Source organism: Heterodontus francisci, chromosome 42 (assembly GCF_036365525.1).
Source record: "Heterodontus francisci isolate sHetFra1 chromosome 42, sHetFra1.hap1, whole genome shotgun sequence".
NCBI lineage: Eukaryota > Metazoa > Chordata > Chondrichthyes > Heterodontiformes > Heterodontidae > Heterodontus > Heterodontus francisci.
In genome coordinates, this window is record NC_090412.1 from 9,849,476 (window position 1) to 9,921,564 (window position 72,089).

The 72,089-nt window shown below is 43.2% G+C and overlaps 1 protein-coding gene across 2 annotated transcripts; it reads right to left on the bottom strand.

Annotated features, from left to right (window-relative positions):
• Nucleotides 1-1,239: 1,239 nt before the first annotated feature.
• anxa11a (annexin A11a) lies at nucleotides 1,240-57,918 on the bottom strand. 2 transcript variants are annotated; one of them, XM_068020536.1, is made up of 15 exons: nucleotides 57,790-57,918; nucleotides 37,276-37,378; nucleotides 34,590-34,687; nucleotides 31,234-31,668; nucleotides 27,539-27,626; nucleotides 23,123-23,217; nucleotides 21,933-22,046; nucleotides 20,456-20,546; nucleotides 16,071-16,150; nucleotides 13,940-13,996; nucleotides 10,881-10,974; nucleotides 10,235-10,330; nucleotides 5,668-5,726; nucleotides 4,116-4,238; nucleotides 1,240-2,337 (listed from the first exon to the last, which is right to left on the bottom strand). In XM_068020536.1, the coding sequence occupies exons 2-15, from the start codon at nucleotides 37,367-37,369 to the stop codon at nucleotides 2,278-2,280; spliced, it is 1,584 nt and encodes a 527-aa protein (XP_067876637.1). In that variant the 5' UTR covers nucleotides 37,370-37,378; nucleotides 57,790-57,918; the 3' UTR covers nucleotides 1,240-2,277. The 2 variants fall into 2 exon arrangements, with proteins under 2 accessions (XP_067876637.1, XP_067876638.1); XM_068020537.1 differs by lacking the exon at nucleotides 31,234-31,668 and having other exon boundaries at nucleotides 57,790-57,917.
• Between the last annotated feature and the right edge of the window lie 14,171 nt (nucleotides 57,919-72,089).

Here is a 72,089-nt window from a genome sequence, read left to right on the forward strand (position 1 = left end):
CGTCTGCTGCCTTTGTCTTTCTAGGCGGAGGTAGTCATGGGTTTGGAAGGTGCTGTCAAAGGAGGCTTGGCAAGTTGCTGCAGTGCATCTTGTAGATAGTACACATTGCTGCCACTGTGTGTCAGTGGTGGAGGGAGTGAATGTTTAAGGTATTCTATCAAAGTCCTGACTTGTGCCTTGTTTATGGCAGACAGGCTTCTGGAAGTCAGGAAGTGAGTTAATTGCAGCAGAATTCCTAGCCTCTGACCGGCTCTTTTCACCACAGTATTTATATGGCTGGTCCAATTCAGTTTCTGGTCAGTGATAACCCCCAGGATGTTTATGGTGGGGATTCAACAATGGTAGTGTTGTTGAATGTCAAAGGGGGATGGTTAGATTCTCTCTTGTTGGAGATGGTCATTGCCTGGCACTTGTGTGGCACAAATGTTACTTGCCACTTATTAGCCAGACCTGAATGTTGTCCAGGTCTTGCTGCATGTGGGCACAGACTGCTTTAGTATCTGAGGGATTTATGTATAGCACTGAGCACTGTAAAATCATCAGCAAACATCCCCACTTCTGATCTTATGTTGGAGGGAGATCATTGATAAAGCAGCTGAAGATTAATTTATTAAGATAGGTACAAAGGTGAGCATGCTAGCACATGATCAAATGTGAAATGTTCATGTTTGTACACGTAGCAAAAATACATTTGTACAAGTGAAACTTACTGTATTATTCAATGAGGGAAACAGTCTGGCTAAGCACAGCAAGTGGCAGCCATGCATAACCACCTGCTTTCTGTCCCTGCAAGATGTTACAGCCTTGGAATAGCACAGTACTGACCTGGAAGTTGTGTCTTGATTGTTGCTCCTCTGTTTGAAGTCTCAGTCACCAGAGGGACACTGCTTCCCGCTGATTTGTATTGATAAACCCAGGGCATGATGAAGTGATAGATGATAAAGAGTTACAGAAAATATAGAGAGAGACTCTCCAAGTGGTTAGAAAGGAAGTAAACCATTATGGCAGCATTGTTGACGATGTTCTGTAATGGGACCCACATGGTACAATCCCCAAGTATAATGACACAATCAGCGAGAGGTATTCTGAAATATGGAGTGGATCTTCATTGTGTTCACATTGAATTCAGGATCACCATGGCAAGGCAAAGTACTAACCCCTCCGACTTAGAAGAAAGACACATACTAAGATTAACTGATAGAGATGAATCAGGAATGATTTGGTCAAACACGGTTTGAATTGATTGCATAGTATTGATTTTTATTTCATTTACATGTTTTGTTAGCACATTACACGTTACCCCTTCTTTCTTGGGCTCTCGCTTTCAGACAACCTCTTTCTCCATCAGTAATAAAAGCTACTGAGCCAGCCAGGTCTGTGTAACTCTGAACTCTCTGCTAATTCTGAGACACCCAACACACTACCTCCTTTCTCTGGTGTTCCTGCTGCATTCCGAAAAAACCCCAGCAGGATGACGGGTCATTGGTAGATTCTTTGGCTCATTACTGTTGGCACCTGAACCCTTACAGGCAAGCATGGGCTGCATGCCACTGCTGCAAACTCTTGATTCCAGGTAGATAAATGATGCTTCATACAGCATGCCGCTCCCTGGATTGAAAGAACGGGTTGATATTGGCTCAATCACGAAAGGTGACAATGAAACTCAGGATGTGACGTTCTTGGTGTGTGTTCCAATTCTGCAGACATCCATTCAATAGTTTTTCAAATTAATAAAAAAACATCCTTGCGCACTTGACATAGGTTAATCTCTTTTGATTGAAGACAGTTACGAAACTGCTTGCATCAGGAACTTCCTGCCGTCTGTTACATTTAGAACCCTTGAAGGCCGCAGCCCAAGGAGGACACAGTTTAATCTGCATCAGCAGTGCCAGGCACCTTTACAAAAAGCATATATAAAAATACAGACCATTTAGCTGCCTTAAAGCAGTTAGTTGAGTTCAGTTTCTCCTAGCCAACTACACACTTGCGATTTTTGACAGCTAGAGCATTTTAATTATTTAGAAACTCAAAGGTGTAAATGGAGGTGGTAATAACTGTCCCGATAGTCATAAAATGCTCTGGAAAGTGAAAATGCACTTACTCAAACATCAGTTGAACAAACATACTTGAATTCGCTGATAAAAATGGATTACATTTACAAGCCGATACAATAAATCAATACAAGAAAGACAAGGAAGCTTTCACGATATGACGGGTCGTGCTGTTTTTGGAGAACCTGCATCAAACTCTCCGCCACCTCAACTGTTTATTTCCTTCTTAGTCATTTGAGCCACACAGCTGCAGAAGGAGCTTCTTGTAATCTCCAGAGGTGTCATCCTAGCAACAGAAGAAAAAGAGACCGCTGATAAGGAAAGATTGGATGATTGAGCTGAACAGCAAAGCACAATATACCAACCCTGCACCTCTATCTACATTTAAGGTGCCACAAGAGATTGCCCTATTTTATCGCTGCTGTTTTATATTGAATGGAAGACTCGGAGTTAATCCTATGGCTAGTTGGGCTATCCAGAGCCACGCAGCACCAGTTTCAATCCCTGACTCTGCCGAGTTAGCAGATTTCAGAAGGAACAGCGCTGGACATAGGAACTAGAGGCGGCCATTTTGCCCCTTGAGCCTTCTCATTCAATGAGATCATGACTGATCTGTAACCCAACTCCATAAAGCACAATTGGCCTCAGTGCCCGAGTCAATAGTAGGCCAGGGTTCCCACACGATTGTCCAATGGGTGGTCCACATGTGGACTTTGCACAAGGACATGATTGGACTTGGTTGTAATGCTGACCCTCCACCCTCCACAATGACTAGACTGCCAAAACTCACCAAAGCTCTTGTATTTGTTTCATAAAATATACAGCACAGAAACAGGCCATTCAGCCCAACTGGTCTATGGTTTGTGCTCCATCGAGCCTGCTCCCACCCCATCAGTGTCTCCTTCTATTCCTTTCTCCCTCATGTGGAGTACATAGGTTAATCTCTTAGTACCTCCCTTTAGTAAGGAGGAGATTTATAAGGATATTGCCAGGACTGCAGAATAGCAGGGATCTGAAACTCACCGTCTAAAAGGGTAGTTGAGGCAGAAACCCTCAACTCATTCAAAAAAGAGTCTGGATATGCACCTCAAGTGCCGTAATCTGCAGGGCTACGGACCAAATGTTGGAAGGTGGGATTAGAATAGGTGGATCGTTTTTCAGCCGGCACAGACACGATGACCAGGATTTTACGTTGGGCAGACGGGAGCTGGCCACCGACTTAAAAGTCGGTGGCGAACCCGCTTCAGCCTTGCCTGGGGATCCGTTCCGTATTTAACAGGTCCCCAGACTTTATTTGTTCCAAGGTGGGACTTCCACCCACTTGAGGGACGAAGTCCCGCCTCATTGAACTGTTGGCCAATCAGCGGGCCTGCAGCTCTTAGTCTCAGCAGCGCCATCGAGAGTGGTGGCCACTGCTGGGACCACAGCCCAGCCAACCGCAGAGGAAGACATGGAGCCGGGAGTTAAGGTAAGTTTTGGTTGCTTCGCCGGGCGTAATCGGTTATTTATTAGTGACTATCTTATATTTCTGGCAACTGGTCTCCCCCGCCGACCCAAAAGTTCCCTGCAGGCGCATGGGAACAAGTTCTACTCCAAGTCACACACCATCCAGACTTGGAAATACATCTCCCCAACAGCACTGTGGGTGTAACTACACCACAAGGACCACAGCGGTTCAAGGAGGCAGCTCACCTCCATCACATTCAAGAGCAATTAGATATAGACAATAAATGCTGGCCTTGCCAGTGACGCCCACATCACATGAATGAAGAAAAAAAAAAAGTGGAAACATCTTCTCTACATCTACCCTATAAACCTTTGCATAATCCTGAAGACCTTTATCAGGTCACCCCTCAGCATTCTCTTTTTTTCCTCTCATGAAAGTGCTGGACTATGGTTCCATAGTCACATCTGTCCTCCAGTACCTCCCCCGGTCTTCCCCATCCCAGGTTAATTGTTGAGAGTAGCTTTGTGAAATGAACACAGAACTGGAGAAATCAGCTCAATTCCTTCACTTGCTGTCTGAGCATGCATTAATGGTAAGCGGTGACGTGGGATAGTTACCGATATGAATGAGTACAGCGACTTCCCGTACATCCTCTTGAACTCGGCCCGGATATCTAACATGTCGACCTCACAGCGAGACACCATGATGCGAATCAGGGTTTTGTCATCTGTTCCCAAACCCTATATGGAAAAAAAGGAGGAAGAGAGACACTTGAACAGGTGATTATACAAGAACCCTTCCTTCCTTACTAATCACACCATCCTGAATGCCTGCATCAACTGCATTCCTAACCCTTTGCTGTTTGATTCTCAATCCCCATCACAGTTATTGAGTTCCTCCATTTTCCAATAATGGGAAAGTCGGGACCAGGGCAGGTTGTGGTACGCTATTCAATTGATTTAATATAGGCAATAGCAGCTTTTCCTCCTCTACAATTTCCTTATCTAAATCACAAGGTGAATGACATCAGACAAGGTTAAACCTCAAAATAATAATCAGAAAATCCGCCTGACATTGGGTAGCTCATTAATATTGCTCAAACTAGTCAGACATTATACTGAGGAGGCAGAGAGAAACGGAGAATAAAAGCCCAAACGCTAACCTTTTTCTCTTTAAACATGCTGTCAAGGCCTGCCTTGTGTTTCCAGTATTTTCTCTTTTAATTCCACAAAGTAACAATTGTGAATTGGTTCACTAAGCATTATACAAAATATTAACGTGTCTTTACCCTTTACAAATGCTCAAGTAAATTGGGACAAATTTCTTTCCACTGGTCAGTAACTAACTTGGGAGGGAATTCCAGAGCTTGGAGCCAGCTACAAGCAGCCAGAGTTGGAGGCACCCAGGGTTCTTGGAGGGTTATAGGGCTGAAGGAGGTTGGAGATGTAAGGCAGGGATTTAAACACATGGGGGAGAATTTTAAATTTGAGTAAAGAAAATGCATGATTTTTCAAAGTTTTTTGGTACAACTTTTGGTTCTACTTCTTTTCCCTCTCAAACTTCAAGAATGCTTGATCCAAGCACCCTTCTCTGGTTGAGAGGATCGGTAGTCGCTGTGTTTCTTAGGCCTCAGCTGAATCTGCGCTGAAACCTGTTGAGAGGTGCACAAGAGAAGAGAAACTCGGCAGCTAATTTTTCCTCCGTCCTTCCCTGTACAGAGAAGCAGAGCTTCCACTCTGCACTGCCTGTCAAAGACCTAACCCAGTTTCAGCACTGATTACATTGGGATTCACGTACAGAGGGCTACATCTTCATTAGCCTACTGTTTAAACTGAACAGTGTAGGCCATCATTAAAACAGGCTAGAACAATTGGCTCGATTTGCCATGTCCAACCCCTGTCATATTAAATAAAAACAAAGTGCTGGAAACTCTCAGCAGGTCTGGCAGCATCTGTAGAGAGGGAAACAGAGTTAACGTTTCAGGTCAGTGACCCTTCTTCAGAACTTCCAGTTATATTAACTTACAGCTGGCAGAATAACAGGGAAAACTGAACAAAACTGTGGGGTGAGGGAGGGGGGTGGGGGCGGGGTGGTAAAGAGTCCAATGAGTATGGATGTTATAAAAAGTACCCCATCCAACCAAGCAAAATGAATAACATTAAGATTTACCTTCATGGACTTGTACAATCTTTCAGCAAAAAAGGCCGGAGTATTTCGCAGACATTTCACTGTGAAATGAATATTACATATTAATCATTGCCAGTATATAGATCATACTACAGCAGGCTATATATAAATATGCACACATATTTATATATACATATACACACACACATTATATATATATATATATATATATATATATATATATATATATATATATATATAAAAAAAATATATAGACACACATACACGCGCGTGTACGCACATACAAAACACAATTCAAGATAGAAACCAAGATTCTCAACAGCAACCAGGAGTTAATGTATAACTTTTGTAATGCTGGTCATTGACACTATAATACATTAGCCCCTCCCTAAAGTGGTACAGACTAAAACACTAGGGGGACATGCAGAAGAGATTGAGGGATTATTCTAGGGTGGATGCAGAGAATTCCCGAAATCTCCAACATCTGTTGTCAAGCTCCAGTAATACTTGGAGAGAAGTGAATCATCAGTCAGGGCTGAGGGGGTTCAGCTGGCACGTGAATACAGGAAGCCTATAATCACGTTAGATTATTGCAACCTGGGGATTAAATATTCACCCCCATGCACACAGTCTGTTCCCAGTCTTAACACAAGATCAGAAAAAATAGGAGCAGGAGTAGGCCATTCAGCCCCTCGAGCCTGCTCCACCATTCAATAATTTCATGGCTGATTTGACTGTGGCCTGAACTCTACTTTCCTGCCCGTCCCCGTAAACCTCGACTCCCTTGTAGATCAAAGAATCTGTCTAACTCAGCCTTGAACATATTCAATGACCCAGCCTCCACTGCTCTCTGGAGAAGAGAATTCCAAAGATTAATGACCCTCTAAGAAGAAATTCCTCTTCATCTCAGTCTTAAAAAGGGAGACCCCTTATTTTGAAACTGTACCCCCTCGTTCTAGACACCCCCTTGAAGGGAAACATCTTCTCAGCATCTACCCTGTTAAGCCCCCTCAGAATCTTGTGTTTCAATATCATCTCTCATTCAACCATGCAAAAGAACTCTCAGTGCTAATCATGGTAAACCCGAGTGCCTTTTCTGTTGTTATTAACATAGAGGTCTAGGCTATTCCTTCAAACAGACTATTACGAGGCTCCTAACACAGAAATCATTGTTCTCATTTACAAACCCAGTCACAGCCTCACTGCACCCCATCTCTACACCCTGGCGTCTGAGACTCTGGTCTACAGTATGCGTCCCCACCCTTCCCTGCACTGTCAGGGACAAAGCCTTCAGCCATCTTGTCTCTGTACACTGACATTCTATCACAAGATCCCACCGACTTACTACATCTCTCCCCATCTCCAAAGACCGGTTTTCCAGCTGTGCTTTCAGCCACCTCCTCACTCCTGTTTAGTGAAGTCCGCTAGGGTACTTTGCCATGTTATAAGTGATACATGAGATGACAGCTCACTAGGTAGAAACTATCTTGAGTAGGAACACAACATTCTGTCTTTCTCAGTCTGGGCTTACACAGTTTAGCTCCAGCAGCTGAGATGGTCTAAAGCTATCACATTACAGGATTACACTAAAACAGTTTCACGGTTCTTTTTTTTAAAAAATTCATTCATGGGATGTGGGTATCACTGGCCAGGCCAGCATTTATTGCCCATCCCTAATTGCCCTTGAGAAGGTGGTGGTGAGCTGCCTTCATGAACCGCTGCAGTCCATTTTCATAATCGTTGCGTTTGTGTAATCTTGCTGTTCGATAATTGCAACGTTTCCTACACTACAACAGTAACCACACTTTAAAAAGTGCTTCATTGGCTGTAAAGCACATCGGGATGTCCTGAGGTTGTGAAAAGCACTATAGAAATGCAAATCTTTCTGTAATGAAGACCTCAGTGAGCAGAGCAGGGGAGTGAGCAGTTGAAGAAAGAGAGAGGCCAAGAGTAATTTAGTTGAAGACACCTGAAGTTCCAGAGAACCCAATATCAGACAGTAAAGCAGCTTTATTTTGATGTGATATGTAATGGGATTGTGCACAAGGGTGCGCAACACTCAATTGTCACCTCCACTGGTTTTTTGAAAAGAAATGGTGATTTTAGGGCATACCACTAGATGGAGCAGCTTACCTGGGCAGGACATCATAATAAAAGGGAGAATAACAGAGCAGAGGGAAAACTTATTTCTGGCGCAGAGAGAATAGAATTGCTGAAATTTCTGGAGAAGCCAGCAGCAGACAATTCCCTTAACCCTGTTTTTCTCTGTGCTCTTCCATTAGCAGCTTGCTACAGTGACTAAGTGACTGTATGGAATTACATGGAATCTACAGTATATATACAGGCTGGTTGACCCAACTCATCTCGATACTACAAACAAGCCTGCTCCTACTCGAATTACTGCTTCCCAACCTTCTTTCCAAATCCCTCTAGTCCCTTTCCGTTCATCCAGCCGCCCCTTAAAATGCATCAATGCTGTCTGCTTTAACCAGACCACGTGATAGCAGGCTCCACTGATGCACGGTCTGCCCACTTCCTGCAGAGATAAGGACAGCACATCATCACAAGCTAGCTCAGCAAGCCAGGTGCGAGACTCACGAGCATTGCTGCATGAGCACAGGCCCTGCAGAACCGTGGTATAAAACCTTCATCATCACAGGCTTCCTTTCATCTGCAAAGATATGGTGATACTCGTCTGCATCAAATGAATCTACGTTCCAAACCTTACGCTAAACTACAGCTACAAAGTACTATTGGCAGGGTTATCTCATGAACACACTCATATCAAAGTCCTTTCCCTGCTGGCATTTCAGAGGGGCTAACCCACTCAGAGATAAGAGTGTGTTGAATGTTAAAATATCACTGACAACAAGCTTTAGCCTTGCTGCTAGGTCAGGCAACTGAAAGAATCCTTTGATGGAAATGATACAATTCAGTGTGGAACAAGAACTTGGGCAGACCACGGAACAGCAACTCGGAATATAAAACACATGCAGCTCGGAGACTGGAAACTAGCTGCAGAAGTAGCATGCAGACCACTTCAAGACAAGGAAAGAAACCCTGTATTGAGTGGGATTGATAAACCACCACGTGTTTTAATAGGGGAAGCCAAACGGTGGGATATTTGTGAAAAAACATCTGTTTTTGGCAGAGGAAGAGGGACAGTCTTTAGTGTGACGACATGTCTGTAACTTGGTGAAATTTAGGCCATTGCACCTTGTTTGGGGGGCGGGGTGGGGGTGTGGAGGGTGGAATTAAATGATTCTGTGCTGGCGACAGGGAGTCTTGCCCAGGCAGTAACAAACCAGATATGCAAATGCACACTATGTTTCAACCATAAATTACTCATGTGCTGTATTTAGCAAACACTGTTTCGCAAGGGGAATGGCCCTCTCAATCTGCCTACTGCACATACACTCAAAGCACACATGCACAGACAACTGAACCAAACTTCACTGTACTAACCCACAAACTGAGAATCCGGAAGCAGAGAAGGAAACACATGAGGAAAAGCATTACGTGCACATCGATATATAACATTTTGACATACTCTGCTCCCTTGATAACTTTCCCTTTCTTTATCCAGAGAATGGTGCTGTCCACAGTCTCTATTCCAAAATGGGATTATGGAGTCTTTATCAGTCTCAAAAACAGAATCCGCTAGCCCACGTACTTTCAGCAGGGTCTCGCTATGAAAAAATGAAAAATTCTGGCTGTGTTTCAGCAAGTGTCAGCTTGGCTCAGCAATAGCACTCTCACCTCTGAACCATGGGTTCCAATCCATGACTTCAGCATGTCTGGCCAGACCCTTCAATGCAGTACTGAGAGAGTGCTGTCTTCTCAGAGATCTTTCAGAGGAGATGTTAAAACTGTCTGCCTCGTCAGAGAGTGATGTAAAAGGTACCCATGCGGCTATTTGAAGAGGAGCAGGGGATGTGTCTTAGGAAGATAAGACTAGGAGTAGGCCATTTAATCCCTCCACCATTCAGTGAAATGGCTGATCTGTGACCTAATTCCATATACCTTGGCCAGCATATATTCCTCAGCCAACTCTGCTCAAAACAAATTGCCCTGTCATTTAGCAATCTTGTTTGCGTGACCTTGCTGTTTGCAAGTTGGCTGCCTAATCTGCCAACATAACAATGCTGAACACTTTGTAAGTAACTCCTTGGCCGTGAAGAGCATTGAGATGTCTTCTTTCAAATTCTTACACATCTGTGGCACATTAATGGCTGCACCAGGAAGGCCCGTATGATCAATTGAGAGTTCCATCCCACTTCATCAACGTGACTAATAGTTTCCGTACATTCAAGCAATATTTCCTTTTGCTTTTCCTCTTTCTCCTTTTAGGAGAAACCACCTCAACAAAACAGAACACCCTGTACTTAAGCCTTTCTCCCCTCCTCCCAACCTAAAATGACAGCAGTTCTGAACCCTGGACAAACACAGTAAAAGTTATTGTCACAGTCCTGTTATCGAAGATCTTCCTTCTTCACCTGATTAACCTGTAAGTGTATATCAAGGGAATGCCATGTTAACCAAGGAAGGTGACGTGTGATACATCAACATTAGACTGGGGATGTCTCACCTACTGCTAGCATGCCCCTCTCCAGGTTTCCAGACATCTCCCGGCTGATGGACTTCTCAATATCGTGTTTACAAACCTGCCGATACTCCTCAAACACTGAAATAGGAAACAGAGCTTTAGCCATAAAACGTCTTAATATTCTATTTCTCAAGGACAACCATTGGCTTTCGTAATGACTGATGACACATATGATGAAACATACAAGATTCTGAAGGGACTTGACAGGGTAGACACTGAGAGGTTGTTTCCTCTGGTTGTGGAATCTAGAACACAAGAGCACAGCCTCAGGGAAAGAAGTCAATCAATCATTTAGGACTGGGATGAGGAGAAATTTCTGCAAAGGGTTGTAAATCTTTGGAATTCTCGAACCCAGGGCGTTATGGATGCTCAAGCATTGAGTATGTGCAAAGCTGAGATAGAAAGGTTTTTAATCTTTGAGGAAATCAAGGGATATGGGAAGCGGGCAGGAAAGTGGAGTTGAGGCAGAAGGTCAACCATGATGGTATTGATTGGCGGAGCAGGCTCGAGGGACTGAATTACCTACTGCTGCATGGGACTGCAAATGAATTTCAGGATACTCTTTAATTTTAATTACGGTTTTCACAGGATGTTATTTTTCATGGCAATGTCAGAACTACACAATTACCTGCTTTCAGGTGGGGTCTGTTCCTTGCACAGAGGATGGCATTAAACTTCGACTCATCTGTTCCCATACGCCCTTCTCCTGCATTATATAAAGCCTGAGGACAAGCAGAGAAAATCCTAGTCAACCTTCAAAGTGATAAACCACTTCACCATTCAAATTTTTTTATTTATTTATTTTATTTAGAGATACAGCACTGAAACAGGCCCTTCGGCCCACCGAGTCTGTGCCGACCATCAACCACCCATTTATACTAATCCTACACACTAATTCCATATTCCTACCACATCCCCACCTGTCCCTATATTTCCCTACCACCTACCTATACTAGGGGCAAATTATAATGGCCAATTTACCTATCAACCTGCAAGTCTTTGGCATGTGGGAGGAAACCGGAGCACCCGGAGGAAACCCATGCAGACACAGGGAGAACTTGCAAACTCCACATTGAACCCAGAATTGAACCCGGGCCACTGGAGCTGTGAGGCTGCGGTGCTAACCACTGCGCCACTGTGCAGGTCTTTGCTTTCTGAATTCCCTTTCATCTCAAAGTTTAAACTTTGGCAACACTTATGTTGCATTGCCAAACCACGTCAATCACTGGGAAAAATGTTACAGCAGACAATGAATTTAACCAGTTAGGATTGTCCTTTAGGGAAGGAAACCTGCCGTCCTTATCCAGTCTGGCAGACGTGGGGCTCAAGTGCCACATCAATGCGGATGCCTCGTAACTGTCCAGTTGTATCAAACTCAGGGCAACTGGCAATGGGCAACATATGGAAGGGATTTCAACAGGATGGCACGGAATTGCTTTAACACTTGTTATCATGTGCCTGAATTGCCTCCCTCAAAATGCCAGCAATTACTTCTTAGGCTCTGGATTAGCAGAGACAAAAGTTGCAGGGCACCACTGCACATCTTACAGTGTGAAACATTTATGCCAAAACACACAGACATAAGCCTTCTAGTTAGTTATTAAAACATAGAAGTGCAGCTTGTAGTATTCTTTGAATAATGCATTCATTAATGAAAGCATTCAATTCTACTGCCAAGGGAAAAAAACATACATCAACTGCATCTTCTTCAATTATTGGGGTGTGGTTTTACTTCACATATATAGTGTGACAACTTAGAATTGACACTCTACATTTAACCAGGGGATTCTGCTGAATAAAATACCAGCCTTGTTAAAACAAAGCTCTGCTGGTTTAAAAAGAAAGTTTTTTTTTTAGTCAGGTCTATCAAGTATGGCTGTAGTTTCTGGAAATGCCTTTTTTTTTCAAAAAAACACACTCCACCCCCCCAGAACAAAAGCTGGGGATGGAATAAACTGATGCAGATCCGTGCATTCGAACTAGGATCAGAAGCCCTAGCTACATTCTTAGGGTGGGAGTGGCTGACTTGATTCACTGCCACATTTCCTGTTCCAATGCTTGCTTTCGCCCTTGAGGTTAGTCAGTCTTTCCAGAAAGCAGGCTGCACATTTGTGTTCTCATTCTGACTGCAGCGGCCTAGAACATTTTTGATGATTATAAAGCACTCAAAAGTGTTTAAATATATAGGCATTACTAAAGCCAAAGACACTTTCTCCATAGCAATCAAATGAGCCAGTCTTAGAATGGTCTTGAAGACACATACTGTAAACATACTATGGTGGCAGCCAAAGATATACTTGGCAGCATTTCAAATAAGCTTCTATATTCCTTATCGTTGCTTTGAAAAGGTTTCTATTTGAAAAATGCAAAGTAGTTTCTGATGAATGCCAGTTTGCTAGCTGGGACTTTTCACTTACAAAAATAATTAAACATGGTATTTAAAATGTTTGAGCCTTCAATCTGCTTAAAATATTGCAAGCCGATTTCCCATGGCGATGCTCAGGGTTACATCAGAGGGTCTGCCATTTTACAATGGGAGTGGTGTTATATAATGACACACAATAAATTCTTCTGTTGCTATGGTGGATTTGTGTTAGCTTGGCTTATCTCCAAGGCCACAAAGTCTCATTTGAGTTCGGCTGCAGTCAGTGAGGGAAGTTGGCGGATATTACACACACAAACAGATCATCCTGGAGCTGCTCCTGATAACTCTGAGGAGATGGTGCTTTACAATGACAAGAACATCAAACCATTTAGAATAGAATAGAATAGAATTGAATGCATTCTGCTAAACTGGAAGTGTGCTTAAGGTCCCTTTATGGTCAAATAGTTGCAAATTAACTCAAAGATCATTAACAGATTAACCGTTGCTTGGTGAAGGAGAGTAAAGAATCAACACATGTAGACGGAGATCTTCCCATTAACAATCTTGTAATTTTATCACTTCAAATTGTACAAAGCTGCTTCTCCGTACTAGAGAGGACAATAAAAAGTTGACCATCTTTTTCTTTTCATGGTTCATTTTATTTGTTTCCATCAAGTTGAGGAAGTTTTGGGAATAAACCATCCTTTGCCCATATTCAATGCTTCCTCACCAAGAACGGTATTGCAGAATGTAGGACAGATTTATTTTTGAGCACTAAGGGAATCGAGGGATTGTGGGGCCAGAGCGAGAAGGTGAAGTTGATACAGAAGTTCAGCCAAGATCTTACTGAGTAGTGGAGCAGGTGTGATAGCGCTCTAGCCCACTCCTGCGCCTATGTCTTATGCACTTGGCCCCCTGTGCAACTGTTCTCCACACTGGCCTTCATGGCCTCGGAGCTAAACTGACAACTGTTGCGGAATTATTGATCAGTTTTGTACTGAGTCCGCTACAAACTAAATGGAGGTTGCCCAACTTTGCTTCCCTTGCACAGTTCACTGCCTCTTCAGTCTCGATATAAAAATCAAACGTCTTAAACTCCAAAATAGGCAGCACAAGCAGTTTCTCAGGACTCGAGTATGGCTATCATGCATGGAGCTGAGTGAGGCGATGGAATTCGAAAATGTGGGGGCTGGGCTCGTTGCTGTGTGCTATCATCATGGCAACAGTCCCAGTGGATCCAAGCTGCTGTGAGCATCCCACTATTGCCCACTCCAATTAGCAATTTGGCAAGGTGATGGATACCAGTATATCTTGCGACTTACCTGAGCATCCTGTTTAACCACTGTTATATCCACATTTTGGCTTTCATCTCGGTTACCCTGGAGACCAGGAGGAAAGAGAAAATCAATAGTTATCCAAAAATACAGGCTTACTTTTTATTCATGCACATGTTACAAGACACGTCTGTTTAGAGCCGTCTCTGGCTTCCGTCGTGGATCTCGTTGACCCTTTGGTGGAGAGAGCAACCTAGTGAAGGCCGGTAGCCATTTGCTTCATATAGCAACAACTAAAAGGGACTCACTGAACTATAGTCTGCCGGGTCTCAAAATAATTCCAAGTAAATTGCTCCTCGGAGAGATGGTTGACATTTGGCCCAAAGTTAACATTTTTCTTCAAATAATACTTGACGGTTCTTTTTGTAAGCATTTTTATGTCTGAAATTTTGAAGAGGACAGGATCCTGTGAGCATAATTATAATCCAGTTCAAATGTTAGCTTTCCTGTTCCCTCTGCTTCACTCAAATGATGTCCATCCTGCCACCTCTCTCCTTGCTTTTAGACGCTTCATCTTAATTAGTATGGTCCAGTTTAAACTCCTCATATCTCAACCCTCGTCAGCCATGGCTCAGTTGGTAACACTTTTACTGCTGAGCCAAAAGGTTGTGGGTTCAAGTCCCATGCTAGAGAGTTAAGCACAAAAAAATCTGGGCTGACATTCCAGTGCAGTATTGAGGGAGTGCTGCATCGTTGGAGATGCCATCTTTTGGATGAGACGTCAAACTGAAACTCCGACTGCTCTCTCAGGTGGACATAAAAGATCCCATGGCACTATTTTGAAGAGGAATTCTTCCCAGTATCCTGGCCAATATTTATTCTTCAACCAACATAATTAAAAACATACTATTTGGTCATCACATGTTTGTGGGAGCTTGCTGTGCACAAATTGGCTGCCGCGTTTCCGTCATTACGACAGTGACTACACTTTACAAGAGCTTAATTGGCTGTAATGCACTTCAGAATGTCTTGACGTCATGCAAGGCACTATATAAATGCAAGTCTGCTTTTAACTGTGACGGACACCCACTTCTCCTCTGCCCCCCTTTCTGGTTCCTCCTCCCTGCCCACTGTTTTTCTTACCTCTTTACAGTGATATATCTTTCTGTATCTGATCAGAAACAATGGGGATTTTACAAATCTCCAGGTAAAAAGTAATGATCCTTAAGCCATGTCTTGCTCATCCAAAGGTTATAATCATGATGCTGGTTATATTCGTGGAACGTAATTTATCAGTTCCAGTTAAATTGTCAGTGATGCATGATATCGGCTCAGTCAGAAAGACTGTTGAAATGAATGAGACATGCAACATCTATGGTAGGACCCAGCAACCAGGGAGGGTGCTGAAAAAGGAAAAATTGGAAGGGAATTGGAAGGGCGGCACAGTGGCGCAGTGGTTAGCACCGCAGCCTCACAGCTCCAGCGACCTGGGTTCAATTCTGGGTACTGCCTGTGTGGAGTTTGCAAGTTCTCCCTGTGTCTGCGTGGGTTTTCTCCGGGTGCTCCGGTTTCCTCCCACAAGCCAAAAGACTTGCAGGTTGGTAGGTAAATTGGCCATTATAAATTGCCACTAGTATAGGTAGGTGGTAGGGAAATATAGGGACAGGTGGGGATGTGGTAGGAATATGGGATAAGTGTAGGATTCATATAAATGGGTGGTTGATGGTCGGCACAGACTCGGTGGGCCGAAGGGCCTGTTTCAGTGCTGTATCTCTAAACTAAACTAAAGGAAGTTGGAGGATAAAGAGAGTTACTGCCAGTGTGACAATTACAACAGAGTCCAAAAATACATCATTTTACTGGGAGAGGCTTTAATGCAGTTACATTCTGAGTAAAACGGAGAAGGCGGGTCCTATGCACAGCTGATTAACTGGTTGATGAAAAGGATTTTGTTCCATTTGGTCACATGTCCTAATATCGCCTTACATGGCTTGGTGTTAAATTTTGTCTGATAACATTCCTGTGAAGCCCCTTGGGATATTTTACTGCATTAAAAAGGTGCTATATAAACCTAAGCTGATGTTGATGTAAATAAGCATGCTTGGTTTGAAGGATGGACGCAGCGAGAAATCAAAGAACAGAACTATTTCATCATCCTTCAGAATTTTCTCTAAATTACCTGAATAAGGGAGACCAGCAGCCTCTCAAAGTGTCCAGATGTGTCACTCTTGACGTCCTGTTCCACAGTTGTCTTAAACTCTACAAAAACAATCATGGTCAGAATTAACAGAGTACTGGACCGTGGCGTGTAGCCTTTGACCAGACAGGATTTAACGTTTCAGATCAATGACCTTTTGTCAGAAGGCCACCAACCTTCACAGACGAGGGGTCACCAATCTGAAATGTTAACTCCGTTTCTCTCTCCACAGATGCTGCCTGACTTGCTGAGTATTTCCAGCACTTTGTTTTTATTTCTAAAGGTGACACACCTGGCAGCAGAACCTTGGGCACAAGTCAACGCTCTGTAACAGACTTGATAACCAGATACCCGAACCAGTCAGGCTTGTATTACCAATGACGTCGCGCACTCCTTCTTGAGGTCAGTGTCAGACCTGAGGGAGTGCTTTTGATCTACAGGAGACAGCAGCGACTGAGCCAAAGAGCAATATGGATTTACTCAGCAATCGCTGAGGGAACAGTTTGTAGAGGAAGATCAGATAGATGTGTCTCACGTTAACTGTTCGCATCATTAATTGTACAGCCGAATAAAGAAACAGCATCGTTCAGTGTGTCGTTCAGTAGTGCTGCTGGTTTACGTTGTACCTAAAAAGGGGCACGGCACCAAACAGTATTAGCAGATCGAATCATACAGCACATTCGGCCCATCCTACTTGTGCTGACTCTCTGAAAAAGTTACCAATTAGTCCCATTCCCCTGCTCTTTCCCCATAGCCCTGCATATTTATCCAATTCACTTTAAAAGTTGCTACTGAATCGCCTTATGGTGTTGTGCAATGGGGTCTGTCCTACTGCCTTATTTAAAAAGAGTGGGATTCATCAACACAAGGGAATGAGTGAGAACCATTGAGATGGGAGTACTCCACATTACCTATTTTAGATGCAATTTTGGGGACTTATATCTACTCAGACAGCAGAGTTTTTGAAATGCGAGAGGTGGAGAGCCAGTTTGGGCAATGTGTTAGGCGTTGGTTGTTTGCCTTTGGAACCTGGGCTTTAATCCAGCCTAGATACAATGGCCCTGGGCTCTTGGTAACTCGGTTTTCAGTAAGGCTGGATTCACATTGCAAGACTGACACTAATTGTCAATGTAACTGTTGGCTGGTGTGGGGAAGACATGCAGGGATAACGAGTAGGATTTTTAAAAAACATTTTGTAAAGCATTTTCAGATAGATTAAAAGCAAAGTACTGCAGATGCTGGAAATCTGAAACACAAACAAGATATGCTGGAAATACTCAGCAGGTCTGGCAGCATCTGTGGAGAGAGAAGCAAAGTTAACGTTTCAGGTCAGTGACCCTTTATCAGAACTGGCAGATATTAGAAATGTAAAATGTTTTAAGCAAGTAAAGCGGGGGTGGGGCAAGTGATAACAAAAGAGAAGGTGTTGATAGGACAAGATCACAGAGAATAACTGACCAGAAGGTCATGGAGCAAAGGCCTGTAACCGGTCAGTTATTCTCTGTGATCTTGTCCTATCAACACCTTCTCTTTTGTTATCACTTGCCCCACCCCCGCTTTACTTGCTTAAAACCTTTTACATTTCTAATATTTGCCAGTTCTGATGAAGGGTCAGTGACCTGAATCATTAACTCTGCTTCTCTCTACACAGATGCTGCCAGACTTGCTGAGTATTTTCAGCATTTCTTATTTCAAATTTCCAGCATCTGCAGTATTTTGCTTTTATTTTAGAGTTTAACTCCAGTATTGGATCTGATTGCTCAACAAAGCGGCCCCTTCGGGGGCGAGCCACATATAATTGCACGTGTTGTCAAGCTAACTTTAATAATAAATAGTGACCAAAGGAGATGTTGAAGCTCCTGGGCACTTGATGGACATAACCAGAGCTTAATTAAACATGCTGGAAAAAAAAAAGAGAATGCTCGTGACTAAGTTCCTTTAAAAAAAAGAAACAGGTATTTGGGAGCAGAGTGTGATGTTTGCTCCCTACCCACAAGAGTTACATTCGCAGTCAGGAAGTATAAAGGTATTGCAGACTGCGAATGGATATGGAGATTCGTATCTACAATACAATCTCAGCCTAATATCATATTCACAGACACCAATGGCTCCCTCCACAAGCGCCTGCAATCAGACAGCAGATCTTTTCTGTGCGATCATGGCAACAGGGCTCTGAACTGAACAGAATGACTACCTGCATTGTACCATTAGCGGGTACCTCTATCTCACTTATTATAGTAGTTCTTCTACCCACCAGTAAGTCATTCAAAAACAAAAATAAATTAAGACAGGATAACTATCCCGTACTCCAGAGCTTTACAAGTGTCGGCACTTCATAATCAATCTCCTCAGTTAATGATTTGTTCTGAAGCCATAGTTATTCATTCAGTTACCAGCTGTGCAGTCCCCTTTACAGCTCTGGTGGTGAAGGTGATGGAGGAAGTGGGTGGGAGGGAAAGGAGATGATATTGTAGTTGCTGTGGAAACAGCCAGGGCCGTCCCAGGCAATGAGCAAACACGAGTCTGTTTGTTCAGCAGAAGACACTTTTCTTGTACGTGTCACTGCGTCTATTTAAAGTCTGCTAAGTAGATGCAACTCAGTAACCTCGAATGTCACAGGAACTGTTCCTTTAGCAAGCAAAGCCAAAAGTGAGCCACAGTTCAAGGTTATTATTACTGAATAAAGGTAGTCTTTCATAGTTTAACTTAGGGAGGATTCCGCATAGTGTGTCAGAATATTCACCACGACATTAAGTTTGAACTCTCCCTCCAATAGGTGTCTTTTATTCTAGGCTGACACACCAGTACAGTACTGAGGAAGTGCTGTGTTGTTAGAGGCGCTGTCTTTTGGAAGAGATGCTAAACCGAGGCCATCTGCCTTTTTCAGTGGTTTGGGCAAATTTGAAGCAGAGCAGAAAGTACTCTGATGCCCCAACGCTTTGGGAAAATCAGCAAGACGTGAAATATAGAGCTGAGTTTTACTGGCCCCTCGACGCTAGTGTTGCGGCACGGGGGGCTGGTAAAATTTTGCGGGGAGAGGCCCGCCTTGACCCCCGATGTCGAGAAGGACCCAATGCATATTACTGGCGGTGGGGGGGGGGGTGGGACCTTCATCTGCATAATCAAATGAACCTGAGCAAGATGCAAATAAACCTACCTGGTGGCGGAGTTCCGAGACAGGAACCTGGTGGAGGGTGGGGGGGGAGAGGGGGGGGGGGGGAGGAATAACATTATCAGGGCGGGAGGGGTGGAGGAGCAGGGAAAACATTTTTCATTGGCTGTGGAGACGGTGGAAAGGGGTTGAAGGGCAAAGAGTGCAAGGTTTGGGGTTTAAAGATCGGGACTGTCAAGAATGGTTTGTGGGGGGGGGGGGGTGGGGGGTGGGTGTGGTGTGAAAGAGAGAGAAATAAATTTATTGTGTGATCATTGGGGGTGGAAATGGTGCTTTTATGTGACACGTACTGTGTCAGACGCCGTTGCCAGGGACACTGCGGCCACCCCTCTATGTCATTGGGGCCGGACTCGCCACCCCCACTATTTAAATGAGCCCCCACGCGCAATATCGCGGGGGCTCCCCGGCAGCACTACCGCGTCGGAAGGCCGCCGAGTTGAAAGTGTGTCGTCGAGGAGCACGGCGTGCAACAAAAATTCAGCCCACAGTATTCTATCAACGCAAGTCTGTCTTTTGAAAGAGAATGCCATTGTGCAGGGAGTTGCAAGGTAGGCTCAGTTCCCAAAATGGTACATTCCCCATGTAGGAATCTTGGATTCACTGGTGCCATCTGTCCTTTGGTATCATATCTCTGTGGTCCTCCTTCAGGTACAGTACAACCCAACAAGCTATTGGATGGTGCCGCTTGATCCTCTCCTTATTTGATGTCCAACGCACCAGAATTTCCAGCAAAGCTTCCAGGAATCTGAAATGTGGATCCACCACCTAATCTGGAGACACTGTGGAGAACTGGAACAGTCTTACTGCAATCACAACTGGAATCAGCACTAAGTAAGGATCTTTCTTGTCTGTATGATTGAGCATCACACTGGGCAGTGCATTTAGCCAACGAGACACCAGGAAAGCCCCCACATCACAAATATTTTCAATTTTTTTTTTGTATCAAGCTCACAGTGCTTGATGTGAGACTTATGATTCCCAGAACAAAGTGCCGTATAAAGCATGATAATGCTGCCCGTTTGAAATGAATCCTTCTGAAGAATTGTCCCAAAAAATTAAAGCAGCCCCACCCCATCCCGAGGAAAGACTCACCACCATAGCTGCTGCAGATGAACAAATAATCTACGAAAACACCTTGTTTTTGTCACTAACTCTGGCAAGAGGCAAGTCGGGCACAGGGCTGGCCACATCTCACCTGTTTTGTAGGCCTTGTTAATAGCGTGGATTTCTGCATTGGAGCGAGACGCCAGGATCTCGATCAGACACTGTTCATCCGTACCAGCTCCCTGCAGACAAAAAGGAAAATGGTCAAAATGCTTTCCTTTTATAAAAAAAAATACAGTGGGATCAAATATCTGTGAGAATGTGTGTGGATAGCAAGAAACGAGGGGGGTTTAAGATTTCCCCAACACTCTCAACCCTTCCCTAACCCATCCCGAGTGTGTCCCTTGTACAGGACAAGATCACTTGGTTCGACAGCAGCTCAGCAGTTAGCTGACCTGCATGCGCACATCATAAGGCCTCAGAGCTGATGGAGAAATCTGGGGTTTAATTTAAATTGTTCTCGGGATGCGGGTGATGCTGGTAAGGCCCCATTTAATGACTGACCCTGGTTAGCCTCAGAAGATCATCTTGAAAGATATGCCACAGAGAGGGAGAAATGCTTCATAAAGTGTTGGGAGGAGGGAGAAAAAAAATCTCTTTCTGGATGTTTAATAAATGTTACAAGTAAAACTTCTTCTCAGACCATCGAAGACCCTGGTATCCAACATTCTTCTGTAGTACTTTGTCAACTCACTAATAGATTGGAACAGGTTTTTACCAATGTTAATGAACACCTAATGGCTACAACACCAGAAATAATTGGAGGGGTGGAGGGCGTTAAGAAACACTGGAAACCTGAGTTTATTTACATGTGTGTGTTTAAAAAAACACTGGAAAGTTCTCTCAACATTAAAAATAGTATTTGAGTATTTGCAAAGCAGACCTAACAAGTGCTTTCCTTCATAAGATGCCAACCTTGGCTAAAAGATCATTGGGTGGCTGAATACAGTAAAGGTGACCTGGGAACACAGCCAAAAACAAGCCAGCATTCAATTGTTTTGCAGCCCAGTTCGAACAGTGCAATCTGCTCACTTTAAGCACATTGACTTCAAACAGGAAGGAGAGATCAAAAGGAAAACTTATGAGGTCGATTTTGCATTGATCCTTCCAGTGCATCGCTGACCTAGAAACAAGGCAGCTGAGGGGTGTCTTGATAGAGGTCTTTAAAATTATGAAGGGGCTCAATAGGGTAAAGGTAGAGCAGATATTTCCACTTGTGAGAGAGACCAAAACTCGGGGCTATAAATATATAATAGCACCAATAAATCGGATAGTGAATTCAGGAGAAACTTCTTTACCCAGAAAGTGGAACTTGCTACCACATGGAGTAGTTGAGACGATTAGCATCAGTGCACTTAAGGGGAAACTAGATACATACGTGAGGGAGAAAGAGATAGAAGGATATGTTGATGGGTTTAGGTGAATTAAGGTGGGAGGAGGCTCGTGTAGAGCATAAATTGGGCCGAATGGCCAGATTCTTTGTTAATTCTATGTAGTTCTATGTAAAACATGCCTGCTGCTGTACCGGTCAGCAGCCCTGTGGATCTACATGCCAGCTCATCACTAACCTTGATTGCTTCTTTCATTTCAGTTGCATCATAAAGCGTGGAGGACTTCAGCAATGCCAGAACCGCCTTCTCAAAATTGCCCGACAGCTCAGACTTCAGCTCCTTAATCAAATCCTGCAGCAGAAAAAGGACAAATGTCAAATGCTCAGCAACAGTGCAGCAACTGAAGGTACAGGCAACTTGCTGCTTCCTCTTGACTGGATAAGACTGCTTACACTGGTCCAGTCTCATCACATATGTAGGGTTTTGCTCCGGTTAGGAACCCCGACAAATAGCCACTCCCAGTCATTGAGAGGGTGCCCACTGTCCCCAACCAGGAAAATTCAGTCAGCGTTGCAATGAGACAACTCCTACACCTGAAGAGGAGGAAGAGATATAAGAGGGCTGGAGAACCCAAGAGGAGGCAGCTAAATCGGAGGAATAAAACAAGGCTAGTAATTGGGGCCTATATGGAGAGACAAAAGCATACTACAAGGCCCTTTCTCTGCATTCACTGCTTACCCACCCTACCCCTAGAACTATGAAATTGTCTCATGTGGAAATTAGGTTACCTTTTGAGAGCCATCATAATCTAAATAATGACATTTACTCAAAGCAAAAACCTTATTTGCTTTGTAGAACACAACAGTCATTGCATGTGAAGGATTTTGAGAGATACAAGACAATGTACCAATGTTCTGATGAAAGGTCATCGACCTGAAACATTAACTGTGTTGATGCTGCCAGACCTTCTGAGTATTTCCAGCGTGTTCTGCTTTTATTATTCATGTATAAAGACTGCTTTTTCCATTTATATAGCACCTTTCACGAGTGCAGGATGTTCCAAAGCACTTTACAGCCAATGACATACTTTTGAAGTGTAGTCACTGTTGCTATGTAGGAAACATGGCAGCCAATTTGTCCCACAAGCAGTAATGTGATGATGACCAGATAATCTGTTTTAGTAATGTTGGTTGGGAGATAAATATTAGCCAGGATATCAGGGTGAACTCCCTGGCTCTTTTTTGAAATAGTGCCACGGGGAATAAATATCTACTCGAGGAGATCCAATGCAGCACTGAAGGTAGTCTTACCTTCGGCCTCTACCATGGGAAACAGTGAGTTTTCAGGATGGAGATCCCCTCAAAAGCAAGAAAAGATAAAACAAAGATCTTGGGTTTCACCCACCCATTAATCGTCACAATACTTGCCTTTCCATAGGCTGTTTTAAAGGACAGGACAATCTGCTGCCTCTGTTTATTTGAACGATGAGCAACAACATCAATGATGGCTTGTTCATTCGTGCCTAGGAACAGAATAGTTCAAAATCAAAAGTGGGTCCTGCAGTAACAACACCATCGAATTGCATATCGTAGTTACTCCACAATATACAATCCCAGGTGAATCACCCATCAGAAATATCCGTTGACTCTGCCACACTGATAATAGTGAGCTGCTTGTGTCATGCAGTCCATGCAAAATGCAAATAACTCTTCAATGGCAATCATAAAACTTGTACAGCTGGCAATTTTCCTATAAGCACTGGTAGCAAGCTCTGGGCCTCACAAAACTGACCCAGTGTAATACAATAAAAGGTCACCAATTCCCAACACTCTCAATGATTTTCAGTTATCCAATCTTGGGGTGGAGCTGACACTGTGAAACCACTCAAATATAGCCTTGTAATTTGCAGAAACGTTTACATTCACCAGCTTTGTTTCAGTGCTTTTGAGATAGTAATATTATGATGTAGCTCAAAAAGCAAAATACTGCTGATTTTGGCAATTTGAAATACTGAAAAATGCCGATACTGGATAAAGAAAAAATACTGGAGAGCTCTGAGGAAAGGTCATTGACCTGATACTTTTCACTCCGTTTCTCTCTCCATAAATGCTGCTTCACCTGCTCAGTATTTTCCTGCATATTCAGTTTATATTTCACTACAGAATGTCTTCTCATGAAGGAGGTGGTCCTTTCCTGGAATGATCTCACAATCACTTCTCTACTCTCTGTCACACTAAAATGACTACTGTCAAATAATTTGCTTGTGATAACATTGTGGATAAATAATAAATTTTAAAACTCAAATACTGGAAACGTAAAACACAAATATGGCCTCCATTTGGCCAATTCCAAATAGTTTTGTTCATTTAGTTTTAAACAAGAAAAATAATAGATTCATGACTAAGAGTAGAACATGTGAAGTCAGAGGACGAGTAGCAGAATGGACGACAATGGCTACAAAAAAGAAAACAGAGAGTAGGGTTAAAGGTAGTTACTTGGAGTGGCAAATGATGGGGAGTGGTGTTCCATTGCTGGGACTCCTGTTGTTCACAATTTATGTAAATAATTTTCTCTCAGGAATCAGAAGAACAATTTAAAAATTTGCGGAAAGCACCAAACTGGGGGAGAGCTGTTAATATGGAAGAGGATTGCAATAAATGCAGGAAGACATTACTAAACTTGCGGAATGGGTGTGTAATTGGTAAATGAATTTCAATATAGATAAGTTTGAGGTAACACATTTTGGTAGAAAGTATAAGGAGGCCATATGCTCCTTGGAAAATAAGTGTCTAAATGAAGTAGAAGAATCTGGGGTTACAGATCACTAAAAGTAGCAATGGAGATTACGAAGGCCATAAAAAAAAACACTGGGGTTCCTTTCTAGAGGGATAGAACTGAAAAAATAGAGAAACTATTTTCAACTGTATAGAACATTAGTTAGGCAGCACTTGGAAAACTGAAACGTTCTGGTTGCCATATTATAAAAAAGATAGAGGCACTGGAGAAGGTGCATAAAACATTTAGGTTCTGCTATCAGAGAAGATTGAACAGGCTGGGCTCTTGTCTCTAAAAGGTTGAGTAGTGACCTAATAGAGGTCTTTAAGAGTATGAAAAGGTTTGATAGGATAGGTGTGGAGAAAAAGTTTCCGCTTGTGGGCGAGACTGGAACTTGGAGCCTCGAATATAAGACAGTCGTTAATAAATTCAATAGGGAATTTAGGAGAATCTTCTTTACCCAGAGAATAGTGAGAATGTGGAACTCACTACCACAGGGAGTGGGTGAAATGAATAGTATAGATGCTTGAAGGAGAAGCTAGTTAAAGACATGAGGAGAAACGAATGGAAGGATATGTTGATGGGGTTAGATGCCAATATGATGAGATGAGGCTCGCTTGGAGCATAAACCTCGCACGGATCTGTTAGGAGAGTGGCCTGTTTCTGTGCTGATAATTCTTTATAATGCTAAAATAAGGGGAATGTGGGACCGTGGCCAACCTCAGCATCATCTCATCTCTAGGCCCTGGGTTCAAATTCAGTCTAATCTGACAGGATGAAGCCCCATCTCTCCTTGCTGGCTGTTTAGCATATATTGTCAATTGAGTTTACACACTCTCAACAGGGACAAATCCTGAAACTGCCCATGATTCAGAACAAATTGTTGACATTACCTGGAAGATACACAAGTATGGTCAGTCAGGGGTGGGGGGTGGAATGGAATTATATCACATATCAACAGGAAGTGATATTTTTCTGAGGCCGGCGTTAAGGCATGTTGTCAGAACAGGCCAGCAGGAAGCTTGGCACTGCTTCTAACCAGCACTGACCCGGGGAGCACTTGTTTGATGCTGATACATGTGCCTTGAAATCATGTTGTGTCAGAACATGACAAATGTAAGAATGCGTAAACTTGAGATTAGTTTTAATAGACTTTGTTAAAATAGGAAGGAAAGGAACTTCAGGGACTCATGCTAACCATGGCATTGTTTCAATGCTTTGGTGTCAGAGGTGAATATGTTCCATTCCTCAGCACGAATTTGTTACCTCGATCTCCACAAAAAACACTAAATAACTCAAAACACTAAAAAAAAAAATTAGAAGTCCAAACACTTCCAAAAAAAAAAAAACCCTTGATTAAATCTGTAAAAGGTGATGATAGGGAAGGTTATTGACATCATTTTTATGTAGCTCAAATGGGAGACAAAGCTGCTTTTGTGCTGTGTAGTTTCTTCCTTATTAAGCAAGCAGTCCGCCTTAGTTTTTGACACAATAAGAGTCTTGTAAAGATGTTTGATCAAGGGGCACGTGGAATACTTCTACTGAAAGAAGTTATCTACCGTCCAGTTAAAACCCACTTAGATGTCCAGGTAGGATTTCCAAATCAGTCAAACAGTAAAAAGGAACTAGGTGATGCATGCAGGAAAGTGTCTTGTCAAGTGCTAGAGAGTCATAACGATACAGAGGAAGCCAGTTGGCCCATCAAGCCTGAACCATGTGGTGGAAATATCTTCTCGAAAGAACAAAGAGTTTTCCCCAATGTCCTGGCTAACACTTTCCCCCTCAAACACCACCACCAAAAAAAAATGTACCATCACACCTCTTGTTGTGGGACATTGCTAAACACAAAATGGCTGGCTTGTTGAACTATGTAACAATGGTGTGTGCACTTCAAAGCAAATCACTATAGCTAGAGTGACTTGGAACAAGAGAGACATAATAATGCACATTATAAATGTAAGTTCTTTGTTAAACAGGAATAAGAACAACTTATATAGCACCTTTAACATAATTAAATGTCCCAAGGAGCTTCACTGGATGTTATAAAACAAAGTATGACATGAGCCACAAAAGGAGATACAAGGTCAGATAACCAAAAGCTTGGTCAAAGGAGGAGGTTTTGAGAGTGTCTTAAAGGAGGAAAGCAAAGTGGAAAGGCAGAGAGGTGAAGGTAGGGAATTCCACAGCTAGAGTACTGTCTCCAATTCTAGTCACCACACTTTAGGAAGAATGTGAGGGTCCTTGAGAGGGTGCAGACATTTACCAGAATGGTTCCAGGGATGGAAGATTTTAGTTACAAGGTTCGGTTGGAAAAGCTGGGGTTGTTCTCCCTGCAGCAAAGGAGACTGATTGATAGAGGTGTACAAGATTATGACAGGCTTACATAAGTTAGACAAGGAAAAACTGTTCCATTAACCGATGGTACAAGGACTAGGGGACACAGATTGAAGGTTTTGGGCAAGCGATGCAGGGGGAACGTGAGGACGGAGGTGAAAGTGAAGACAATCATTTCCAAAGGAAATTGGATGGGCACTTGAAGGAAATAAACATGCAGCGTTACAGGGATTGAGCTGGGCAGTGGGACAGACTGGATTACTCCACGGAAAGCCGGCATGGACTTGACGGGCTGAACGGCCTTCTTCTATGCCGTAACTGACTCTGGCTTTTAGAGCCTACGCAACTGAAGGCTTGGACACCAATGGTGGAGCAATTAAAATCAGGGGTGCCCAGGAAGCCAGAATTGGAGAAGCACTTTTGGAGGGTTGTGGGGCTAGAGGAGAGTACAGACATAAGGTAGGGCAAGGCCCTGGAGGGATTTGAAGACAAGGATGAGAATTATAAACAGTTGTTCAACCATGGAACGCTTCATAACTAACCCAATGTCCACACATGTGCACTTTACAGCAGGGATCATTAAAAGGCAATGAGTAGGAGGAACCACCATGTCGAACGCCTTCTCCTCCCAGCCCAGAGCCACGAATGCAAATGCTGAGCAGTCAGTCTCTCAGCCTCTGTCAGAATGAGAAAACTTAATAAAAAGAAAAGCAGTACACTTCAGATTCACTCACCAAATCCTTTCATAGCTTTCCTTAGAACTTCAGCATCCCTCAGGGCATCGAATCCTGCAGCATCTCTCACCGTCCCCCTGTTCACAGGCTAAAGACAAGATGTTTGCGTCAGTTAAACTGTTCAAAAGCAGGACAGGATTATTCCCCTCGGTCATGTACCAATTGTTTTTCCAGCTAAGATGGTGGGCAGGCAACCCAATGACAACGTGGTGGATAAGTGCTGTTTGCATCACTTCACTATCACCTGGTGTACTACGGGTTAAATTTCTCAAATTTATGAGGTTGCATCGTCAAGTCACTCATCAACAGCCATGAATCTACATTCCAATTCAACTTGAGGAATTTAAGCAGATTAAAGCATCCACTCTCTAACCAAAGATTTACTTAATTTAGTTCTGTACCTAAACATACAGCTTATGTGATCATCATGTGACAACCATAATCTTCCTTCTTCAGACCACATCTGGAGTACTGTGAGCAGTTCTGGGCACCACACCTTAGGAAGGATATACTGGCCTTTGGGGGTGGGTGGGGAGTGCAGTGTAGATTTACTGGAATGATACCCTGGACTCCAAGGGTTAAATTACAAGGAGAGATTAAACAAACTAGGGTTGTGTTTCCTGGACTTTATAAAGTTAAGGGGTGATTTGATTGAAGTTTTCAAGATATTAAGGAGAACAAATAGGGTAGATTGAGAGAAACAATTTCTGCTAGTTGGGGCATCCAGGACTAGGGGTTTTGGGCTAAAAATCAGAGTCAGAGTTATACAGCACAGGTCCTTCAGCCCATCGTGTCTGTGCTGGACATCAAGCACCTAACTATTCTAATCCCATTTTCCAGCACTTGGCCTGTAGCCTTGTATGCTATAGCATTTCGAGTGCTCATCTAAATACTTCTTAAATGTTGTGAGGGTTCCTGCCTCTACTACCTCTTCAGGCAGTGCGTTCCAGATTCCAACCACCCTCTGGCTGAAATTTTTTTTCCTCAAATCCCCTCTAAACCTCCTGCACCTTACCTTAAATCTATGCCCCCTGGTTATTGACCCGTCCGCTAAGGGAAAATGTTTCTTCCTATCTAACCTATCAATGCCCCTCATAATTTTGTATACCTCAGTCATGTCCCCCACAGCCAGACCTTTCAGGAGTGAAACTGGGAGACACTCCTTCACAGTAGGAGTTTGGAACTCTCTTCCACAAACAGCAATTGATGCCAGATCAATTGTTAATTTTAAATCTGAGATGGATAGATTTTTTATTAGCCAAAAGGGATGAAGGAATATGGAGTAAAGACAGGTAGATGGTGTTAGGTCGCAAATCAGCTATGATCATATTGAATGGCAGAACAGGCTCGAGGGGCTAAATGGTTTCCCTCCTGTTCTTATGTTCCCTAGTGTTGGCACAATGGTGGGATTGATTTAAATTTGCTTATATAGTCGGGGAAGAAAAACATTACAAAGAGTGTAAAAAGAATGCAGAAATGTAAGAGGGGACAATGAGGGACAATCCACGTGGAATCATGTTTCCCACACACTCATTCAGAAATTTTTGCCCCCCACCAATTTTCAAAAGGTAAATCAAGATTATTTTAGGGGCACCTGAAACATTATACTCAATAAATGCTGTGTTTACTCAGGCGTGCACTGATTGATAGCAGCGTATGTGCTGCTGAGAGCCAACATGCACAAAGCAGCAGTGCCACAGTAAGCCAGGACACCACACATCAGTATAACATGCAGCTAAATGTCTTATTTTTGCTTAAGTATCGTCAACTAATAACTAAAAACAACAATACTTAAACACTTTTTTGTTTAAAAAAGGGTGGGAAGTTTATTGCCTGCTTGTAAACACATGTTGATGGCACTGTCAGTTTAGAGTTTTTCACCTCTGCCAATTTTATCCTCTCCTGAAAGCACTTACTCCATCCCAGAGGACAGTTCCACATGTGCCATTCACTATGTCCCCCAAATAACTATTAGGAACTCAACAGTAAGACAATGATAAAACCATTGGCATTGCAGCCTAGTCCAATTCTGTTCTCGTATGACATCTGCACATGCACACTTCCAGCGGAGATCTCCAGATAGGGATGAGCAACAAGGAAAGCCTGCTCACTTTGCCTCTTTTGTACCAAAGGAGGAGGGAGGCCCATTGCCTCACCTCCCACCAATGGCCACCCTGCCTGAGTTCAGTAAACCTAACATAGAGCACGGAACCTTTCTGGTCTGTATGTCTGAATTACTCACTGAATAAACCTATGTGGGCACATCCAGGTTTAGGGGTTCGACCCCATTCTCTGGGGACATCAAGATGCCCACATTCTCCAACAAGACGGATAAGCTCTGAAATGATTTCAACTCCAATTGGCTAAACTCAGGTTTTTCCATCATGTAACAAAAGTTTAGCTAAGCTCAACAAGTTTAGATTCAGCGATATAAAAAGAGAATCAAATCTGATTTCCATCACCTGAATCTATATATAAATATACATAATTATACTTTAAAAAAAAGACTAAATCTGAATGCTTTTCACACAGATGCCTCAATAAGAATGTTCTAGAACCATATGCAGCAAAACAGATTCTCTTCTTGATGAAAGGTCAATCTGAAACATTAAGTTCTTTCTCCACAGATGCTACCCGACCTGCTGAGTACGTCACCATTTTCTGCTCTTATCTCCTCTTTTCAATTAACCTGGTAGACGATGCCTATGTCGTTGTATTGAAAGGTTTATTTCAGATTTTCAGCATTTACAGTATTTTGCTTTTGTCTTAGTTGAAAAGAACCTTCCAGAGATTAATGCATTGATCTACAGAGATAATCAATAAAGGTCATTAATCTAACACAGCATCACATGCAGTTATCAGAGGGAAACAACTCCAAAAAGCACATCAAGAAAATTTACCTCGAATTCTGGGACAACCTGGGTATAAAATGCCAAAACAACATTTTAAAATAGAAAATTAGGATCTTTTCCAATTCCTTAAGCAACCTGCAGTTTCATGTAGAAAGCAGCCATTTTCTTAAATAACACAAGTAAGTACATTCACAACAGCCCTGTTAAATCACAAGTGTGAAACAGAATAGAGGCATGCACTAAGAATACATAAAGGTTTTTGTGTGTCACCTCAGGAACATTGCATCAGGGACAACAATAAAGGTTTGCGAATGAAATAAAATGTTTGATTGTCATAGATCTGGAAAAAAAAAAGCACTACTTTTGACTTCTTCTGAAAGGGCAGCAAGGATACCTAGATGACAGGGAGCAGCCCATTCATAAAATAATCCGTTTCCTTCGTCTGAGTCTGGAAACTTTCTCCTGAAACCTTTCTCCTGAAACCTGTTCTTGAATTTGGATTCTGCCACAGCAACCCAAGGCTGGATAAGAGCCTTGACATGGACACTGACACTGCCCCTGACATGCCACACATCCACATCCTCCACACACATTCAACCCCTGCCTGCTTGCACCTCCCTTCCCTCCGCCTCTCCAGTACTGTCTTGCCTACAGTTACTTAGTATTTTTGGACCCCTTTGACTACTCCCGAATGTCTTTGCTAAAAACTGTTTGGTGAATCACTTTAGTTTTAACTGTCCAGTCACAAAACCTGGAAGTAAGCAAGCAATAAATTAAGCAAATTTTAACCTTCACCCTTAAAGCTTGTTCACTATAATTCATGAACTGAACGGTCTTCCATACCTTTAGTGGTGCTGCAGAGGGGGTCACAGTTGCACCAAATGAAGCAGAATTTGATGAGTAGCCTTGGGATGGATTAGCTCCGTAACCTGGAGTCGGGCCTGATGGATTAGCTCCGTAACCTGGAGTCGGGCCTGAGGAGTAACCTGGAGTCGGGCCTGAGGGGTAACCTGGAGTCGGGCCTGAGGGGTAACCTGGAGTCGGGCCTGAGGGGTAACCTGGAGTCGGGCCTGAGGGGTAACCTGGAGTCGGGCCTGAGGTTGTTGGATATCCTGGGTTAGAGCCAGGATATCCTGGATTGTATGAGGGAGCACCAGGCTGACTGCCTTGGCCTTGTGGATACATTCCATATTGAGGTGTTGGCTGCTGGTTGGGAGGTGCTCCAAACCCTCCAAAACCAGGATTGGGAGGTCCGAGAACACCCGACATGCTTTCAGCCTGTAACAATAGCAGAACAGAAGACAACGGCATTAAGATTTGCGGTTGGTAAAGCACAATTTTGATTCTCATTTCATTCCAATTTTGCTCAAGTAAATCTAAATGCCATCAGCTTCATTTCTAACTTGTCAATCTCTCATGGTGTCACACACTGAGTTGGGAGCGGAAGTCAAAAATCAAGCAGTGTTGTCGTTAGTGGAAATCAGGGTTGGAGCTAGGGGTGGGGGAGTGATGCTGGACCAAGGTGTGCAGAGCAATTCAATCCCCAATTTAAAGTCATATATTTAGTATTACCATTATAAATTCCTGTTTTAATATTTATAATGGAGGCTGCCTCTAAACTCATCACACTGTAATTATACCCTCCAGCCAGTTGTGGCACTGTTACATAGACATTTTCTGTTAGAAAAGTGGACTTGGGAATTAATAATGGAAAAAGTGGACACTAAATGCTCACAGGTGGAACTTTGATATAATAGATCAATTACATATAGGTGGCTAGAATTTATTTTTCAATATATTTATGAACTTATTTATATCAGATAATAAGTCATTTAGCGTAAATAGTATCTATCCTCCATATTTGAGTTCAATCTATTTGCAAATCCTTTCACGATTTGAGGTTCAGTAACAAAAAAATGAAATAAGAAACTTCCTAGTACAGTTCTCTCTCAGATAACATCTTGCTAGCCATTGTGATCAGGCAAGGTCAAGTACAGGGAGATAAACAGCCATGTGAAATTACATTGGTACCTTCATCATCTGCTAGGAATCACAGCTGAAAACCAACATTAGGGTTAGGATTTCTCCTTGAAGGCTGCCTTTGGAACTGCAAACCTGCTGATTCAAAGTTCAGCTATTGAACTTACCTTGTTCGATAGACATGGATAATAGAACTCATCACTTTGGGCCTTTGATTATTCTAGGCACTCATCAGGCCTGTGGTCAAGAATACTTCTGGTCACTATGTGTAAACACTTTGCAAATGTGTTTGTGATGTGAAGAGGAGGAACGCTAGCTGTGTTTTAGATCATGAGTGTCTATATTGTATATTTTAAATGCAATTTTAACCAGGTCAATGACTTGAAATTCTTAAAATGGCTTTTAGCCTGGAATGCAAAGCTGGGTCATCTGGTTGGATGCCCAGTTGCCCATTGAATTCTGCTAAGCAAGTTGAGTATCCTTTTCAGTGCACTGGATGTTTCCGTTTGGGAATTCCTATCAAACATGTCAAAAGAATGCAAGCTGGTAGATGTCAACAAATGATTTGTGAATGTTGTCTCATCAGGGGGCTTCTGCTGGGATCGGTAGCCGTGATCTCCGATGGTCTGCTGAGTCTTGGAAATCCTTTTTGATTGACATTTTGTGTTGATTGTGAGGGATATATTTTTTATCTTCCTTTGTACCAGCTTGGAAGAGGCACATAACCAGTTTAGTGCTCACCTTAATTTTTCACTGAACCACCATACATGCTGGAGATGCAATGAGGGAGTTCATGACGCTCATTTCTCATGTAAAGCTTTTAAATGTGGAGCCATGATCCAAACTACAAAACTGCGAAGACTTAGGAACTTTTGCTGTCTTGGAACAGATGTTGCAAAGTGTAACACTATAGGATACCTAATCTATGGTTCTACTGTTGCTTCAGTATACTTTTATTTCTGAATAAATCTGTTCGATAGTTTAGCCTGAGTGGTACTATTTGTCAGCATGGTGTTTTTGACTGGTTCAAAGAGATCCCAGTTGCATCGTGCCATCTTGTGCTATTTCCTATGCATACTCCAACTGTAAATGCTATCCCTGTGCACCCCATCTCAAATATTTGTGGTCATTTAAATAATGAAGAGATCATACTTTGCCCAACTGGGCAGGTTATTACAGCTAGATAGGGTGGGGCGAACTAGGGAGCATTATTAGGGGCTACAAAAGCATCAAGTTAGTTTAGATGCCAGGAAGTATTTCTTTTTACAGGTGAGTCTCCACATCTGGAATAGATTGCCAAAAAATGCAGTGAGTGTGGAATCACTACAGACCTTTAAATAAGAGTAGAAAACATCTTGGGCTGAACATTTGGGCCCTGCCAGGATACTGAACGGAGATGTTTGGGCCCCAAAAATACCAGCGCTAGCTGGTATGCTGGTTTCCAGTGCCGATCCCGGCACCAGCCATTTTTGCGGAGGTTGGTACGGGCCAGCAGGGCTCGTTAACAGCCTTATTAACTGCAATTAAAGGAGGCTGGTGTGCCAGCACTCCAGGCAGGCCTGGAGAGCCTCCCTGCCTGCCTGGGTGCGAGATTAGCCACATCCCACCCTGTAGAGGGGCACCACCCCACAGTGGTGGCCTGGCAGCAAGAACCATTTTTTGATTAAAATTTTAAAGAGGTTGATGAAAGGGTGCCTCCATGTTGAAGCACCCTCTCTGTTACTTACCTGCCATCACAACCTGCTGCTCCTCTCAAGCTGGAAGGCCTCCGATTGGCTCTCAAGCTTAGGGAGCCCACCTGCCGCCCTTAATTGGACAGGGAACCCATCTCCATGCCAATTAAGGGGGTGTTCCTATGAAAATCCCAATGAGTGACTGTTTACCCCTGGGGGCGGGTTCAGCACCAGGAAACTGTCTCAATTTTTGTTTCCCGCGCACACCGCCACCACCCCTCCCCTTCCCCCGTTAGGGGAAACACAGCCCCTTGTGTTAAAGATTGCAATTCGAACATTCTAGAACAAGGGAAATTAATGAGATTACCTCCCAATGCTAAAAATCCAGGATCGGGAGGGGGCGGAGGTGGGGAGGTGCTTTCTCGCTGCAGAAATGCTGCCAGACCTGTTGAGTATTTCCAGCACTTGAGTTTTATTTTAGCTGTTCTGGGTTTATATCAGAAAACTAAAGACACATTCATCTGTAGGTTTAAAAGTGGCACTTACCACTCCTGCCAAGTAGGAGGGATTGATATGTGAAGGCAAGTTTCCAAAAACATCCAGTCCAATAGGTGGGGTTTGATTGGCACCCCATGGATTACTACCTGAAATTGAGAAAAAGGCCACAAGAAATGTCATAGAACAGAAAGCAGATCATTATAGTGTCCAAGATTTCACACTTGCCAACACTGACTCAAAGTCTGGATGGGATCATAGATTGGACAACATCTGGCTCTAGAATATAAGTTTCAAGGAGATGGATATAAATTAATCAATGGCAGTTAGCAAGTCTGTGTACACCCAGTTTATATCACATTCAAATCAAAACTAACTGAAGCATACCACATGCTTCCCCATTGGCCACCCAGACTCGGCCTCCTTGCTGGGCAGTATTACCTGAACAGCCTGACAAATGAAACAAATGAAAAATTCATACAGCTCATTTATTCCAATAAGTTAGTCACTACCAAATTCCAAGTCTAATTCTGATGCAAAGAGGTGGGAACTGTTACTTCACCCCACCCACAGGAGTCATGACCTTAGATCATTTACACTCTGCAATCTAAGGGAATACTGCTCAAAATTGCAGTAGCCATAAGAACAGGGTTACAGATTCTTTCTGGAGATATCAGTGTAACTAACTTGGCTCATTTGGGAGTATTCGCACTTCAGAGTCAGAAAGCTGTGGGTTCAAGCCCCACTCTCGGACCTGGGCACATAGTGCAATACTGATGGAGTGCTGCATTGTTGGGAGTGTCACCCCTTGGATAAGACTGAGGCTCCTCCCTGACTGCTTCAGTGAATGTTGAAGATCCCCATGTATGAATTAAACAACATTTTGCATGATAACAATCTGCATTTATGTACCATCTTTAGTGTGGTAACTCATCTTAAAGCTCTTCACAGAGGCAATAAAGGATTGTTGAGTTGTGCTGCTGGGGAAAGTGACCAAAGGCACAATCAAAGAGGTAGGCTTTGAGGCTGAAGGGTTTAGTGAGAGGGCTCCAGGCTTCAATGACAAGACAAGCAAGACTCTGGTACCATGTGTGGAACTGGGAGGGGAGAATGGAAAAGAAGATTAGAACATAGCAAATAGGAGCAGGAGTAGGCCATTCAGCCCCTCGAAACTGCCCTGCTATTCAACTAGATCATGGCTGATCTTCTACCTCAACACCACTATATCCCTTGATATCTTTAATATGTAGAAATCTATCGATCTCTGTCTTGAACATACTCAATGACTGAGCATCCACTGCCCTCTGGGGTAGAGAATTCCAAAGATTCGACATCCTCTGAGTGAAGAAATTCCTCCTCAGCTCAGTCCTAAATGGCCTGCCCCTTATTCTGAGACTGTCCTCTGGTTCGAGAACCTCCCCCCCTCCCCCACAAGCCAGGGGAAACATCCTTCCTGCATCCAACCTGTCAAGCCCTGTAAGAACTTTGTATATTTAAATGTGATCACCTCTCATTCTTCTAAACTCTAGAGAATGCAAGTCTAGTCTCCTCAATCTCCCCTCATAGGACAATCCCACCATCCCAGGGGTCAGTCTGGTGAACCTCTGTTGCACTCCCTCTATGGCAATTATATCTTTCCTTAGGTAAAGAGATCAAAATTGTACACAATACTGCAGGTGCGGTCTCACCAAGGCTCTATACAATTGCAGCAAGACTTCTTTACTCCTGTACTCAAATCCTCTTACAATAAAGGCCAACATACCATTTGCCTTCCTAATTAGAATACAAATGATGGGTGTGTTGGGATGTATGGCTGGAGGAGATGCTGAGACTGGGAATGCCAAGACTATGAATTCAAACACAAATCCAAAACAACGAAGGTGGTGAATGAAATGGCCAATTATATGAAAATCATGGAGAGAGATTAAATAGGATAAAGGAGTGATAGCACACTGCATAGTCACAAATGAGTTCTGTGGTGACTATGACCAGGATGGTCTCAATGTTGGCAAGGCAGAATTCATCCTGAAAGGATTTGCACAAGAAGTGCTGAGCTCTTGAATTTTGATCTTTTAAAATACCGAATGGATAGTAAACTTAACTGAAGTTATGAACATGCTGAATTGGCAGAAAAACGGCACTCATAATCCCTGGGTCCTTTTGAGAGTATGACACTTTAATGGTGTAAACATCAGATTCAGCAACTCATCCAAACTAGAACTGCACGTCTCAAAGATGTCACCAGTGCTCATTGATTTTTGTTTCAAAAAAAAAAAAGAGCCAATGGAAATATAGAACTAAAATTAGTCTATTGTATTAATACAAAAAGAAAATGCTCTTGAAGCATTCAATCAAAACTACAAGTCAATTAAAGAGTGCCTTAGGGATACAGTGCAGGAGGAACTGATCACACGGTCCCCAGCCTTTTCTCTTAGGATTTACATCTATTTCAGTAAAACGTTTAAGAGCAAATCATCTCATGGTTTGATTTAGAACTGTAATTTGAATGAACAAGGGAATAACTAATTCAGGTGTGATGAATCACAGTGTCCAGCTGGTTGGTATGCAGTGCTCTTTGTGGAGTGGCTGAAGATATTTCGGGAACAGTCTACTTGACTTGTAATTTCTTCAAAATCTGCACCCTGGAGAGGTTTTTGAACAGGGTGCCCCTCTCAAGCCCCTATCAAAGCCCACAGGAAACCATGAAATATTCGAGTCATGCCAACCGTAACAGTACCTGGTGCTGGTGGATATCCTCCTGGTGCTGGGGGATAGCCCCCTGGTGCTGGGGGATAGCCCCCTGGTGCTGGGGGATAACCTGGATAGCTCATCTTCTAAATCTGAGAAGAAAAGTAAAATTTAGATTTTTAAAAATCAACCTGGCAATGCAGTTGTCTACAGTAACGGTTGGGGAAAAAAAAAGAACTTTCACTTATATGGCACCTTTCACAACCTTGCAAGCTGTTCCAAAGCGCTTTACAAACAATAAATAACATTTACTGTTGCAATGCAGGAAATCTGTGCACAGCAAGCTGCCACAAACAAACAATTATCAAATAATCTGTTTAAGTGATGTTGATTGAAGGACTAATACTGGGCTGGACAGCAGGGAGATTCCCACTGTTCTTCAAAATAGTAGCTTGTCTTCAGCTGCTTAGGCCCCAAGCTCTACAGTACCCTCCCTAAACCTTTCCACCTCTCTACTTGTCTCTCCGCCTTTAATACATTTCTTAAAACCTACCTCTTTGTCCAAGCTTTTGGTCACCTGCCTCAGTATCTCCTAATCTAGCTCGGTGACATATTTTCTTTGATTACAGTCCTGTGAAGCACTTTGGGACATTTACCACATTAAAAGGAGTTATATAAATGCAAGCTGTTGTTGGCTAATTGATCACAAGGTACTTCAGTAAAATTCCTATGTCTGCTGTCTAAATATTCCTAGTGTCATACCCAGGCTTAGCCCTAAACAAAATGCAGGCCCTAAAGAAGTCACACAGGATCAAGAATTGTGCCATTTTGCACAACTGAATGGTTATTCAATTTGGTTCACTTCAGCAAGAACTGCAATTCAGCTAGATCTGGGCCCAAGTTGGAGGCAGAGTGGAGTGAAGCAGAGGCTGTGATCTATAGAAATCCATTTTCTGTGCTCGGATTACAGTCTGGATTTTATTTTACCAATAACCTTAGGATTGGAAACTTGGCAACAAGCCAAACCTCTAGATTTTCCCACAAAGTTGGAGGAAGGGGATTGGGGGAATCTTGATTAAATGCAGGACAAAAATGCCGAGACAACTGTTTATTTGACGCAAAGAACATTTCTTCAATGTGGGATCCCGAACAGCGAAACCAAATAACAGACAGGAACTGCAAGATTACAATGTATACACAACGATAACGTTAAGATAAATTAAGCTTTTTTTTAAAAAAAACACTGGATCGATCTCTAACTGCCAACAGCAATGAAAATACCAGCCCCAGAGACCATGTTGAGATCACAGCCCTAAATATGGTGGTGCGGGGGAGTGGGGGAGGGGGGGGGGGTAATGCAGTGAAGAGATTAGAATGAAGAGAACACATACCATGCCATCGCCCAATTCGATTTGGCATGTGTTGGCCTTCTTTGTACCGACTTCAAGTATCTCCTGATGTTCAACCCTAAATCTATATATGTGACTGCTGCTCTGGCTAACATGTTGTTTATTATACTTGAAGCTCCCTTTAGTCTGCCCAAAAACTGTAGATTGCCACTTTAGTACCAATTTGTCTCAAGATGATTTAATCTTGTACTAATACCTAAAAACAGATAACCTGGCCATTATCACGTTGTTGTTGTGGGATTTTGCTTTATACAATTTGGCTGCCATGTTTCCTACATTACAAATGTGACCACACTTCAAAAGTACTTAATTGGCTGTAAAGCACTTTGGGACATCCCAAGGTCCTAAAAGGTGCTATATAACTGCAAATCTTTCTTTCTTGACTAGGGATGGATTGAATGTAGCTCAAAGTCACCTCAAGCAGAACTCTTGAATAGCCAGCAGGAAGAGAGACTCCCATCCCATAAGTACGGGTGAGACTCAAACAACAAGACACATTATCGGTGAGAGGACTGTGTACGACCCAGGGCTCCAGTGCAGAAATTACTGAGTTGCGAATCAAACTCATCTTAATGCTCATCTACCACTTAACAAAACACAAGAGTGTGCCAAAGGCAGGTTACGACCACGGCAAAACAAGTGTACAGGTCAAGAAAATAAAAGAATGCAAGTGCAAATGGGAGCTTTGCATTCATCTGAACATTAGTGGGTGATGGGGGAAGGATCACCATAACCTGTTTAACTGGTTCCAACGTACTCGTGGTTTCATTCGCCAATAATTACCAATAGGTTTAACTGATCCTGCACTAACCTAATCAAGTAGTTAGGATTTGGAATGCACTGCCTAATAGGGCAGTGGATACAAATTCAATAGTAGCCTTCGAAAGGTAATTGAAGGAGAAAAAATTGCTGGGATATTGAGAAACAGCAGGCGAGTGGGACTAACTGGATTGCTCTTTAAAAAAGATGGTGTGGATTTAATGGGCTGAAAGGCCTCCTTCTGTTCTGTATTATTCTAATGATTCAAAATGAAGATTTCTCTGCATTTTGAGTATTATTTGCAGCAAGTGCCGGGAATGCAAAGGAGTCAAATCTGTTCCAATTCCTTTTGTCAATTCTTTTTCCTCAATTGGACATGGCGATGTGTTTAAAACAGGTCCTAATGTAAGTATAGAGATCTTTTACAAGAAACGTATCACTGAAATCTGACAACACATCGAAAACTCACAGCCTCATGAAGGGCACTGCAATCCTCATGGTTCGAGAGAATTTAAACGTCACAGAAATTCCTCAGAAAAATGATTTAATTCCTCCGGAGAGCTGTGTGTGAGGGTGGGGGAGGATGGGGTCGGTGGGGCAAAGAGAGAGGGGGGAGTGGAAGATGGTGAGAGGAGGAGGGGGGGGGACAGCGATGAATACTATTTTGTTATTATTTGTTGAGGAGCATTTGTCATTAGGATGGTCACCGGGAAAAGTAATCAGAATCAATTAAGCTGGCCACTGCAAAACTGAAATAAAACTTTACTAACCCAAAAGAAACCGACCTTGATTTGTACAATGTGTCAGAACCTGATAGCCCAGTTGATCATGGAAAAACAACAACAATGTGTACTCATGCAATTTTCCTCAGCAAAAATAAGCTTGTGGTTATGCAAATCAATTTTAGCAGCAAGTTGAAGGCTAACGTCAGTGGCACAAATTTCCCAATTTGGCCCAATGCGGAAACCCTGCCCCACAGTTTCTAGACTAAGACAGTCCTCGAACACCTGGCAGGTTTACCTGTCAGAAGAACCTTCTTTCCCCTACCACAATCTCCTCATTCCCTTCACTTGCCTCCCCTAAAAAAAAAGCAGTAAGTTCCATTCCATTAATAAATCCATAACAATTGCCCTCTTCACAGCCTATCAATCCAGTTACCTTTTAAAATGTCACGTCTTTGCATCAACTACTGTCTCTGGGATATTGTTTCACATGTCCACTAATCTGTGGGGGTAAAGTATAGTTTAACCTCTATCTTTGTTTAAAGCCTGAAAATATTTTACCCGTGTCCTTTGGACCAAGTCCAATAGCTTGTTTACTTCAATCTTATCTATACCTTTTATTGTTTTAATTGATCCTTCTGTATCTCCTCAGTTTTACAGCCAATAAAAATAAGTTGATGCTTGCACCATTCTTTATAATTTATTTCCACAGGGTCCGTACTCCATCCTGATCACTCGCTTTGGAAAACTTGCCAACATATCAATGCCCTTTTTAAAAGATACAGGTTTAAAAATTGAATAGGATATGGCAGAATTGACCTCCCCATTGATCTGCATAACTTGTTCCGACTTGTAATTAAATGCCTCTCTTACAGGATATTTTTAGGCTGTTATCCTTGATACTTCCCAAATCTTTTACAGCCTCTATCAAGAAGACCTATTCACAAAATGGGATCCTTTCTTGTACTGGACATTTACTTTTGCCAAGGACGATATGCATTACCAGAGAATTAACCATACAAAATCTATTGTCCAAAATAACATAAATGCTCCAAGTGTCTCTCCACATAATTCACCTTCAAACTATGAGGAAACATTCTGGAATACATACATAAAAAGAAACATATATAAAAAGAAACTAAACATTTTCAAACTGAACGTACGATCATCTGATTGCCAACCTGAAACTGATGTTTGTTCATTTAACCCAGGTATTTCAGTTGAAAGGAGTTAACTCAACTGCTCAGTTTTTTGGACAATGTACACGATCGCTTTTCATCATGGATCTGAAAGATGCTTTCAAGCTTCCCAAGAGTTTACAGTTTGCTAAAAGCTTGGACAAAGAGGTAGGTTTAAGGAAGTATTTTAAAGGAGGAGAGGTTTAGGCAGGGAATTCCAGCGTTTAGAGCCTAGACAACTGAAGGCACAGCTGCCAATGGTGGGTTAAAGGAAGTGGGCCATGCACATAATACCAGAGTTGGAGGAAGACAGGGTTCTCTGATGTTGGAAGACTGGAGGTTACAGAGATAGGGCAAGGTGAGGCCATGAAGGGTTTTGAACACGAGGATGCGAATAATAAAAATGTTGATGATGGATCCGAAGCCAGTCTAGGTTAACAAGTACAAGGTGTGATGAGCAAGTCGATGTCTCAGCCATAACTTGCTTTGAAGCAACACAGCAGCTGGTGGCCTGGGCTAGGAAGAAGCACAGTTGTGCATGGTGGTATTTCAAACCATGAAACATAGACAGCCAGAGTTCCCTTAAAAACAAGGGGGTCTTATTCTGTCATCTCCACAGATGGTCAGAAATAAACTTGTCCAAATGTTCAAAATAGAGTTTTCAAAAAAGTCCAGCTGAAAAGAGACGATGGGAAACCCAACACTCACTCCCTAAACTATCCATGCAATCGATTAGTAAATGTAACTTCCCAGTTTTCATTTCCTGGATAGTTATCCTCATCCTGCTACGGCACTCCCCTCTCAGACCGACTCTCTTCTACTCCTGCACAACCAGCAGAAAACTGAAAGAAAGAACTTGCATTTCTAAAGGGCCTTTCATGACTTCAGGATGTCTCAAAGCGCATTGCAGCCAATGAAGTACTTGCGAAGCTTAGCCACTGTTGCAATGTAGGAAACGTGGCAGCCAACTTGTGCACAGCAAGACCCCGCAAGCAGCAATGTAAGTATGACCAAATGATTTGTTTTTAAGTGATGTTGGTTGAGTGATAAATATTGTCCTGCTGTTACGACCGACTGCTCCAGACAAAGCCCCCAATCAAAATATACGATTCTGATTGTGGTGGGAGAAACGCACTGTTAATTCAATCCTGTCCCTCCACAGATCGCCTAACACATCATTTTAAACTTTCCAAATTAAAGAAAGACCCAGCCAAATTGTACTATGTCGTTAAATCAACAAATTAACTGTTTAATTTAAAAAACTAAATTCTTAAATACTGAGACATAAACAACATTTAAAATAGAAAAAAAATTGGAGTCCTTGCAAATTTACAGTCCAATGTTGCTTGAACTCCTCACAGCTGTCCGATGGGGGAAAAAAGGTTCTTGCAAAGTAGAACAGTCCGTAGTCTAATTCCAGCAGTAAGTGATGCTTTCCTTCTCCAGCAAATTTCAACAATTAACACCTTGCAAACACATTTTAAATGAATCAATTTGACTTTGAGTTTTTTTGAGGGATAAAAGATTGTCAGTCTAATTTCCCTTCCTTCAGTTTAAATTACCAGAGATGTGTGTTCTGGCTTGAATTTTTTTTTAGGAATTTTGAGAGCTAAAAGTTAAAACAGACTAAAATTCTCTTCCTTCAGTTTAAATGCTCTTATTTCAGGTGCTAACACCAGCTGTCCATCTGTATTCTCTGTTAGAACAAACTGTCTCCAACTAAAAAGCCAGTTCAAAATTGAATTGTAACAAATGCATTGCTTGATACTCAGTCACAGTGGCTGTATCCATGGTAGCGAGAATGCATCCTTTGAAACGCAGTCTCCGAATGACTGTATCCAAGGCAATGAAAATGCTCCTTCTCGGTAACTCCAGAGGCCTGTTGGTTCTTAAAGCAGTACTGATCCTTTGCAAGCCTTAAAGGTACACCACATATTCCTGGAGAGAAAAAAACTACAGGACCATGACACTGGTCACTGGGGAGAAGTTCCCTACTCTTCTTCAAAATAGTGTCATGGGATGTTTTATGTCCACCTGATAGACATTAAGCTGAGTCTCTGTCTGCTCTAAGGCCTTTAAAGGGCAGCAGGACAGCTTCAGTTAGTGATGAACCATTATCTGCAATCACCCTTCCAACCTGCTTCTCCCACCATGCAACTTGTGAGCTTTTATTACAACACAGGTTAATTATTTTCTAATCCTGAATCCACAGTGGCGCAGTGGTTAGCACTGCAGCCTCACAGCTCCAGCGACCTGGTTGATAGGTAAATTGGCCATTATAAATTTCCCCTAGTATAGGTCGGTGGTAGGGAAATGTAGGGACAGGTGAGGACGTGATAGGAATGTGAGATTAGTGTAGGATTAGTATAAATGGGTGGTTAATGGTCGGCACAGACTTGGTGGGCCGAAGGGCCTGTTTCAGTGCTGTATCTCTAAATCAAATCTAAATCTAAATCAAAACAGACTGTTGACCAGTATCCATGGAGTACAGCAAGGTTCACAGCTCAGAGTTGAGAGATTCAGGACCTCGTTAACATGGTCATATGTGGAAAGAAAGAAACAGACCACAAAAGAGTTTATTTCCTTTTCACTTTAATTTGGTAACCAAAAAAACCCCAAGCAAGGTCAAAAGGACTCAATTTCATCTGGGCATCAGCTTCAGGCCAACCCGTAGCACAGAGAGCAGAGTGACTTCAAGCTGAAACACATTTCCACAAGTGTGAGTTGGCTTTACATAAGGAGAGTAAGGATTGGAAAGAAAGGGCTAATTGGATCACAGCATACAGGCAAATATCAGTTCCCATTTTGAAGTCATACATTTATTTCCTAATAATAAAACATATTTAAAGTTAAATAACTTAATATGCAGCAATTTGGGAAAGTGAAATGGACTTGACTGCAGACCCTAACTTCAAACGATGCCTCAACCAATCCAGAACTCACCCACCTCATTGAAAATATATTTCTCTTTATCCTTGCTGCTTGTGGGAGCTTGCTGTGCAAAAATTGGCTGCCACGTTTCCTACAACAGTGACTACACTTCAAAAGTACTTCACTGGCGTGTTTTTGCTGAGGTAGCAAAAGGTGTCATATAAATGCAAGGCTATTAATTTTTCTCTCGAATACAAGCTGCTATTTTGTCAATATTCATTTAACCAGAAGGGAATTTACAAACCATGAACTGCAGCAAGTGATACAAACATCAGCATCAAAGACATAGTGACCCAGATGCATTGCTGCCTAGAAAATGGCAGATGCGATTATCTGAAAAGGGAAGTGATAGGAAAGATGGAATTAAATATCAAGTTAAATTTAGATGTAAATGTAGCAACTGCCAGTTATATAGACACAGCGGCTTTATACTGATGGTTTGTTGCTAAAATCCTGAGGCTAGGAATAGAAGCTCCCAGAGACCAATTTCTGCAGGAATGCTGCTTTGAAGAGGTGTGGTCCTTCCATGTAAACCTGATACCTTACTTACATTGAGAAACCACACACCCACAGGGCAGGTAACCAGGAAATGGAGGATGTTGTCAAAATATTGCTGCATATGTTGCAAGAGATGCAAGTTCTGGTTTTGTGTGTGAGGCTCGCTCAATATAAATCTCGCAGCATCGTGTAACAGTTATTAACAAGCACTTGCTTTAATCCATGGCCGACCTCATCAAAATGTCTCGGGTCCCTCACGCGATTAAGTGAATTTGAAGGGGAGCGACTCAAGTCATGTGGCAGCAATTCTGAAGATCAGAAGAAAAATTCAGAACCTGCAGCGTTCTGTTGTGTCAGGTCCAAACCAGACATTGTCATTGAACCTGTTGACAAAGGAGGCACTGTTGTTGTCTGGCAAACCATTCTCTACCTTTCAGAGGCTGAACAGCAACTCTCGGACACTTCCTCCTCCCTCCACCTGGGCCATGACCTCACCACTGAACATCAAGCCATAGTGTCCCAGATTGTCACTGGCCTCAGCTCCTCTGGAGATCTTCCCTGCCACAGTCACCAAACGCACAGTCCCACAATCTCTCTCAGCCTATTTCAACCTCCTTCCACAAGCAGGACTGGCCTGGTAGACCCATTGTTTCAGTCCATTCTTACCCCGCGAAAGTTATTTCTTCCTATCTCAACACTAATTTTTCTACAGTTGTCCAGTCTCTTCTCATCTACATTTGCGACTCTTCTGACACGCTCCGCCACCTTAACAGTCTCCTGGCCCCAACAGTTTCTTCCTCACTATAGACATTCAGTTCATCTACACCTCCATCCTCCACCTGGATGACCTAATGGCCCTCTGCTTCTTCTGTGCACAGTCCCCAACCAGTCCCCATCCACCACAACCCTCTTCCACCTGGCTGAACATATTCTCACTTTGACTCATCTCACTTGCTCCAAATAAAAGGTGTTGCTATGGGAACGAGTATGGGTCAGGGCTATGGCTGCCTTTGAACATTTTGTTCCAATCCTACTCAGGTTCCCTCCCTCACCTCTTTTCCTAGTATAATGATCACTGTATCGGTGTCCTGCTCTCGCCCTGAACTGGAAAATTTCACCAAATTTGTTTCAAATTTCCAAAGCTCCTTCGCCTTTACCTGGTCCATCTCTGACGCTTCTCTTCCTTGGCGTCTCTATTTCCATTTCTGTGGATAGGCTGTCAACCAAGATATACAAAAGGCCTGACTCCCACAGCCACCTTGACTTTACTTCCTCCTGCTTCCTGCAAGGCCTCTATTACATTCTAGTTTCTCTGTTTTTATTGCATCTGTTCTGATAATGTCCCTTTCCATACCAGTGCTTCTGACGCTTCTTCCTTTTTCCTCAAATCGAGATTCCCCCGCAATGTGTTCATTCTATTTCACGCCCCTTCCCCTCCCTTCCAGAGCCATGATAGGGTTCCTCAAACCTCCACCCCACCAGCCTCCACATTCAGCTAATTATCCTCCGCCATTTCCAGTGCCAGCGTGATGTCACCACCAAATGCATCTTCCCCTTCACTCCCCTTTCAGCATTTCGAAGTGACTGTTCCCTCCTGATCCACTCTCCCATCACCTATAATACCTACTGCCCTTCCCAAGGCACCTCTACATGCAAGCGCAGAAAATGCAACACCTGCCCTTTTATCTCCCCACTTCCCATCATCCAGGGCCCCAAAACACTCTTTCCAGGTAACACCAATTTACTTGTACTTCTTTCAATTTAGTACACAGTGTTTGCTGCTCACAATGCAGTCTTCGCTACATTGGGGAGAACAAAACGCAGATTGCTCGACCACTTTACTGAGCACCTCCGCTCAGTCTACAAACATGACCCTGATCTTTCAGTTGCCTTTCATTTTAATTCTCCGTCTCCCTCCCACTCGGACCTCGGCCTCCTGCACTGTTCCAAAGAAATTCAACAGAAGCTGAAGGAACAAGACCTCATCTTTCGATTAGGCACTTTACAGTCTTCTGGGCTCAAGTTTAACTTCAACAGTTTCCGATCATAAACACTGCTCTCACTTTTTCAAACAGTGGGTTCTAGTAATGATTCTGATGTTCATTAAATTACTTCTGCTTTCCACCCTTTCACAGAACTTCCCTTTTGTTCTTTCATCCTCTTCCCCCACCCCCCATATTTCCTGAATCTTGTGAGGAACATTTTCCACTTCTGACGAAGGGTCATTAAACTGAAACGTTAACTCCGTTTCTCTCTCCACAGATGCTGCCTGACTGGCTGAGTATTTCCAGCATTTTTTGTTTCTATAAAAAGCCATAACATCTTTCACGATGCCAAAACATCGCAAAGCACTTTGCAACAGTGAAGTACTTCTGAAGTGTAGCCCTGGTTATATTGTAGTGAAATGTGACAGCCAACTTGTGCACAGCAAGCTCCCACAAAACAGCAATTAAATAATAACCAAATAATCTGTTTTAGTGATGTTGGTTGAGGGATACATTTTTGGCCAAAACATTGACAGGAACTCCCCTGCTCTTCTTCAAATAGTGGCACAGGATCCACCCGAGGGGGCAAGCGGGGCCTCGGTTTAATGTCCCATCTGAAAGATGGCATCTCCGATAATGCGGCACTCGCTCAGTACTGCACTGAAGTGTCAGCCTGAATTGTGTACTCAAGTATCTGAAGTGGGATTTGAACTCACAAGCTTATGAAACCGAGGCAAACATGCTATCTATTGATACAAGAGCAGAATCCTCTGACGAAAGGACAGACCTGAAACGTGAACTGTGTTTCTCTCTCCACAGATGCTGCCAGACCTGAGAGTTTCCACCATTTTCTGTTTTTATTTATGCTGCCTACTGAGTCAGGGCTGACATTCATCCCACCAATAAACATGAGATGAATGACCAGTATATCTATCAGTGGTATTGGTTGAAGGAGGACTTTTCTTTTTATTTGCTCAGGGGGATGTGGGCATCGCTGGCTAGGCCAGCATTTGTAGCCCATTCCTAATTGCCCTTGAGAAGGTGGTGGTGAGCTGCCTTCCTGAACCACTGCACTCCACGTGGTGTAGGCACACCTACGGTGCTGTTAGGGAGGGAGTTCCAGGATTTTGATCCAGCGACAGTGAAGGAACAGTGATATAGTTCCAAGTTAGGATGGTGTGTGGCTTGGAGGGGAAGTTGCAGGTGATGGTGTTCCCATGCATCTGCTGCCCTTGTCCTTCTAGTTGGTACAGGTCCTGGGTTTGGAAGATGCTGTCGAAGCAGCCTTGGTGAGTTGCTGCAGTGCATCTTGCATCCAGTATACACTGCTGCCACCGTATGTCGGTGGTGGAGGGAGTGAATGTTGAAGGTGGTGGATGGGGTGCCAATCAATCAAGCAGGCTGCTTTGTCCTGGATGGTGTCGAGCTTCTTGAGTGTTGTTGAAGCTGCACCCATCCAGGCAAGTGAAGAGTATTACATCACTCTCCTGACTTGCGCCTTGTAGATGGTGGACAGGCATTGGGGAGTCAGGAGGTGAACTTCGCACAGCGGAATTCCCAGACTGACCTGCTCTTGTAGCCACTGTATTTATGTGCTGGTCCAGTTCAGTTTCTGGTCTATGGTGACCCCCAGGATGTTGACAGTGGGAGATTCAACAATCATAATGCCTTTGAACGTCAAGGGGAGATGGTTAGATTCTCTCTTGTTTGAGATGGTCATTGCCTGGCACTTCTGTGGCACAAATGTTACTTGCCACTTATCAGCCCAAGCCTGGATATTGTCCAGGTCTTGCTGCATATGGACATGGACTGCTTCAGTATCTGACGAGTCGTGAATGGTGAACATTGTGCAATCATCAGCGAACATCCCCACTTCTGATCTTATGGTGGAGGGAAGGTCATCAATGAAGTAGCTGAAGATGGTTGGGCCCAGGACACTACCTTGAGGAACTCCTGCAGTGATGTCCTGGGACTGAGATGATTGACCTCCAACAACTACAATCATTTTCCTTTGTGCCAAGTATGACTCTAACCAGTGCAGAGTTTTCCCCCTGATCCCACTGACTCCAGTTTTGCTAGGGCTCCTTGATGCCATACTCAGTCAAATGCTGCCTTGATGTCGAGGGCTGTCCCTCTCACCTCACCTCTGGAGTTCAGCTGTTTTGTCCATGTTTGGACCAAGGCTGTAATGAGGTCAGGAGCTGAGTGGCCCTGGCAGAATCCAAACTGTGCACCACTGAGCATGTTATGTTGGGCAAGTACCGCTTGATAGCACTGTCGACGACCCTTTCTGTCATTTTACTGATGATCGAGGGTAGATTGATGGGGCGGTAATTGGCTGGGTTGGATTTGTCCTGCTTTTTGTGCTCAGGACATACCAGGGAAATTTTTCACATTTCCAGGTAGATGCCGGCGTTGTAGCTGCACTGGAACTTGGCTAGGGGCATGGCTAGTTCTGGAGAACAAGTCTTCAGTTCTATTGCCAGAATGTTGTCAGGGCCCATAGCCTTTTCAGTATCCAGTGCCTTCAGCCTTGCCTTGATATCACGTGGAGTGAATCGGATTGGTTGAAGACTGGCATCTGTGATGCTGGGGACTTCAGGAGGAGGCAGAGATGGATCATCCACTCGGCACTTCTGGCTGAAGCTGGATGCAAATGCTTCAGTCTAGTCTTTTGCACTGATGTGCTGGGCTCCCCCATCGTTGAGGATGGGGATATTTGTGCAGCCACCTCCTCCTGTCAGTTAGAGTCATACAGAGATTCAGCACTGAAACAGGCCCTTCGGCCCAATGAGTCTGTGCCGTCCAACCACCACCCATTTATACTAATCCTACATTAATCCCATATTCCCTACCACATCCCCACCATTCTCCTATCACCCACCTACACTAGGGGCAATTTACAATGGCCAATTTACCTATCAACCTGCAAGTCTTTGGCTGTGGGAGGAAACTGGAGCACCCGGTGGAAACCCATGCGGTCACAGGGAGAACTTGCAAACTCCGCACAGGCAGTACCCAGAACCGAACCTGGGTCGCTGGAGCTGCGGGTCTGCGGTGCCAACCACTGTGCCGCCAATTGTTTAATTATCCACCACCATTCACGACATGAATGGATGTGGCAGGACTGCAGACCTTAGATCTGATCCGTTGGTTGTGGGCTCGCTTAGCCCTGCCTATTGCATGCTTCTGCTGTTTGGCACACAGATAGTCCTGTGTTGTAGCTTCAGCAGGTTGACACCTCATTTTGAGGTATGCCTAGTGCTGCTCCTGGCATACCCTTCTGCACTCTTCATTGAACCAGGGTTGGTCCCCTGGCTTGATGGTAATGGTAGAGTGGGGAATATGCCGGGCCATGAGGTTACAGATTGTGGTTGAATACAATTCTGCTGCTGCTGATGGCCCACAGCACCTCGTGGATACCCAGTTTGGAGTTGCTGGATCTGGTCAAAATCTATCTGTTGTCCAGGACGCTGGGAGAATTACAAAGTAGTGCCAGGAGATCCGTAACTGACACCTAAACTATCAGACAAGGCTGAAGAGTCTTCAGTTACCAGCGAAGTCAAGAGGATAGTGCAGCACTTCCCCAGTACTGCACTGAAATGTCAGCTGGGATCATAGGCTTTCAAAATTGGGGTCTACAGACTCTTGCAGGGCCATGGAGGGATGTCCAATGTGTCAATGATGCCACTACTGGGTAAACCACACATCAAAAGCACAGTGACTAGAACTCTGCATTCAATAATTTTTTCCTGTATTTGTTGAATTATTAGTGTCTTATTGCTGTTCCTGTATATGAGCAAAAGACACTTCCTGCAAAGCTAGCAAGGTTTCCCTTTGGGCAGCTGACGTCATCTTTCAGGGTTTGGGACAGAGGTCCCGGGAATTGCCTCAGTATTTCCCCGGGATCCCTGGCACAGAAAGATTTGAAAATCACTAACCTAGATCAAGAGTTGAAGACTCAGTAGAGTTCACAACCAAATCCTTCGGACCCGCCAACAAAAACTGGGTCAAGTTCAGAAGAGTTTGGTACCACAATAGTAGGCAAAATGGAATAAATCCTGTTCACTGCTCATGACTTTGAGAGGGTGCATGAAAATATTTTCAGGAAATGTGTAAGGAGTGGGTATATAATGCAGGAGCCAGAATCATTTTTAGATTTGGAATGTGATACTGGCCGGGAGTCACACTTGCAATATAAAAGTAAACATACAAGGATTACACCAGTGTTCAATGGTTAGTTGACTGAATGTGCACTTGTCTGACAACTACAGCTCGTTCAATGACTCAATCTGTTCAAGTTTCCACTCACCCTTGCAAGCTTGTGGTGTGTCGGAAAATTGCTTGGCTATTTTGGCAGGTCTACAGTGCTTTAATTTTGGTCTGTTTAAGAAAAATATAATTATATTGACTGTCTCACTAATGCACCGCACTCAGTCAATGCAAGGCACTTAAACGCATGAGCTTCTGCTAATACAACATCTGAATTAAAAATGAGAAGCAAAATTTCACACTGTGCAAAGCATTTTGCACATGCTCAATAAAAATGAGGATCGCTCATTTTCTTTAAAAAAAACTAGTCAATCTATATTAAAAGTTTTGCCTATGGCACACACTTCCTGTGCATATTAACTTCACTTTCTGTGTCACACATAGGAATATAGGAACAGATGCAGGCCATTCAGCCCCTCAAGTCTGTTCCGCCATTCAATTAGTTTATGGTTGATCTGTATATTAATTCCATCTACCTGCCTTGATTCCATATCGCTCAATATACTCGCCCAACAAAAATCTATTGATCATGGTTTTGAGATTTTCAATTACCTCATCCAGCCTCAACAGCTTTTTGGTGGGAGGGCATTTCAGATTTCCACTACCCTTTGTGTGGAAAAGTGCTTCCTGGCGTCACCCTGGCTAAACCAAATGGTGTCATGCCAGTATTTCATAATAGCAAAAGCGAAAATAGGCTGGTAGCCAGTAGGAGGTGCTGCTGTGGTCACTCCAACTCCCTGAAGACATCCTTCACTGGATGCAACTTTGAGCTAGAAAACAGGACCCTGAGTCAATGGACAAAATATTAGGAGGGGTGACCAAAAGCACAGCCAAAGAGGATCTTAAAGAATGAGGGAATTCCAGAGTGCGTGACCCAGATGGCCAAGGGCATCATCAACAATAGAGGGTTGGAAGGGAGAGGCCAGAGTTAGAGAAACAGACTTGTAAAATATTTGGTTTCTCCACAAAGCTCACATAATACAAGAATGATTCGCATGAATGTCAATGAAAGAGTTAAAATTCAATTTGATTAGAGGCTCGGTGAAGTCCTGGCTGATTTTTCCCTTCTCCTGCTCAAAGACACCAAGGTCAGCTGTGATATATCCAATTCCATTCCCAGCTGAGACCAGCACAGGCCAGGACAACCTGGAACTTTCCTCATCTTTGTGTTCCATGAAAACATTGCTCAGTTCATTTACAGGATAATGTAGCCTTAGTCCAAAAATTTAAATCGACAAAATCATTTTATTCAGTACTTGCATAAAAGCAGGATTAATTGATGGACGGAGGTGCTACTTTGGAACAATTTGGGACAAAACCCAACGTTCTTCCATGATTTACCTAATGTCTCAAGGCATGTTTGAAATGGTGGCAATTTTCTGGTATAAAATTTCCACACTGCAAGGGACAACAACAATTTGAATGGAAATGAAAATTGGGAACTTCTATTCTGGACCGGCAACCCACTCCACCTGAGCGATGAAGGTGAAAAATGGCTCACCTGTGAATCACAGAGTGTAACCACACCCCACCCTGTGCTTCTAAAGAAGGATACCCTCTGACTTACCCTGAACACCAAGAAACATGCACTAGTATTATGAGGGAAATTGGTTGCAACCAGCTGGTTTGGTTGGCTAGGAGTGCCTCTTAGCAAATTTATTGGCTCCACTGTTCACATCACTTTCGAGCAAGTTCATTGGCCAGTGGTAAGCACATGATTTTTCCCCCCATTAAAATTAAAAATACGCTTCTCAGATTTCCATTTTCTGCCACAGGCCATTGCTCAGGCTGAAACAGTTAGCACAGACTTCCTGAAATATTTTGTTCTTGGTCAGGGCCAGAGAGAATAAAGAAAAACCTTATTTTTCTTTAACTAAAATATGTTTTAAAAGCATCTGTTCCTACTTATCTCAACAGGAGAGAAAGATTTCACTTCATTTAGCATCTTGTTTACTGCCATTCCCATGTCCCTGCAGATCAAAGCCTTGTGAAGAAAGAATTTCAACAGAGGGAAAAATAAGTCACTTCAGGAAGATGAGAGTCGATTTTCACATGGTGGAAATGCTGGGATGAAACACATCAGCTGTCCTTTATCCTTGTCTGTTCCTGTACCTCCTTCTCCATTTATTGAGCTATTTAAAATGGGAGTGAGGGATACGATTGGAATTTCTTGAATTTGTGTACCCCACCTTGTGACGCAGCCATTTTACCGACTGGGCTAAATGTTAGCCTATGTGTATATTATTAAAAGTTTTGTATTCTGTGTATCAAAAGTCAATCACTTAAGCAAAAAATAATAATTTCAGCATTGGTCTTATGTTTTGAATGGGTCCATTTATTTTAAAGTGGCCATAAAATTATTTTTTTGTGCGGAAAAATGTCATGAATTTATCTTCTCATTCATAATCAAATCTCAACACAGGAAGATTTTGTTAAATGGTTACTCCTACAGACCCAAAACATCTCCATTTTAAGCACAAATCACAATACAATTAAACATGCCATTTAACTTAACTCACTTTTAATGATACTTTAAACACAAACACACAGCACTCCTCATCCTCAGGTAGTTTGCCAACAGGTCCTTCCATCAAACTGGCTTCAGAGACAGATTTCATTTTATTTAAATACAAATCCAAATTATGTAACTTATGAGGCTTATTGTCAAATACTTTGAACACAAACAAGGATCACAGGATTATTCATCTAAAAGAGACCCGTTGCACTAAGGCAATTTTCCATCTAACTGAACGGATTTTCCCCATCTCCACTTTTTGTTATAATAAATAAAGCAAAGTGCTCAAAGAGAATGGAAAAAACAATTCCTTTTCAATGCCCCTATGACGTTTCTCTTCAGTTTCCTACTGTGTACAGGAGATCAATCTTCAATTCCTGGAGACTCCAGGGCTACCCTGGAGGGTTGGCAACCCTTGGGTATCACATTATACTTACACTGGGTGGTGGAGCAGCCTAATTAGGGGCTCAGGGAGTTATTCCAGTTAATAGCCACGCCTTGCACATCAGCAAGTTTCAAGCCTTACATGAATAATTGCCACTTTCTGGAAGGTGTTCAGCACCCATATTTCTGCAAGCAGTAAGCTTCAGGAGAGATGTGAAAAGTGGCAAGAGGGAAAAAGAAAAACAGCTAGCAGCGATCTGAGAGTGCACGTTACAAGGTGCATGATACAGAATGCTTGAGATACAGTTGAAACCCTTTGTGAACAGCTCATTGTCTTATGACACAGACACTATAATCAAGAACTGGAACCAATAGCTTGCATTTAAAATTAATATTTACATCCAATCTTTATTTACTCAAAAATTGCCATAAACAGAATATCACATAAGGAGCAATGATAAAACATACAACTAAACAGTCATGTTGATCATAATTTTGTTATAATTATGAAGGGACGCGAGTTATTAAGTCAGGTTGCTCATGGGATTATATCCCATGCTCATTATATAGCATCGACTTCCTCCCACACACAACAATCTCTAATGGGAATGGCCCCACGTGCACCAGGATTCCTTTGGTACCTTGCACAAGCAGCCGCACCATCTCACCACGAGCGTTGACAGGTGATTCAAGCAATTGGGGGTTCGGTGGGGGGGTGGTGTGGAGGGGGCGGTCACAGCTAAGGCACATCCTGTCCTCATCCCAATATCCATACTTCCCAGCAGGGTAACTGGATAGTGAACAAAAAGCAGGCATCCAGACTGGTTTTTCCCTTCTCAAGGAAGTAGAGGCCAAGCATTAGTAACATCCATGTTGTTACTTTGGCAGAGATCAGGGAATTCCACACAAATTGGGAATTTCACCCAGAATCTGTTTAGCTCAGCTACTCCCTACTTTAGTAATGAAAGATGGGGATTGAGGAGGGAGGGGGCGGGGGGGCGATGGGAAAGGGGGGAAAAGAGAGAGTGGGAGATGGCGCACAGGGGCAGGTAGAAAGTGAACTAGCCAAACCAACAATATGCAATCTATGAGGCCTAGTGTAAAAGAGGCCCTCGTAACTTTATTTGTTTATTTATTTATTGATACAGCAATGAAACAGGCCCTTCGGCCCACCGAGTCTGCGCCGACCAAGAACCACCCATTTATACTAACCCTACAGTAACCCCATATTCCCAACCACCTACCTACACTAGGGGCAATTTACAATGGCCAATTTACCTATCACCTGCAAGTCTTTGGCGGTGGAAGGAAACCGGAGCACCCAGCGGAAACCCTCGCGGTCACAGGGAGAACTTGCAAACTCCGCACAGGCAGTACCCAGAATTGAACCCAGGTCCCTGGAGCTGTGAGGCTGCAGTGCTAACCACTGCACCGCCCCCAACTTAGCAAGAGACACCAGTTTTAACTAGGTGTGATGACTGCGTTTCTTTAGAAAATTCTGAAAACAACTGAACTGTTCCAGTTCATACATTTTTGCCCAACCTATTCAGCAGACAAAAATTGTCTAAAAAGGAAAATTTGATGCCATGCAGCAGAAACACTAACAGTTTCTGCTATAAATCATGAGCCTGTGAAAAGGGAATTACCAATCTTAGCCACATTGTGAGTTTGTGAGCTGCTCACACAGTCCAATATCTATAATTTGTGGCTTATCAAAAAGTAAATCCTAATAAACGGTTCCTCATGAGGTTTGAAGTCGCACATTTGCTGCTCAGAGCTTCACACCAGCATCTACGAAAATAACAGCTTCTACAAAGGAGGACCTTTAATTGCAGAGTTTAAAGTTCAGCTCTGCAATTTAATGAGGCACTAAAAGCTGAGGCCCAACACTGAAACTGGCAGTTGTCAAAACTTATTCTAAAAACATGCTGAATTGACTACCTGGCAATTGGTTCTTAGATCATTAATTTAACAATTGCAGTTTGCCTTTGAACTAGTTCATACCTGTTCAGAGGAGGCTTTACTAGTCCCAAGCAGTCTTTCGAACAGATTGTGTGAAATGAACCTACTTTCTAGGTCAGACCCAAGAGTTATTGAAATCGTATTAAAAAAAATTACAAACCATCCCCTCAAAAAATAGTGATACCCCATGTGAGAGAGAGTTGATCAGAGAATGGTAACAGCACAGGAGGGGGCCATTCGGCTTGGCACTCTCCCACCCTTTCCCTGTAGCCCTGTAAATTCTTCCCCTTCAGATGCTTATCCAATTCCCTTTTGGAAGCCATGATTGACTCCGCCTCCACCACACTCTGAGGCACTGCATTCCTGATCCTAACCACTCACTGCGTAAAAAGAGTTTTTCATGTCGCCTTTGGTTCTTTTGCCATTCACTTTAAAAATCAGGGCTCTCTGATTCTCGCCCCTACTGCCAAAGGCAACAGTTTCTCTCTATCTACCCTGTCCAGACCCCTCACCATTTTGAACACCTCTATCAAATCTCCTCTCGACCTTCTCTGCTCGAAGGAGACCAACACCAGGCTCTCCCATCTATCCACGTAACTGAAGTCCCTTGCCCCTGGGACCATTCTTGGGAATCTTTTCTGCACCCTCTCTAATGCCTTTGCATCCTTCCTAAAGCACGGTGACCAGAATTGGGAATATTCCAGTTGAGGCCGAACCAATGTTTTCTAAAGGTTCATGATGGGCCAAAGGGCCTGTTTCTGTGTTGTATAATCCTCTGACTCTATGATATCCCATATGAGACGGAATTGATAATTCGAGTAAAAGTATAACTGTTTAATTAAATTATGGTGAAAAGGCCAACTGTTCTCAGCCTTAGATCCTGAGGGGTCTTGACAGGGTGGATGTGGAAAGGATGTTTACCCTTGTGGGAGAATCTAGAACTGGTGGTTACTATTTAAAAATGTGAGGTCGCCCATTTAAGACAGAGATGAGGAGAAATGTTTTCTCTCAGAGGGTCGTGAGTCTTTGGAATTCTCTTCCTCAAAAAGCAGTGTCTTTGAATATTTTTAAGACAGAGATAGATAGATTCTTGATAAGGGGGTGGTAGGTTATTGGGGGTAGGTGGAAATGTGGAGTACTCAGTTCAGCCATGAGTAATCAGCTCGAGGGGTCGAATGGCCTACTCCTGCTCCTAATTCGGACGTTCGCAAATAACCTGGAGGTGTTATGTGTGTTGAAACAGGCTGACTGAACTCTCCTGTATTCAGCACACCCCCAATCCGACCTTTACCCTTCTCCCCTAAAAATTTCATGAACTAATGCAATTATCCAAAAAGTGCTGGCCACCTCCCCGCCAAACACTTTTTTTTGCGCCAAAACGCTTGAGAGCAAGCCATATGAAAAGGTGCGCGATTTTTGCCCAGATACACTCTCTTGCAGTGGGACATTTAGGCAGACTGCAGGGATGTTAACTGAACTGGCTCTGTATTCTCGTTTGTGCTGTCACCTGGCTGTCCAGATGCAAACCCAGCATTCAGTGGAAGGCAAACCTCGCCCTTCCCAAACAGACAGAAGTACAAGTAACTCCGGATAGCAAAGAAAAACCTTCATGTAATCAATGACAAAAGCGGCGAGGAGGCTGTATAGATCTGGCAGCTTGCCCATTCTCTCCTCCTTGTGAGTTTCGTGTTGGTTTCAATCCCTGGGATACACTTTAACCAGAGACAAGGCTCTAACTGAGCAGAGAATCCCCCCCCTAATTCCCATCGCAGTGACAATAAAATCTATTTCAGACACTCGGACAAGGAGTTTCACGGTTCCCCTAAAGGTGTCTCATGGCGGAGAAGGGGAACTGAAACTGACCTGAAATCTGCAATTGAATCAAAGACCAAGCGATACACTGTTTCTAGAAAGATCAGACTTTGATCTGAAAAACAGATTCACCTACCTGCAAAAATACTCGACCAAACGTCTCTGTCCTGAAATAATCTCCTTCCTCCTTTTACTTAATCCGCCCTGTTTTTCTCTCCGTGGTAAAAGTAGGCGTGTATCTGTTTAGCTGACCTCTTGCTCAATACAACCCGCCCACTTACAACGTCACACGAAATTAGAAGGTGGAAAACCTTACATGGGATCGTTTGTAGTTGTTCAGATGCAATTTTTTTATATTCGCCACATTGTAAAAATGGCACAAGCAAGTTCAGGGACCTTGTTTTGAAAGTTTATGCGGGTGAGTCATCTCAGATAAATTGTGTAATTATTGGGGAAAATGTTACAAATCCAGTTGCCAGCAATGCTCATTTTGCCTGCAGGGCACTTCCATGCTTTTATTTAAATATAAAAGAATGTGTAAGTAACAAGCATCAATACAAAAGTTGATGCAATATAGATGAGGCACCTGACATCTTGTCCGGCTGCCTAAGGCAAGCCATTCGTTGTATCCATGATAGATGGGAGAAGGAAAGAAAAGACTTGCATTTATTTAGTGCCTTTCATGACCACAGGACGTCCAAAATATTTAACAGCCAATGAATGGTTTTTAAGTGTAGTCACTGTTGTAATATAGAAAACGTGGCACCCAGCATGCGCACAGCAAGATCCCACTAACAGCAATGTGATAATGACCAGTTAAACTGTTTTTGTGATGTTGATTGAGGGATAAATATTGGCCAGGACACTGGAGAAAACTCCCCTGCTCTTCTTCAAAATGGTGCCACGGGATCTTTTATGTCCACCTGACAGATCAAGATAGGGCCTCAGTTTAACGTCTCATCTGAAAGATGCACTACTGACACTGCAGCGCTCCCTCAGTACTGCACAAATTACAAAGGGACATAGACTGAATGAATGGGCAAAACTGTGGCAGATAGAGTTCAAGGTAGGAAACTGAGAGGTCATCCACTTTGGAATATTATCTTAATAGCAAGAGACTAGAATGTATGAAAGGGGCAAATGGATTTTGGTCTCTAGATACACAACTCACTCAAAGCTGGTGCATTGGTTCAAAACCTGATCAAAAAAGAAAGCAGGGACCAAATAATTTCCCTTTCAGTCAAGAGCAGGTGTTCAAATTCAAATTTCGGGAACCCTTATGTGTGAAAACTGATCCCAATAGCAGAAGTGGGCATCCTGGACTTTCAGAGTACAGGGACATGTCAATCTCACGTCATAACTTCAATGATCAAACCAGATGTTATGTCTCAAAGAATGCCAGGGAACTTCCCTCACCAGCAGAGAAAACTGCAAAGTAATCCGTCACTTGTTTAGAGGGATTGTCTCCCTTACCACTGGACTCCATCAGAGACACACTGTGATTGCAGTACGCACCATCTACAGCATGCACTGCAACTCAGCAAGCTTGCTTTGATAATTCCTCCCAGCTGCACAGCCTCTACCAACAAGGACAGTAGCAGCAGCAAGATCATGGGAACATTGTTATCTTCAAGTTTCTCTTCAAATGACACATCATCCTGAAATGAACATATTTCGTCATTACTTCCTTGTCATTGGGTCAAAATCTTGCAATTCCCTATCTAACATCATTGTGCCAGCAACAATATCAGAAGGACTTCAGCCATTCAAAAAGCCCATCATCATCATCTCATGGCAACTAGAGATATAGAATAAACATGGTCTACCAGCTTTTCACTTCAGATATTAATACGTTTTTTAAAAAGGCATTCAGTTGTTACTTCTGATCTACTCTTGGAAATTTATAAGCGCCCAACATTAGTAACTTGTAAATGACCACTGCATATTTAGAAAAATGAGATTTTGTGATTTTGTGTCCTTAAAGGGAAGGCCATGTTAAACGCAGGTCCATCCTTGGCAGCTGAACACAACATTGTGCGTTACATGCTATAATACTCCTGCCATATAATAAGGCCGTGTATCATCTGACTTAGAGTGAGCAATGCTACAGGACAGCCACTAATTTTTATCAAGGAAGGTGAGTGGTCTGGGCAGGAGCAGATTTATGGTATGAAAGTGTTTCCTCTCAGCGCCCAGTCTGTAAGGATTTCTCAGTGAGATTTTTGTAGGCAGTAACCTTATTCCTAATGGGTGTAATGAACAGCATAAAACTGCCAATTGATGCAAAATTGAAAAACATCATCCAAAGAGCTACAACCATGATTCATATGCAAAGTAGAACACACAGTACAAGTTCATAAAACACACAGTATGAATTCACAAAACACAGAGTACAAATTCACTAACGTCATCGTGCTTAGTCTTTATAAAGAAAGCTTTATTCCTGGTCCACTTTTATATCAATTTCAACATCCCTTCCCCTTCCCACAGCACCTTTCCATGAAAGCACAGGAAATGTAACACTGGCTTTTTTACTTCTTCCCTTCCCACTGTCCAGATAAACCAACAATTTACTTGTGCTTTTTCCATGTATTCTATTATATTCACTGTTCACATTGTAATATTCTCTATATTGGGAACTTCAAACAGTGTTTGGGTGATGACTTTGCTCAACACCTCCATTCAGTCTGCAGGCTTGGCCCCGAATTTCTGATCACCTGTCATTTTAATTCTCAGTCCCACTCCCGCTCTGATCTCTCTCTCCTCGGCCTCCTACATTGTTCCAATGAAGTTCAACACAAGCTCGAGGAACAGCATCTCATCTTTTTAGTTATGCCACACTTAGAATATTGCGTGCAATTCTGGTCGCCACACTACCAGAAGGATGTGGAGGCTTTGGAGAGGGTACAGAGGAGGTTTACCAGGATGTTGCCTGGTCTGGAGGGCATTAGCTATGAGGAGAGGTTGGAAAAACTCGGATTGTTTTCACTGGAACGACGAAGGTAGAGGGGCGACATGATAGAGGTTTACAAAGTTATGAGCGGCATGGACAGAGTGGATAGTCAGAAGCTTTTTCCCAGGGTGGAAGAGTCAGTTACGAGGGGACATAGGTTTAAGGTGCGAGGGCAAAGTTTAGAGGGGATGTGCGAGGCAAGTTTTTTACACAGAGGGTGGTGAGTGCCTGGAACATGCTGCTAGGGGAGGTGGTGGAAGCAGATACGATAGCGATGTTCAAGAGACATCTTGACAAATATATGAATAGGAAGGGAATATAGGGATATGGGCCCCGGAAGTGCAGAAGGTGTTAGTTTCGGCAGGCATCAAGATCGGCGCAGGCTTGGAGGGCCGAATGGCCTGTTCCTGTGCTGTACTGTGCTTTGTTCTTTTGACTGGGCACTTTACAGCCTTCTGGACTCAACATTGAGTTCAACAATTTCTGATCATAACCTCTGCTCCCATTTTTTTCAGACAGCTTGTAATAATTCTGCTGTTCATTAAATTATTTCTGTCTTCCACCTTTTCATCAAACTTCCATTTTGTTTTATCCTCCCTCTCCCCTTTCTCTGCTTCTGTACTTGCTTAAAACTTGATGGGGGGAATTTTATGCTCTTCCCCGTGGCGGGTTTGGAGGCAGGAGAGCATAAAATGGTGTGGAATGGTGGCAGGGGGTGGGAGTTGGCCACCACCTTTCCGCCTCCCACCAAAATTTAGTCCAGGACAGGGAGGCTTGTGAATGGCCTTCCCATCCCACCACCAATTGAGCCCCCTAACTGGGCAATTAATCCCAAATTAAGGGCCTTATCCCATCACCGCCACAATTAGCCATGTGGCAGGCGGCCTTGTCGCCTCATTAAATGAGGTGGATCCTCATTAAAAGGCACAGTGACTGAATGAGGGCCTCAGCATTGGAAAAGTTGGGGGGGGGGGGCCCGCTGAGAGCCAATCTCCTGCCCTTGCTACTAACCACCCTCCCTGCCCCCTTTCCATGACCCCCACCCCACAAGACCCCTCCTGCCCTGACCTACCTCTGATTGGCCGGCAGCTCTCCGAAGTTGGGACTTCTAGCAACAGGGTCCTTGATCCTGTGGAAGGCCCGCTGCTGTTCACTTAAGTGCCTGATTGGCACTAGAGTCGATGGGCCTTCCGGAGAAGAGGCGATGTGGGGCTCTTGGCATCGCTTTTTCCAGACACCAAGACCCCTGTTGCCAGCATAAAATCCCGGCCATTATATTTGCAACATTTTGCAGTTCTGGTGAAAGGTCACTGGCCTGAAACGTTAACTCTGTTTCTCTCTCCACATATGCTGCCTGGCCTGCTGAGTAATTGCAGCATTTTACATTATTGTACGGATGGCTGGAATAGAGATCAATTTTGTAACAGATCAAATAACGTAAAAGCAACCTTACTAATGTATCCTCCACTTCCTTCCTGAAGGAGTAGCCTTGTTGTTAGTTAAATAATTAATTGTAGAAATTACCTGCAATGGGTTCTGGTTGCTTACATTAATGTCAAAGAATCTATATGTGTCACATCATGGGATTCAGCTGGATTGAAAGTAATGCTGATTTTTAAAAAAATTCCTTTTCATCCACGAGGAATTGGTCCATCATTCATTTATTTGTTCTGTGGAAGCAACAAACTAATACAATACATGAAGAGCAGAGGTTTACTGCTGCTGTTACCCTATAGTATCCATAGCTATGCAAAAGTGAACATATAACTCAGAGCTGGATCTTGATTTGCGTTCTGAATAGAGCAGTGTGAAACCCACTGAGGAAGAAAGTCGCATCATGTTGTATAACTTCTGGCGTCAAATTATGTTTCAAACATGCTTAATGAGTACCGTGAACCTTCTGGGTGCTTTATAACTTACCCAGTTTTTGTAATATTTTAAAAGAGAGTGGCTCTCCCTCAAACTGTAATGCCTAGCAACAGAGTTCAGTGTATGTTTAAGCGAGATGCTCTCTGCCACAGGTCCAAAAATCCAATTGGGAGCCACGCAGTACAAGTTATTCAGTCTGGTGCCTGAAATATAGACACAACCCATAGAAAATGAGTTCATGGGTCTTGTGAATGGGAAACATTGTAGAGGGCTGACTTCTGGTATCACTGAAAGGCACACAAACTATAACAGTTTCCAATACCCATTCCAAAAACATCTCCTATAAATAACTCCAAGGTTCAACGAAACTGTGCCGTCAGAGTGAGTGGTTAAAAAGAGCTAACTATGTTCAGCAACTACAACTGCAACTAAAAATAGGCCCATATTATGTTAGGGAGGAATCCCTTCTCACTCCCACCCTTACTCCTACCCTACCACTCCTAATACAAAAGAAACTACTACATTGTATTGTTTCTAGGCTGCTTCTCAAATATTAGCTGTCAAGCAATTTGAAAGTAGAGATGAGGCAGTACCAAACGTCAATAAAGAATTACTGCTAGTTTAATCATTTATCTGTGAACATTTTCCATCATTAGTCTCTGTTTGCATTTGTACAACACCCAATGGGTCAGTGTCATTGTCTTTAAAGCCACCTGTTCTATTTAGTTCACACCCATGCAAATTCTGATTTATTACAATAGCACAGTGACAGTGCAATCAAATGTGTGGACTTCCATTTTCCAGGATGTAGTTTGCTTCAACCAGTATTTACCCAAAAGGTTGAGCTCAGATACCCACTTTCCCTTTCACACTCTATTCAACTAACACCAGGATCTGTCCTTGTGTTAACAAGGACAGATCCAACAAAATATGCTTTGTGAATCTCTTGCTAAATTAACTTCCAGTATCGAACAAAGGAATCCATAAGTTGAAGCTATTTGGGGTTGGTCTTCAGATTCGTGTATATACGAACATAAAAACAGAAGGAATAGGAACAGGGGTAGACCATACAGCCCTGTTTCTCCATTCAGTTAGATTATGACTGACCCATATCTCAACTCTATCTACCCGCCTTGGTTGCGTAATAAGCTGATGAGAGGTTTTGTCAGAGAATATGGGGAAAAACAATTCCCTTTAGCGAGTGGGTCAATAACCAGAGGTCATAGACGTAATATCATTTGTAAAAGATAGAGAGGGGAGATGAGGAAGAATTGTTTCACTGAGCTGGCACAGGCTTGATGGGCCAAATGGCCTTTTGTACTATAAGTGTCTATGATTTCTATAACCCTTAATACCCTTGCCTAACAACAATCTGATGTTAAAAAGAGTAGGAGAGAAGGCTGAAGAAACCAGAAAGTTTTTTAAAATTTATTTTATTTAGAGATACAGCACTGAAACAGGCCCTTCGGCCCACCGAGTCTGTGCCTGCCATCAACCACCCATTTATACTAATCCTACATTAATCCCATTACCCTCTCACATCCCTACCTTCCCTCAATTCCTCTACCACCTACCTATACTAGGGCAATTTAAAATGATCAATTTACCTATCAAACTGCAAGTCTTTGGCTGTGGGAGGAAACCGGAGCACCCAACGAAAACCCACACGGTCACAGGGAGAACTTGCAAACTCCACACAGGCAGTACCCAGAATCGAACCCAGGTCGCTGGAGCTGTGAGGCTGCGGTGCTAACCACTGCGCCACTGTGCCACCCTGTTGGGATTATTCAATGCCAGGTTTGGATTTTAAAACCTTATGCATTGTAGGAGGGCAGCAGGATTGAAGGAGACAAAGAGCCTCAGAGTTTTTGACTTCTTAGGAAAGAATGAATCAGAGGGGCAGAGGCGGAGATGAATCTGGATTTAAGCAGAGGCCTATCTTTGTCCTTTTCCATAACTACCTTAAATCTTACAGAGTTATGGTCACTATCCCCGAAATGCTCCCCCACTGACACTTCTACCACTTGTCCAGCTTCATTCCCTAGGATTAGGTCAGTACTGCCCCTTCTTTTGTAGGACTTTCTATGTGCTGGCTCAAAAAGCTCTCCTGTATGCATTTTAAGATTTCTGCCCTCTTTAAGCCTTTTGCACTAAGACTATCCCAATTGATATTGGGGAAGTTGAAATCCCCTACTATTATTACCCTATTAATTTTACACCTCTCTGAGATTTGCCTACATATCTGTTCCTCGATCTCTCTCTGACTGTTTGGAGGCCTGTAGTACACTCCCAGCCAAGTGATTCCCCCTTTTTCGTATTTAAGTTCTACCCATATGGCCTCATTTGAGGAACCTCTAAGATATCATCCCTCCTTATCGCAGTAATTGTCTCCTTGATCAACAGTGCAATGCCACCTCCTCTTTTACCCCCTCCCCTGTCTCGCCTGTAGATTCTATACCCTGGAATATTGAGCTGCCAGTCCTGCCCCTCCCTCAACCATATCTCTGTGATAGCAATAATAAATAATCCCATGTGGTAATCATCGCCCTCAATTCATCTGCCTGACTAGTAAGACTCCTTGCATTAAAATAGATGCAATCCAGCCTTGCATTTTTCTCTTGTGCCTTAATAGGTCTATATTTGCTCTGCCTTCCAGACTGACTCAGTTTCTCTTCTATATTTGACTGTGCATCACCCCCTACTGTACCTCCACTCTGTATCCCATCCCCCTGCCAAATTAGTTTAAAACCCCACCCCCCCCCCACCCGCCCCCCCCAAAACCCCGCCACAACACTAGCATACCTCCCAGCAAGGATGTTGGGCCCGTTTCGGTTCAGGTGCAACCCGTCCAACTTGTACAGGTTCCACCTTTGCCAGAAACAGACCCAGTGATCCAGGAAACTAAAGCCCTCCCTCCTGCACCATCTCCTCAGCCACGCATTCATCCACTCTATCCTCCTATTCCTATACTCACTAGCACGTGGCCTCTGATTAATGTCAAGGTGTGGCTATCAGTAATATCCCGGATTCAAACTCTGGTTCCAGGTGGGTGCATGGTTTTCCAGTGTTGTTGTTAATCGGCCACACATCCTAACACAGCCCAAACCCCACTTTGCCCCATCAAACAGCCACTGTGTTCAAGCCTGGGGAGGAAGAACAGTCAAGGTCATTCCATCACGATGATTCATTTCAATGCGTTTCAGGACTGTATCATATTATTGGGAAATGAAGAACGGTTTGACTGTGTTTATTTTTGGGACATTTCAGTGGTAATTCAATCATGTTGAAATCTTGTTCAGAAATGGTTTGCAAGTTGAGCACTATGAATTAGTGATATAATTATGTATGGTTTGAAGAATACTTCTTAATTACTGACCATCTGACAAGTTGGGGGCCATAGTCCTGGAAGTTCTCACCTGGGGACATAGTTGTTTGGGTCACTCTTTTCCTAGAGTTGAGCTCGTGATAGGTTGAGAAGAGTTAACTTAAAAAATAAATACTATTCCTTTAAATTTATTTTTCAGTAAATTCCTAGACTCCAACACATTATTGATACGTTCATGATATTTCAGTTGATGCAGCATTTTCCAGTATCCCTATCATGGACTGGGATTCTTTGTGCATTGCAGGTGGATGATATGTCAGATGGGAATTTTTTTACCCAGACACCAATGGGCAATTTGTTAGCAATTTGGTTATTCAGCAGGCACTTCACACCATGGTGCTGGTAAACCTATCCGTTCTCTATTGACCTGTCAGAGGTCAGAGAGCTTATAAAAAGGACAACATGGACACCAAAAAGGCAGCGAAGCAACAGTAGGTTAGGCAAAGAGAGTCCCTCTGTCATAAATAAAAACAAGAAATGCTGGAAATACTCAGCAGGTAGCATCTGTGGAGAGAGAAGCAGGGTTAACGTTTCACGTCAGTGACCCTTCATCAGAACTGCAGTCCCTCTGTCGCTTGTCCTGTGCCCTACAGTGACTACAATTTAGAAAGTACTTCATTAGCTGTACAGCACATTGGGACATCCTGAGATTGTGAAAGGCACGATATAAATGCAAGTTCTTCCTTTTGATTTCACCCTCAATTACCATTGACAATCATCTTTCATGTCCTTATGTCTGCGACATTTTGTTGTCCTGATCCATGTCCTGGACAAGAAGTCAGAGTATCTCACATAATTGGAAAATTGGTGCAAGGTTATAACTGTTAGGTGATGGTTTTACGGATTGTATTACTATAATAACCCTGAAATAGCACTAATGATACACACAGCACTCAGAATGATGCACTCCTGGTGCTTATGAATGAAAGATCAGCAGGGAATATGAATGAGGTGGTGTCACTAAATACACATGGAATGGCAGCTTCTAACACTCACTGCAAAATGATTTCCATAAATAACTCTAAGGGTGTGGCAGCTTTGTCATGTAGAAAGAAATCTAAAAAATTCGAAAGGAGCCCTTACCTTTGTGAAAAAAAAGGCTCCATTTTACTTGTTTGGGGATACAAATATCTGTGCGTCATTTTCCTTACAATGACATCCATCACAAGTGATACATTCCACCCTTGTGACGTGTACTGTTGCAGAATCAGTCCAATGACCTCACTCTGCTTAAATAAAAGCAAAATACTGCGGATGCTGGAAATCTGAAACAAAAACAAGAAATGCTGGAATCACTCAGCAGGTCTGGCAGCATCTGTGGAAAGAGAAGCAGAGTTAACGTTTCGGGTCAGTGACCCTTCTTCGGAACTGACAAATATTAGAAAAGTCACAGATTATAAACAAGTGAGGTGGGGGTGGGGCAAGAGATAACAAAGGAGAAGGTGCAGATTGGACCAGGCCACATAGCTGACCAAAAGGTCACGGAGCAAAGGCAAACAATATGTTAATGGTGTGTTGAAAGACAAAGCATTAGTACAGATTAGGTGTGAATACACTGAATATTGAACAGCAGCAAGTGCAAACCTGAAAAAAAACCTGAAAAAAACAGTGGGTAAGCAAACTGAACAAACTAAGATGAAATGAAATAAATGCAAAAAAAGATAGTAAAAAATGTAAAAAAGATTGTAAAAAAAAGGAAGAAAAAATAACTAAAAATGAAAGTAAATGGGGGGCTGTCATGCTCTGAAATTATTGAACTCAATGTTCAGTCCGGCAGGCTGTAGTGTGCCTAATCGGTAGATGAGATGCTGTTCCTTGAGCTTGCGTTGATGTTCACTGGAACATTGCAGCAATCCTAGGACAGAGATGTGAGCATGAGAGCAGGGAGGGAGTGTTGAAATGGCAAGCAACCGGAAGCTCAGGGTCCTGCTTGCGGACTGAGCGGAGATGTTCCGCAAAGCGGTCACCCAGTCTGCGCTTGGTCTCCCCAATGTAGAGGAGACCACACTGTGAGCAGCGAATACAGTATACTACATTGAAAGAAGTACAAGTAAATCGCTGCTTCACCTGAAAGGAGTGTTTGGGGCCTGGGATAGTGAGGAAAGAGGAGGTAAATGGGCAGGTATTACACCACCTGCGATTGCAGGGGAAGGTGCCATGGGACTGGGACGAGGTGGTGGGGGTAATGGAGGAGTGGACAAGGGTGTCGCGGAGGGAACGATCCTTTCGGAATGCTGACAGGGGAAGGGAGGGGAAGATGCGACTGGTAGTGGCATCACGCTGGAGGTGGCGAAAATGGAGGAGGATGATCCTTTGGATATGGAGGTTGGTGGGATGAAAAGTGAGGACAAGGGGAACCCTTTCACGGTTCTGGGAGGGAGGGGAAGGGGTGAGGGTAGAGGTGCGGGGAATGGGTCGGACACGGTTGAGGGCCCTGTCAACCACAGTGGGGGGGAAATCCTCGGTTGAGGAAAAAGGAGGTCATATCAGAAGCACCGTCATGGAAGGTAGCATCATCAGAGCAGATGCGTCGGAGACGGAGAAACTGGGAGAATGGAATGGAGTCCATACAGGAGGTAGGGTGTGAAGAAGTGTAGTCGAGGTAGCTGTGGGAGTCGGTGGGCTTATAATGGATATTGGTAGACAACCTATCCCCAGAGATGGAGACAGAGAAGTCGAGGAAGGGAAGGGAAGTGTCAGAGATGGACCATGTAAAGGTGAGAGAAGGGTGAGAGAAGGCCACCTCCAGCGTGATGCCACTACCAGTTGCATCTTCCCCTCCCTTCCACTGTCAGCATTCCGAAGGAATCGTTCCCTCCGCGACACCCTGGTCCACTCCTCCATTACCCCCACCACCTCGTCCCAGTCCCATGGCACCTTCCCCTGCAATCGCAGGAGGTGTAATACCTGCCCATTTACCTCCTCTCTCCTCACTATCCCAGGCCCCAAACACTCCTTTCAGGTGAAGCAGCGATTTACTTGTACTTCTTTCAATGTAGTATACTGTATTCGCTGCTCACAGTGTGGTCTCCTCTACATTGGGGAGACCAAGCGCAGACTGGGTGACCGCTTTGCGGAACATCTCCGCTCAGTCCGCAAGCAGGACCCTGAGCTTCCGGTTGCTTGCCATTTCAACACTCCCCCCTGCTCTCATGCTCACATCTCTGTCCTGGGATTGCTGCAGTGTTCCAGTGAACATCAACGCAAGCTCAAGGAACAGCATCTCATCTACTGATTAGGCACACTACAGCCTGCCGGACTGAACATTGAGTTCAATAATTTCAGAGCATGACAGCCCCCCATTTTACTTTCATTTTTAGTTATTTTTTCTTCCTTTTTTTTACAATCTTTTTTACATTTTTTACTATCTTTTTTTGCATTTATTTCATTTCATCTTAGTTTGTTCAGTTTGCTTACCCACTGTTTTTTTCAGGTTTTTTTTCAGGTTTGCACTTGCTGCTGTTCAATATTCAGTGTATTCACACCTAATCTGTACTAATGCTTTGTCTTTCAACACACCATTAACATATTGTTTGCCTTTGCTCCGTGACCTTTTGGTCAGCTATGTGGCCTGGTCCAATCTGCACCTTCTCCTTTGTTATCTCTTGCCCCACCCCCACCTCACTTGTTTATAATCTGTGACTTTTCTAATATTTGTCAGTTCCGAAGAAGGGTCACTGACCCGAAACGTTAACTCTGCTTCTCTTTCCACAGATGCTGCCAGACCTGCTGAGTGATTCCAGCATTTCTTGTTTTTGTTTCAGATTTCCAGCATCCGCAGTATTTTGCTTTTATTTAAGCAGAGTGAGGTCATTGGACTGATTCTGCAACAGTACACGTCACAAGGGTGGAATGTATCACTTGTGATGGATGTCATTGTAAGGAAAATGACGCACAGATATTTGTATCCCCAAACAAGTAAAATGGAGCCTTTTTTTTCACAAAGGTAAGGGCTCCTTTCGAATTTTTTAGATTTCTTTCTACATGACAAAGCTGCCACACCCTTAGAGTTATTTATGGAAATCATTTTGCAGTGAGTGTTAGAAGCTGCCATTCCATGTGTATTTAGTGACACCACCTCATTCATATTCCCTGCTGATCTTTCATTCATAAGCACCAGGAGTGCATCATTCTGAGTGCTGTGTGTATCATTAGTGCTATTTCAGGGTTATTATAGTAATACAATCCGTAAAACCATCACCTAACAGTTATAACCTTGCACCAATTTTCCAATTATGTGAGATACTCTGACTTCTTGTCCAGGACATGGATCAGGACAACAAAATGTCGCAGACATAAGGACATGAAAGATGATTGTCAATGGTAATTGAGGGTGAAATCAAAAGGAAGAACTTGCATTTATATCGTGCCTTTCACAATCTCAGGATGTCCCAATGTGCTGTACAGCTAATGAAGTACTTTCTAAATTGTAGTCACTGTAGGGCACAGGACAAGCGACAGAGGGACTGCAGTTCTGATGAAGGGTCACTGACGTGAAACGTTAACCCTGCTTCTCTCTCCACAGATGCTACCTGCTGAGTATTTCCAGCATTTCTTGTTTTTATTTATGACAGAGGGACTCTCTTTGCCTAACCTACTGTTGCTTCGCTGCCTTTTTGGTGTCCATGTTGTCCTTTTTATAAGCTCTCTGACCTCTGACAGGTCAATAGAGAACGGATAGGTTTACCAGCACCATGGTGTGAAGTGCCTGCTGAATAACCAAATTGCTAACAAATTGCCCATTGGTGTCTGGGTAAAAAAATTCCCATCTGACATATCATCCACCTGCAATGCACAAAGAATCCCAGCCCATGATAGGGATACTGGAAAATGCTGCATCAACTGAAATATCATGAACGTATCAATAATGTGTTGGAGTCTAGGAATTTACTGAAAAATAAATTTAAAGGAATAGTATTTATTTTTTAAGTTAACTCTTCTCAACCTATCACGAGCTCAACTCTAGGAAAAGAGTGACCCAAACAACTATGTCCCCAGGTGAGAACTTCCAGGACTATGGCCCCCAACTTGTCAGATGGTCAGTAATTAAGAAGTATTCTTCAAACCATACATAATTATATCACTAATTCATAGTGCTCAACTTGCAAACCATTTCTGAACAAGATTTCAACATGATTGAATTACCACTGAAATGTCCCAAAAATAAACACAGTCAAACCGTTCTTCATTTCCCAATAATATGATACAGTCCTGAAACGCATTGAAATGAATCATCGTGATGGAATGACCTTGACTGTTCTTCCTCCCCAGGCTTGAACACAGTGGCTGTTTGATGGGGCAAAGTGGGGTTTGGGCTGTGTTAGGATGTGTGGCCGATTAACAACAACACTGGAAAACCATGCACCCACCTGGAACCAGAGTTTGAATCCGGGATATTACTGATAGCCACACCTTGACATTAATCAGAGGCCACGTGCTAGTGAGTATAGGAATAGGAGGATAGAGTGGATGAATGCGTGGCTGAGGAGATGGTGCAGGAGGGAGGGCTTTAGTTTCCTGGATCACTGGGTCTGTTTCTGGCAAAGGTGGAACCTGTACAAGTTGGACGGGTTGCACCTGAACCGAAACGGGCCCAACATCCTTGCTGGGAGGTATGCTAGTGTTGTGGCGGGGTTTTGGGGGGGGCGGGTGGGGGTGGGGGTGGGGGTTTAAACTAATTTGGCAGGGGGATGGGATACAGAGTGGAGGTACAGTAGGGGGTGATGCACAGTCAAATATAGAAGAGAAACTGAGTCAGTCTGGAAGGCAGAGCAAATATAGACCTATTAAGGCACAAGAGAAAAATGCAAGGCTGGATTGCATCTATTTTAATGCAAGGAGTCTTACTAGTAAGGCAGATGAATTGAGGGCGATGATTACCACATGGGATTATTTATTATTGCTATCACAGAGACATGGTTGAGGGAGGGGCAGGACTGGCAGGTCAATATTCCAGGGTATAGAATCTACAGGCGAGACAGGGGAGGGGGTAAAAGAGGAGGTGGCATTGCACTGTTGATCAAGGAGACAATTACTGCGATAAGGAGGGATGATATCTTAGAGGTTCCTCAAATGAGGCCATATGGGTAGAACTTAAATACGAAAAAAGGGGAATCACTTGGCTGGGAGTGTACTACAGGCCTCCAAACAGTCAGAGAGAGATCGAGGAACAGATATGTAGGCAAATCTCAGAGAGGTGTAAAATTAATAGGGTAATAATAGTAGGGGA

Bases quoted from the DNA above. Each gene is read 5' to 3' on its own strand.
- anxa11a (XM_068020536.1), bottom strand. From the start codon at position 37,369: ATGAGCTATCCAGGTTATCCCCCAGCACCAGGGGGCTATCCCCCAGCA. The intron at 20,547-21,932 runs GTTAGTGATGAG...TTTTGTCTGCAG, and splicing joins AAATGAAAGAAGCAATCAAG to GGAGCTGGTACGGATGAACA. The intron at 5,727-10,234 runs GTGAGACATCCC...TTCATTTCACAG, and splicing joins GAGGGGCATGCTAGCAGTAG to TGAAATGTCTGCGAAATACT.